Source organism: Suncus etruscus, chromosome 2 (assembly GCF_024139225.1).
Source record: "Suncus etruscus isolate mSunEtr1 chromosome 2, mSunEtr1.pri.cur, whole genome shotgun sequence".
Lineage (NCBI taxonomy): Eukaryota > Metazoa > Chordata > Mammalia > Eulipotyphla > Soricidae > Suncus > Suncus etruscus.
Genome location: NC_064849.1, coordinates 6,296,170 through 6,363,394, shown reverse-complemented (window position 1 = coordinate 6,363,394; position 67,225 = coordinate 6,296,170). Strand labels below are relative to the sequence as shown.

The 67,225-nt window shown below is 56.5% G+C and overlaps 5 protein-coding genes and 1 non-coding gene across 7 annotated transcripts; 2 read left to right on the top strand and 4 right to left on the bottom strand.

Moving 5' to 3' along the window:
- Positions 1-17,633: 17,633 nt before the first annotated feature.
- PRSS27 (serine protease 27) lies at positions 17,634-21,288 on the top strand. The gene is made up of 6 exons (XM_049768506.1): positions 17,634-17,893; positions 19,164-19,190; positions 19,862-20,024; positions 20,132-20,403; positions 20,582-20,751; positions 20,890-21,288. Exons 1-6 carry the CDS (start codon positions 17,854-17,856, stop codon positions 21,103-21,105), a joined length of 888 nt encoding a protein of 295 aa, XP_049624463.1. The 5' UTR covers positions 17,634-17,853; the 3' UTR covers positions 21,106-21,288.
- Positions 21,289-22,702: 1,414 nt separating this feature from the next.
- KCTD5 (potassium channel tetramerization domain containing 5) lies at positions 22,703-28,140 on the bottom strand. The gene is made up of 6 exons (XM_049768517.1): positions 27,909-28,140; positions 24,658-24,766; positions 24,345-24,436; positions 23,982-24,077; positions 23,772-23,897; positions 22,703-23,500 (listed from the first exon to the last, which is right to left on the bottom strand). The coding sequence occupies exons 1-6, from the start codon at positions 28,128-28,130 to the stop codon at positions 23,471-23,473; spliced, it is 675 nt and encodes a 224-aa protein (XP_049624474.1). The 5' UTR covers positions 28,131-28,140; the 3' UTR covers positions 22,703-23,470.
- Positions 28,141-31,495: 3,355 nt separating this feature from the next.
- Positions 31,496-55,298, bottom strand: PDPK1 (3-phosphoinositide dependent protein kinase 1). 2 transcript variants are annotated; one of them, XM_049768458.1, is made up of 14 exons: positions 55,216-55,298; positions 39,410-39,667; positions 38,916-38,958; positions 38,578-38,715; positions 37,574-37,718; positions 36,784-36,881; positions 35,237-35,312; positions 34,659-34,727; positions 34,403-34,499; positions 33,737-33,910; positions 32,678-32,895; positions 32,233-32,290; positions 31,775-31,927; positions 31,496-31,674 (listed from the first exon to the last, which is right to left on the bottom strand). In XM_049768458.1, exons 1-14 carry the CDS (start codon positions 55,237-55,239, stop codon positions 31,558-31,560), a joined length of 1,668 nt encoding a protein of 555 aa, XP_049624415.1. In that variant the 5' UTR covers positions 55,240-55,298; the 3' UTR covers positions 31,496-31,557. The 2 variants fall into 2 exon arrangements, with proteins under 2 accessions (XP_049624415.1, XP_049624414.1); XM_049768457.1 differs by lacking the exon at positions 55,216-55,298 and adding an exon at positions 50,173-50,235.
- On the top strand, positions 41,022-41,128 carry LOC126002190 (U6 spliceosomal RNA). The gene has a single exon (XR_007492958.1). It is a non-coding gene; the product is annotated as a U6 spliceosomal RNA (small nuclear RNA).
- Positions 55,299-57,851: 2,553 nt separating the features above from the next.
- On the bottom strand, positions 57,852-61,684 carry AMDHD2 (amidohydrolase domain containing 2). The gene is made up of 11 exons (XM_049768489.1): positions 61,548-61,684; positions 61,320-61,456; positions 61,099-61,238; positions 59,508-59,562; positions 59,205-59,417; positions 59,036-59,124; positions 58,816-58,960; positions 58,630-58,737; positions 58,479-58,547; positions 58,144-58,245; positions 57,852-58,051 (listed from the first exon to the last, which is right to left on the bottom strand). The coding sequence occupies exons 1-11, from the start codon at positions 61,628-61,630 to the stop codon at positions 57,963-57,965; spliced, it is 1,230 nt and encodes a 409-aa protein (XP_049624446.1). The 5' UTR covers positions 61,631-61,684; the 3' UTR covers positions 57,852-57,962.
- Positions 61,685-61,830: 146 nt separating this feature from the next.
- On the bottom strand, positions 61,831-65,391 carry ATP6V0C (ATPase H+ transporting V0 subunit c). The gene is made up of 3 exons (XM_049768533.1): positions 65,199-65,391; positions 62,591-62,774; positions 61,831-62,495 (listed from the first exon to the last, which is right to left on the bottom strand). The coding sequence occupies exons 1-3, from the start codon at positions 65,275-65,277 to the stop codon at positions 62,291-62,293; spliced, it is 468 nt and encodes a 155-aa protein (XP_049624490.1). The 5' UTR covers positions 65,278-65,391; the 3' UTR covers positions 61,831-62,290.
- Positions 65,392-67,225: the final 1,834 nt, after the last annotated feature.

Sequence of the window (67,225 nt, the reverse complement as noted above, 5' to 3'; positions counted from 1 at the left end):
TGAGCAAGGCCAGCCTGTCTCAGGTGTGCACTTTTTTTGGCTTTTGGTCTTTGGGTCACACCTGGTGACAATCAGGGGTTTATTCCTGGCTCTGCACTCAGAAATCACCCCTGGCAGGCACAGGGGACCACGTGTGATGCTGGGATTCGAACCACCATTGGTCCTGGGTTAGCCGAATACAAGGCAAAAGCCCTACCAATGTGCTATCTCTCTGGTCCCAGGTGTGCACTTCTGCAAAGCTGGCCCTGGACCCTGGTCCATCCACCCTGCTCAGTGCTGGCCTTGAGTCGGGGACCCCCATGGTAGATACTTGGTTCCCGGGCACTTGCTCACAGGCTGCCCAACCACTGATTCGCAGGAACTGAGCTGCAGCAATGGGCCCAAGCTCGATCACAGGCTAGAAGTGCGGGACTGTTCTTAGCAGGGCTGGCAAGCTGGGCTGGCAGCAAGAACACAGCAGATAGGGCCTCTGTGCCAGACCTCCAGGTGCGCGATGCAGGAACCTGTCTCTGGCTCAGGTCCGAGGCTCCAGGAGATTCTTCCAGGCTGGTGTGGGAGCTGCTTCCTTCTAGAAAATGCCTAGCAGCCTCTCTCTGCTCCCCTTCACCCTCAGCCCTGGGGCCCCGTCTTCTAGTCTCACACACCCCTGGCTTGTTTCAATTTGGTTGTGTCTATGTTATTTTTGGGGGTCACACCCGAAACCCTCAGCGTTACTCCTGGCTCTGCACTCAGAAATCACTCCTGGCAGGCTCGGGGGACCATATGGGATGCCAAGATTCGAACCACCATTTGTACTGAATTGGCTGCATGCAAGGCAAATGCCTATCGCTGTGCTCTCTCTCTGGCCCTTGGTTGTATCTATGTAGCAGTGTAATTTTCTCCTGTTGAACATCGGGTGGAATCAGCCAATAATTGTATCTGTGAGATACAATCTCCAGGTTGCCCTCAACTCAGTGCTTCCAGGTCACTCGTGACCAGGCACGAACCCAGCTTTGGGCCCTATGCTGGCCCCCAGCATCTCCAGACTCCCGTGACTGAGTTAAGCCCATCTGAGGGGTCCAGCTCACACCCACGCTCAGAGCAGGAAGAGTTCTGTGTAGACACGTCTGTCTGGCCATGAACCGAGCACAGGGCCAGCCTAGTTGTGCGGTTCACAACCATGGGGATCCCAAAACAAACGTAGCCAGATCCGTAGCCAGATCCATGCTGGGTCATGAACCCCAACCCCAGACCCCTGGTGGCTACAGGCTACAGGCTCAGGAAAATCCACACCCGTTTGCCAAAATAGCCGCAGGACTGAGCTCCCTAGCCTGGCTCTGCTCCTGTGCTTCTGGGGTTCTCACCATTTTGGAGCAAGCCTTTGGGTCACCCCTGGGGGTTGTCGGCTGCAACTCAGGGACACAGGCCAGTGTTTGCCTGTGTCTTAGTGGGGCCTGCCCTGGCAATGAGAACCCTGGTCCTGCTTCAGGGGCAGTGGGAACAGAAGACGCTGCTAGGTGCCCAAACAGACCAGCTACGGGCAGGGCAGGAAGGCCAGGCAGCAGGAGCCCAGAACAGCCCCCACCCTTACCCACCTGCCCCAGGCTGCAGGAACCATATTTTCCCTTGCTCCAAATCCAAGAAAACAGTCTTTGTTTGCTGTCACTCTGGGGCCCAGCAGGATTTGGAGCCTAAATGTCAGTGTCCTAAATCCCTGACGCGCCTCAGGAGCACAAAGGCACTGTGTGTGGTGTGGTTAGGGCAGCTGGTGCCTCAGTGCCTGGGAGAGAGGTGGGGCTAAAGGAAGGGAGAAACATGGGAGCCCACTGCGTGGCGGCATATTTGTAGGGGCTCTGTAACACACACACAGCCACACACAGGGCTCACATATATATGGTCCCATATGACCTCATAAGCAAACACACACACACACATATGCACATACACACAAAGATGAACCTGGCACACTCCCTTTCAGGGGGCAGAGCTAGTCCTGCCCAGAGGGGCTTCTGCTCTCCCTTCAGCCCTCTCCACAGTGATAAAGGGCAGGCTCGAATGTCCAAGCCAGGTGCACCCACACCCAGTTCCCTGCTTCCTTCCTACCTGCCTGCTCCCCACTTTCAGCCCAGCTGGACCCTTTCAGTTGGGTTCACTTTCAGTGGCCAACTGGACTCCATTACCCCCCCCACTCCGGAAAAGATGGGACATTGGGGAATAAATAATTTATTGGAGACGGAGGAATAAATAAGAGGGCAGGTTATAAACACATAAATCATTTCTACTTATAAAAACCACTTATACGAGCGATAGCACAGCGGGGATAGCACAGCATTTGCCTTGCACATCGGTCCACCAGGGTTCCATCCCCATACGGTTCCCCTGAGCCTGCCAGGAGAAATTTCTGAGTGCAGAGAGAGAAGTAATCCCTGAGTGCTTTGGCCCCAAGCCACAAACAAACAAACAAACCAATCACTTACACATTTTGTCTGTCCACAAGTCTACATGTCTACAAGTCTACATATCTACATGTCTTCCAATCTACATGTCTTCAAGTCTACACATCTACATGCCTACAAGTCTCCATGGACTTGGACAAGGTGGGAGTATGGAGCTACAAGTCTACATGTCTACAAGTCTACATATCTACATGTCTTCAAATCTACATGTCTTCAAGTCTACATATCTACATGCCTACAAGTCTCCAAGGACTTGGACAAGGTGGGAGTATGTAGCTACAAGTCTACATGTCTACAAGTCTACATATCTACATGTCTTCCAATCTACATGTCTTCAAGTCTACACATCTACATGCCTACAAGTCTCCATGGACTTGGACAAGGTGGGAGTATGTAGCTACAAGTCTACATGTCTACAAGTCTACATATCTACATGTCTTCAAATCTACATGTCTTCAAGTCTACATATCTACATGCCTACAAGTCTCCAAGGACTTGGACAAGGTGGGAGCAGAGCCCGGGCGAGGCGGGGCCTCCCGCGGGGCGATCCAGCGCCGGCTCGCGGGTGCCTCCCGGAGGTCGGAGGCGTCTGCACACCCTCCGTCGCTCCGGGGCGGCGCGGCTGTCAGCGGGTCCCAGCGGCTCCCCGCACCCCGGCGCCGGCCCCCCGCGAGCGCCCGCGGAGCTGCACGCCCTGCACGACCCGCTGCACCCAGGAGCGGTGCGCCGCCAGGCTGATGTACACGCCGGGCCGGTCGCGCTCGGCACAGCCTTGGCCCCAGCTGATGATGCCCGCCAGCAGCCAGCTGCCCTCCACCTGGCACATCAGGGGTCCCCCGGAGTCGCCCTGTGCGGGAGGAGGAAAGTCAGGGGCGCGTGTCCGCAGCCTTCCCAAGGCCCTTCCGTGTGCTCTTGCCCAAGAGGCCCATTCTGGGCTTGGAAAGGGGGTCGGGGAGAAGCAGGGACCCCACCACGACCACCCCCGGGAATGCAACCCGGCCCCGCGCTCAGAGGCCTCAGGGGCAGGTGGGCGGCTGGGCCTAGCCGGGCACTCACCAGGCAGGCGTCTCGCTTGCCCTCCAGGTACCCCGCACACAGCATGTCTTCGGTGATGGTCCCTTGGCCCGCACCGCGCCAGTACAGCTGCCCGCACACTTGTGAGTCGATCATGGGCACTTTGAGCTTCTGCAGAGTTTGCGGGGCCGGCAGAGGCACTGCGGGGCGGAGGAGACAGTCAGACTGGCCGGGTCTTCCCGCTGCTGCTCAAGGCCCCACCCCATCAGCCTCCCAAAAAGAGGCTCCTGGGTTCAGAATCTGGGGCCCGAACCTGGAGAATGGAGAGAATCAGCGCCAGACCAGGTTCCTGGTGAGACTATCTTGGAGAACCAGCTAGCCACCTTAAACAGCCTACCACCACCACCCCCCAAAACCAGAGGTGCTCAGGGCTTACTCATATCTTTGCTCAGAGACAATCCTGGTGGGGCTGGAGGAGAATATGGGATACCAGGCCAGTCGCTACCCTACCTGCAGTATTATCTGTCCGTCATCCCCTTTTGGTTTTTTGTTTGATGGCCATACCCGGTGGCCCACACTCAGGATTTGCTCCTGGCTCTGCGCTCAGAAATCGCTCCTGGCAGACTCAGGAACCATATGGGATGCCAGGGATCTAACTAGGTTTAGCCGGGTGCAAGGCAAACGCCCTCCCCACTGTGCTATCGCTCCTGCCCCTCTTATGCCCCTTGTCACACATGGCGGAACTCAAGAACAACTTCCAACTCAGTCTTCTCAAGTGCCACAGGGCTCGAAAGATCAGAGGGGTTGGACCTAGAGCCATCTCCCCAGCTCACCATTTTTCTCGCCCTTTATCCTTTTTTAGTCTTCTCTAAGTCACGTCTATCATCTCTCTGATTCTGTATCAGCTTTGCCTGGTTCTGAGGTGAGAAATCGCTCCTGGCAGGCTCGGGGGGAACCATATAAGATGCCGGGGATCGGGGCCGGGTAGGTGGCGCTGGAGGTAAGGTGTCTGCCTTGCAAGCACTAGCCAAGGAAGGACCACGGTTCGATCCACCGGCGTCCCATATGGTCCCCCCAAGCCAGGGGCGATTTCTGAGCACATAGCCAGGAGTAACCCCTGAGTGTCAAACGGGTGTGGCCCAAAAACCAAAAAAAAAAAAAAAGATGCCAGGGATCGAACCTGGGTCAGCCTCATGCAAGGCAAATGCCCTACTCTCGCCCTTCAGCTTTGCCTTTGTAGGTGCTATTATCCAGACTAGGGATAAAGATTAGGAATTTCTTCCTGGGCATCCTGCACGCAATTGCAGCATTCTGCCACCTGGGGGCACCTGTTCTTCCCACTCCCACTTGGGAAATTTTTTTGGGGGGACAGGGTCACACCCGATGATGCCTCAGGGGTTACTCCTGACTCTGCACTCAGAAATCACTCCTAGCAGGCTGGGGGACCATATGGGATGCTGGGGATCAAACCCGGGTCAGTTGTATGCAAAGCAACTGCTCTACCGCCTGTGCAATCTTCTCCCCGCCCTTGGAAATTTTGCTTTCTGGGGGTAGGGAGGGTCTCAGCTAGGTCTGACTTCTGGTCCCCTTCATCCCACTCATCATCCCTACACATCTGAAACACTTTGTCCATCCAGTGTTTGTGTCTGAGTCCTCAGATTGGTTAACAAGGTTTGTGCCTCTCCATCCTGCAGCCATTGTCCCTGCTCTGGCCTGCCCCAAGGCCTGTCCTCCTCCCACCCGCCCAGCTCTGGTTCCCGCAGGGAGGAAGGGACCCGCAACCTCCATCGTGGATGCTGCCCCCAGCCGGCGATCCAGCAGTCAGAGCTGGGGAGAAGTGGACGGAAGTATCGGGCAGGCAGATGGGCAGGACCCGCTCTGAGAAGAGGATGGGGTGTTCCAGGCGCACCAGGGCAATGTCAGCCTGTGTGGGATCCTTCCCGGAGTAGATAGGATGGGGGTACACCCAGGCCACCCCCACCTCTTGTGACCTCGGGCGGGGTTCTCCAGCTGCCAGGCCCCCAGCAGCACAGAGTACTGGGATGGTTTGTTGACGGTCCCTGAAATAGAGGAAAGGGGGGTGTGATCAAGTCTGGGACCAGAGGTGCAGCGGAGGCAGAAGGGCTGCTGGGGAGAGCCGAGTCCCTTGGGGTTGGCTGGACAAGGAGGGGGGACGCACACTTTGAAGCAGTGGGCGGCGGTGATCACCCAGCGGCGGGTGTTGTGAGCAGCGAGCCCGCGCAGTGGTGCGTGCCATTCTTCTGGATGCTAACGATCCACGGCCACTCAGCATCCCTGCTGTCCTCGCCCCCCACGACCCGGTTCAGCAGTTGGGGCTTCCCGCAAGCCGGGGCTGCTGCAGAGGAAGGATCTGTCTGCCACTCCGCCCTCACAGTAGACCGCTCTGCTCTGCTCTGCCCAGCACCGGTCTGTCTCGGGCCCTGTCAGCCTTGGCCCTGGGCTGCCCCTGCCCCCACCCCACCCTGCAGACCGACTCAGGCTCCATCTCTCTCAGCAGCCCTTGCAGCCCACCCTCAGCACCCCACTCACAGGCACTTTCGCAGCGACAAGGGCTGATGGAGAGAGAAGATGGTCAGGCTTCCTCCCAGGCTTCCTCCTGCCTGGGGATGGCAGCAGCCAGCAGCCAGCGCTCAGGACCAGCGGGAGAGACTGGTACGGCCACTCCCCTGCATCCCAGGTGACCACCGAAATATAACCAGAGAAACAAATAAACTGGGCCCTGCCCTCAAGGGAGAGATGACAGAAAGGAGGGGTGGGGCAGAGGAGGCATGTGGGGCCAGTGGGGTGCTTACCTGTGGGGCCCATGAGTAGCAGGGAGGTGCTGAGCAGGAGCTGCAGGCAGCCTGGGGCTGGGCCAGGGCGGTCACCATGGCCGAGGAGCTGAGGAGTGCTCGGAGGAGAGGGGTGTATGGTTGTGTGTGGTGCAGCAGGTCAGTGGGTTTTATCCTTGGGTGGGGTGGAATGTGCCCAGACCTGCCGCAGTGACGCGTCTCAGTAGGCCCACCCCCCGGGCTGTAGGTCACAGGGCGGGGGCTTCGGGAAGAAAGAGAGATGAGCCGTTAGGGACTTGGGGAGCCTGGACCCTCCCCCCACTGCATTGTGGTGGGGGGGCACCCAGAGGACAGGTCCCTGATGCTGAGCCTTGCCTGCCTCGTTCCCAGAAAAAAAGGTTAGGGAGAGGACACAGGCATGACCCTAACAGCCAAAGGCAGTGCTGGCAGAAAAGCAGAGGACAGGGCCTGGAGCGGTGGCTCAGCAGTAGGGCGTCTTGCCTTGCACGTGCTAACCTAGGGACAGACGCAGTTCGATCCCCCGGTTTGACCCATATGGTCCCCCAAGCCAGGAGCAATTTCTGAGTGCATAGTCAGGAGTAACCCCGTAGCATCACCGGGGTAAAAGAAAAAAATAAAAAGAAAAGAAAAGCAGAGGACAGAAGGCACAGCCACAAGGAGCTTCTGGGCTTTGGGGCAGCGGGTGGGCTGGGGCTTTGGGGAGAGAAGCTGGGGGGGCAGGGCCTGGGCTCAGCTTCTTGCTCTGGGCCCCCCCCCCCCAGGTCCTGCCAACCCACTGTCTGGCCATGGGGACCACGGTTCAGGGCACAGCCTGGCCTCAGGTCACAGAACTGTGGGCTCAGTCCCTGGCTGGCCCTGTCTGACTCAGCCTCGCACCAGCCTACAGCGAGGGTGCCGTCCCCCCATTTGTCCTCCTGTTGCAGGTAGCGGGCAGCTAGGGACAAGTATGCCACACACAGAGATTGAGATAACTCAAAGTCATATTGGGGTAAGGAGGCCCCAAAAGGAAACCAAGTGACTCAGAAGGAGTTTCCTGGGCCAGGGCCAAAGGAGAGGGGCTCACACTTTCACGCCCATGCTGTGGGGCCACAGCCTAGACAGAGCATGGCCTGCTTGGATAGATGTTCCCACTGCTCCCCTGAGGGACAGAAGGATTGATGAAGGGAGAGAGGTTGGTACAACAATGTGTATGCCTGTGTCAGGGGGGGGGGGGCTCAGGCTTTCCGTCTCTGGCCCCCTGGGGTGTCTGCTGGCTCCTGAGATGCAGGGCGTGCTGGCCCCAGAACATGGAGTCAGGCGGGGTCGAGCGAGGCTGGTGTCTAGAGCGAATACTGGACTGTGGGCACTTCCTGCCTCCCTCGCTTTGCTGAAGATCCACAGAGGATGCCTGGATGTGGCCCCCATATGTCACTGGACCCAAGGTGAGTGGTCAAGAAGACCCTCACCTATATGAGCTTGCAGTGGGGAGCTTCCTGGCTAAGACCTGGACAAGGGCCCCAGAGACCAATTCTCCAATTTCCAGGTGAGCCCAAAGGATTCTACATCCACTCCAGGGGCCCCCATAAAGTGCCAGGGCCACTCCTGCATCCTGGGGGGATCCTTTCTCCAGGACTAATGTGGAAGGGGCCAAGTGGGGTGGGGCCTGGACTGGGTAGGTTCCCAAAAGAATGTGGCCCCCAGATATTTCAGTGTCTCCTCTGTGTGTGTATGTCCAGCGTGCATACAATGAATGGGTGTGCATTGAGTATGCACGTGTGTATCCATCTTTGTCCTGGGAGGGCATCATGCCAAGGAGGCTCCCATGTCAGGCTTGTCCCACCAATGAAGGGTCCCCAACTCCAACTGCACCCAGGGGCCCTGGAGAGGGACGTTGCAGAGTCCCACTAGACTCTGCTGTTCTGAAAATGCCTCAAGGCTCTGAGTTGGGATTTGGGGGGACTGGGGCCATACCTGGCCAAGCTCATGGTTCTTCTAGGGAAGCTGGAGGGGGCAGACGTATCCAAGTGTACATTTGGGGCTCACTCAAACATGCTCTTCCACAAGCCATCTCCCATTCTGTTGACATTGCGGAGGTGGGTTTTGGGGTCACACCTGGCGGTATTCAGGGGTTACTCTTTGTTCTGCACTCAGAAGTTGCTCCTGGCAGGCAGGAGAGACGATATGGGATGCCAGGGATCAAACCCGGGTCTGTCGCATGTCCGCAGCATGCAAGGCAAACACCCTACCGCTGCGCTATCACTCTGACCCCTTTGTTGATATTTTTCACAAGTCTAAATCAACACTATTAAAGTCTGGCTCCATGAGCCAGAGGGCAATATAATCGGTTTGGCGTTGGCCTTACACGGGTCCACCCAGATTGGATCCTCCATTTTGGTCCTCAGAGCCTGTCGGGCATGATTCCTGGAATGCAGAGCCAGGAGTAAACCCTGAACACCTCCGGGTGTGGCCCCCAAACAAAACAAAAGCAAAAAGAAAAGTCCCGCGCTGATGAGTGTTCCATGGAGTGAGGAGCACTCATGTAGGAACAGGAACTGGAACAGGCAAGAGCGTACACACAGGCTAGTGGAAGCAACATGCATGGCACCTCCCAGATGTGCCCGCTTAGGCGCAAGCATGGAAAGGCTGGGCAGTGTGCATGGACCAGGATCGCACACGCACAAGCAGGGTCGAGCACACAAGCTCGCACACACCATACATGCTCACACAAAGTTGAGAACTTGCACCCAGAACCCAGACCCATGTGCTTGTTCCCGATCCTATCCTGACTGGTGCCCGTATCCCCAAGTGTCCAATGTCACCCCTAGGGTGAACATTGGATCCCTTGGGTGTAGCCCCCAAACCAGAAGCATGTTTAATAAAGGGGCCTCTCCCGGAGGGCACCTGCTGGAAGCTTCCAGAATTTGGAGCTGGCGGGCACCGAGTCAGTAGAGGGAGAATGTGCTTCCGGCCACACAAGGAGGCCACTTGCAGTGGGTGGGAAGTGATGGGCGGGGTGCAGGAAGTGGCTTCTTGGTGCCCGACTGGAGGTTGTGAGCTTCCCGGCCTTCCGGTGACACATCAGTGATGGGCACTGCTGGAGAGGTCAGGGGTTCGAGAGAGGGGCAGGGGTCCTGGAGAGGGGCAAGGGTTCCAGCCCAAGCTCAAGGTGCCAGAGCAACTGCCAGGCTGCATTGTGGGTGCAGCTTGAGGGACAGGGGCGATGCTGGCTCCGGGCTGGAGCTGGAGGCCCCCAGATGACCTGGCAGCCTCGCCAGGGCCTGGCAGGTGGAGCCTGGAGAAACCTGTCCTGTCTCCCCCGCAGGGCGGGCCGCTGCCTCCTCCAGCCCCAGGCGGTGAGTGGCTAATTACTGCTAATGAGGTGCAGCAGAGCTGGGTGCTCACCAGAAGGTGCTCTGGGTGCAGGTGCCCGGCCTGCTGAAGAGATGGGGCTTAGGCCCAAGCCTAGCAGGCAGCCAGGACTCCTAGCCCTTCAATCAGACCTGGGCAGGAAGCCCAATTCGGCCAGTCCTATATGATTCACCGTTTCTTCCCTCCACTCTGTCCACCCGCTAGGATTCCTCGTAGCCAGTGCCCTCCTCCTCCTGGGTGGGGGATTTTCGGGGAGATCTCCCAGTACTCCTTTTTCCTTAACTGACAGTTTTCAGGAGATGAGCAGAGGCACGTTCCCTGGGGCGGAGGCTAGAGCTCCCTGAGACAGGTGAGGACAGTGGCCTGGCGGAACAGTGGGGTGAGCTAGCCTGGGTTGTGCTCCACATCCCTCATGGACATCCCAAGGGGCAGGAAGCTCTTCCGGGTGTCCAAGCCCTGCGTGGGATGTGGGCCTGAGCCGGGACAAACATGGCAGCCATGACTCAGCCACCCACCACCACCCGTGGAGCTGTCTCCACCTCCCCAGCCTCACTGTCCTCCCCACCCAGGAACCCTCCCCATGCCTCTGCATGGTGTCAAATCCACCCCCCTCAACACTGTCTGTCTCCTGAACCCAAATTGGCCTGACACCCCAGGGCTGCTGAGCTGTAAATCTGGGCTTTTGCTCTGGGTTCCTGCTGTGGCTACAGGGCTGCATCGTCATTGGGAAGATCTACCATGTTGGTCCAGCCTCAAGCCTATGGGGCCAGTCCGGTTCCCTAACATGAGGCCTCCTAGCATCCAACTATGCCAACCCAGACACCTGGGCAGCAGCAAGCTGTGCAGTGAGGTTCTGATGCAAGAGCACAGCATCAAGGGTGCTGGCCTTGTATGCAGCTGGCCTGGGTGCAATCCCCAGAACCCCATATGGTCCTCAAGTCCCACCAGGAGTGATTCCTGAGCACAGAGCCAGGAGTGAGACCTGAATACCATTAGAAGTGGCCCCATGGGAATGGAGAGATAACACAATGGATGAACAGTGGTTTGGTTCCTGGCATCACATATGGTTCCCTGAGCCTGCCAAGAGTGATTTCTGAGTGTAGATCCAAGAATAACCCCTGAGTGCCACCAGGTATGACCCCAAAACAAAACAAAACAAAACAAAACAAAAACAAAGAAGTGGCCCCTTGGGCCAGATCGGTGGCACAAGCGGTAGGGCATCTGCCTTGCACACGCTAACCTAGGACAGAATGCAGTTTGATCTCCCTGGTATCCCATATGGTCCCCCAAGCCAGGAGCAATTTGTGAGCGTGTATAGTCAGGAGTAACCCCTTAGTGTCACAGGGTGTGGCCTCAAAACAAACAAACAAAAAAAGAAGTGGCCCCAAACAACAAGCTGCCCAGTGATTCAGGAAGGGTCAAGTGGGGGGCAGCCTGAACCTTTGCCTGGACAGCCTGGATCGCAGTGGGCTGTGACGTCTGGGGCAGTCCCACTCTAGTCCCACGCTCTCAAGTTCTCAGCAATGTTTGCTCAGGGTTTTTTTTTTCCTGTTTAGCGAGTGAGGTTATTTACAGATTTTTTTTTTCCTGTTCACCTCGTAGAAATGCTGATCCTGGAGTGAGGCAGGGTACCCCAGAAAGGTTAAGCTGCCAGGTCTCAGCTGAAATCCACTTGTCCAAAGTCGTGTCTGGAGTAATAATCTCCAGGATCCCAGCCTGAGTTCTCAGGGGTACAGTGAAGCAGTTTTAGGAAGAGAGAAGATATTCAGGATTCGAGAAACTGCACCCCCAAACGGGGCCTAGGCCTGAAATCAGGCAGAAATGGTAGGGTCTTAGCCAAGGGGCCAGAGCTCAAAGCCCATGGTGGTGGCTCCGGGGAAAAGGCTGCAAAGCTGCCTAGCACTGCCATCTTATGGGGTCTGCCTGGATCCTGCTGTGAGCTGCCTTGGCCTGAGCGTCACCTCTGGGTGTCTGAGCTATAGCCACAGCCTCCTCTGCTCCGGGCAGAGCTCCTCTGGGGAGGACCAATTGGGTCTTGGTTTGTGGGACTCTGTCTGTCTGTCTGTCTGTCTGTCTGTCTGTCTGTCTGTCTGTCTGTCTGTCTGTCTCCTGGGACTGTCCAATTGGCCCCACTCAGTTCCAAATTCTATTTCCTGGTCTGGTGTTCAGAGTAGTGTTTGAGTCTCTGAGCTCGGCTGAGGCCTCCCCAGTGTCACCGAACATTCAATTCAAACTCCTCAATTCGCCTGGGCCCACTGACAGTAACTTGAGCCTCTGGAGAATAACACTTGGAGTTGTTTGTTTTTTTTTTAAACTTTATTGGTTAATTGGTTGATTGATTGGTTCTGGGCCACACCCTACGGTGCTTAGGGGTTACTCCTGGCTCTGCACTCAGAAATTGCTCCTGACAGGCTGGGGGACCATCTGGGATGCTGGAAATCAAACCGGGTCCCTCCCAGGTCAGCCTCATGCAAGCCAAATGCCCTACCACTGTGCTATATCTCTGGCCACCATGGAGTTTTTTTTTTTAAGTCGCACCGAGGGGCCAGAGAGATAGTGAAGCGGTAGGGCGTTTGCCTTAGACACTGAAGGATGGTGGTTCGAATCCTGGCTTCCCATACGGTCCCCCGAGCCTGTCAGGAGTGGTTTCTGAGCATAGAGCCAGGAGTAACCCCTGAGCATTGCCGAGTGTGACCAAAAACAAAAAAACAAAAAAGTCACACCTAACGGTGGTGCTCAGGGCTCACTCTTGGCTCTGTACTCAGGAATCACTCCTGGCAGGCATGGGGGACTATATGAGGTGTTGAGGATAAAACCAGGTTGGCCATAGTCAAAGCAAATCCTGTTCCCGCTGTCCTTTCTCTGAAAATGATAGTTTTGGCTGCTTAATACCTGGCATGGAGGGAGAAAACATTTGGTGAATTAAACAAAATCATTCTGGGCCTGGAGGTGTGGCTTAAAAACAAAGACACTCGGAATGCATGTGAGGCCCTTCTCTGAACCATGAACAACAATAATAAACAAAGTCAGTGCAAAGGATTTACAAAACATTATCAAACAGGCTACAGATTTATTGTTTGGGGCCTACACCTGGCAGTGTTCAGGGCTTACTTCTGGCTCTGAGCTTAGGAGTCACCCCTGGAGGATTCAGGGGACCATTTGGAATGTCAGGGATGAAACCCAGGTCACCCCCATGCTTGTCCATTGCCCTCCCTGCTGTGCTATTATTCTGACCCCAGGCTATAGATTTGACTTTCTCCTATGTATGTAATTAGAGTCAAGCATATAATATTATTTTAATCTACTTTTAAAATCTTTTATGTTATAATTTTATTTATTTTTGGCTACACCCAACTGCACTCAGGGCTGATTCCTGGTTCTGTGCTCAGGAGTCACTCCTGGTGGGGCTCAGGGAGTCATACGGGATGTTGGGGATTAAAACCGGGGTGGCTACATGCAAAGCCCCATGCTCTCTGCTTGCTATCTGATCACTCTGGTCTCACAATGGGAGATTTCATAAGCATTAACAATCATGCTCTAGGCACTAGAGCCCTAGTACAGTGGGTGGGTATTTGCCTTGCATGCTGCTCATCCAGGTTTATTCCAGACACCCCATATGGATTCTGGACCCTTGCTAGGAGTGATCGATCCCCAAGCACTATGGGCTTGCAGTGATGAGCTTCCTGGCCAAATCCTGGCCAAGGGCCCCAGAGACCAGCTCCCCAATTTCCAGGTGAGCCCAAAGGATTCTATATCCACTCCAGGAGCCCCCATGAGGTGCCAGGGCCACTCCTGCATCTTGGGAGGGCCCCCTCCTACAGGGCTAATGTAGAAGGGGCCAAGCAGAGAGGAGCCTGAAGCTGGGCAGGATGTGGTCCCTAAAAAAAACACAAAACAAAATATTCCATTGTCTCACTACCTGGTCTTGGACATTCATTCTCACTGTCACACTCGATGTCTCAAACCTTGTTCATGGTTTTTGAAATCTCCTGCTTCCTGGTTACATTTCTGGTAAGGTAATGGTGAGATCAGAGGTTAAGGGCTACATCACACTTTCCAGGGTTTTCTCAGCTGATCTCTCTAGAGTCTCACTGAATCTGTCCCTCCCTCCCCTCCTGGGCCAGGACCTCGGTGCCATCACCCCCACTTCTCCAGCTCCTCTCCCAGTCATAGGAGTCCTTCCACCATGCCTCCTAGACCTCCAATTCAGACATGCAGCCCCCAGACCTCAGATCCTGGAACCATAGCTGTGGGTCCCACCCTCCTGCCTCGATCACCAACATCCACCCCAACTAGACATATACTGAAAGGAGCAAAGACGTGAGGAGCTGGGGCCAGAGTGAGAGCACAGCGGTAAGACATTTGCCTTGCATGCGGCCAACCCAGGACGGACCCACATTCGAATCCCAGCATCCCATATAGTCCCCCGAGCCTGACAAGAGCAACTTCTGAGCACAGAGTCAGGCTTAACCCCTGAGCACCGCCTGTGTGACCATCACCCCCCCCCCAAAAAAAAAAAAAAGACGTGAGAAGCATCCCAACCCTCACGGCTTCAGGGCTAATCTCAGTTATATGCACCCCACCCCATATCCCTCCCTGGATGCCAGTATTTGATCCTCTTGGATTAAGTGTGCAGTAAATGCACTCATCCCCCCAGGGTAAATGCGTGGATCCCTCCTGTCCTGCTTGCAAGCCTTGTTCTTCCAGAAACTTCCATTCATCCTTACCGGCTGGCAGGAGGCCCTGAGAAACCTTCTTCGCAGGTGTGGGACAGTCAGAACCTGCCTGGGGCTGCCCCCCCACAGCTCCAGGCCTATTTCACACCCAGGAAGGACTCACTTGCCACAGGAGCCAAATAACAGAGGCGGATAATAACATGCCGGGTGAGTGGCCCTGTGGCTCTTCCAGAGAGTGTGGCAGTATTTCCGGCTGGCCTGGGGGTTGGGAGGGGAGCCTCTTCCCAAAGCCGGGTTTGGGATCTGGGGTCAGACCTTGGCACCCTGGCACTGCCCGGGGAGCCAGGAGCCTCCTGCAAGATGTGATGGCTCTCTGTGGGGATGGGTACCCCAAGGCCTGGCAGCCCACACCTGCTCACTGACTCCCTGATGTGGCCCCTAATTACACTCAAAGGATGGTTCATTAGGTCAGAGTAAACTCGGGGAGACTCTGGAAGTCCCCGTGGGGTCACGGAGTGCAGGACTGCCTGGGAAAGAGCAGGCACCGAGGCGTGGCATGGTCAGTGCGCTGCCCAGGCCCACGCGAAGAAACGCCAGGGCAGGGAGCCTGCCCGCCCGCGCTGCCACGCTAATTGCAATTAATTATTATTTGTTAATTAATCATGATCTCCAGCGCCTTAACGAGCCAGATTCGCTGTGGCGAAGGCAGCGGGCGGAGGGTGCCAGGAAGTCGGGGCGCGCCCAGGCCGCCTCGCCTGCCGCCGGTCTAGGGTTCAAGTTTTGGAAAGCGCCTGAGCCACGGAGGAGGGATTGCCCCCCGGTGGCCAGGTGAGGGATTGCCGCCGAGTCCCCACGTGCAAAGCTGACTTCATCCCTTCTTAATTATTGGACTAATTATTTTGTTTTGCTAGTAACTTCTCAATGACCAGGCCTGGGGTGATAGCACGGCGGGGAGGATGTTTGCAATGCACGAAGCTCGCAGCTGACAATGTTCCCGGCATCCCGTAGGGTCCCTTGAACCCATATGAGATGGGTCCATCGGGATCTAAGGAGTGATCCCTGAGCACTGCTGCATGACCCCCAAAGCAAACAAAAATCAAGATTTCCCAGTTATCTTCCAGTTGCACATTCGTAATAGTGTTGGTTGCAGGATGCAAATCAGCATCAGCAGTGGGAATATGGGACCCACAGACACTGGGACACTCAAGAAAGCATTGCCATCCCACCTCTAAGAGTTTGGCTCCCAGAGACAGACAAATGCCCCTGACCACGGCTGCTCTCAGGGACAGACTTTGGTACCCACAGATGTTGTGGCAGGAATGGGATAGGGGACAAAAGTGTGCTGGCAAGGCTCAAGGATGGGGCTTAGAGCCTATGTGAAGGCCTGGGGATTTTTAGCTCTGGTGCTTGGGATTTACTCCTGGGCTCTGAATCACTCAGGGTCCTATGCAGTGTTGGGATCGAATCCAGGTCTACTGCCTGCAAGGCAAATGAATTTGGGCCCTACTCAGCTATGTTTAGGGGTTACTCCTGACTCAGCACTCAGAAATAACTGCTGTGGTGCTCCAGGGACTATATGGTATGCGGATATTGAACCTGTATTAGCCACATGCAAGGCAAATGTCCTACCCACTGTCTCTCCTTACACATTCCTCCCCACCATTATCTCGGGCCTGAGTCAGGATTTTTTTTCCCTTGGTCTGTCCGACTCACCCTGCAGTGTATAGACACTATTCTTGATCGGGGCTCAAGGTATGAGGCGTCGGGGATCAGACCCAAGTCTGATCGGGCTCAAATCCTGCATTTCATCTCTGCACCAACAAACCAAACACTGGAAGATCAGCCTGGCCTGCCTTGTCCTTCCTCAGAGGTGTGTGTGTGTGTGGTGTTTATGTCATAGCCCACATGCCTCTGCGGGGCCACTTTCTTGGGCGAGGGTCCACCTGGGAAGGAACTGAATTGGGGGCAGCATCATTTAGGCTGTTTCAGAGGAGAATCAGGTCTGTGTGCAGTTTGGAGAGAAATCACCAACTCGCCAAATCACCACATCACCGACTCACCAGCTCACCAGTTGGCCGACTCACCAGTTCACTGACTCACCAACTCAGTGCCCTTGGAGCAGGCCTTGCTCCTTCCTGACTCTTGTTTTTGCTGTGTCCCCAGCTTAAAGGCCTTTGCCAGGGGCCAGAAAGATGGCATGGAAGTAGGGTGTTTGCCTTGCAGGCAGAAGGACGGTGGTTCGAATCCCAGCATCCCATATGGTCCCCTGAGCCTGCCAGGAGCGATTTCTGAGCATAGAACCAGGAGTAACTCCTGAGCATTGCCGGGTGTGACCCAAAAACCAAAAAAATAAGGCCTTTGCCCAGAATCCACCTCCGAGGCAGTGACAACCTCAGATTTGGGCCGGGCATGCTCTGTCTGCTCCTTTCCTCCCAGTTGGGTCCTCCTGTCTGTGTCTTCCAGCTCCAGGCCTGTTCGTTCTAGGGGTCCTCTTGGCCAGGCTCTGAGCTCAGAGCACCTGCCTGGTGGTACTGTTTCTCCTGTCTCATAGACTCGAACCATTTACCCAAAAACTACCATCTAGGGGTTCTCCAGTGGGCAAGACATTGCTACGGGAGAAGTGGAGACCCATCCTGGCCACCAGGGGGCAGCATTGACCCAGCTCGGCCCTGTCACCGAGACAGGGCACAACAGACCAGTCAGGGCCTCCTACGTGCTCCCTCTCCCACCAGGCACCACAGTGGGAAACTGAGGCAAGCCCCACCTGCATCCAGCATCCCCCTGCTGCCTCTGACCCGCACCCTTCCAGGAATGGCCTGGGATTCCCGGCTCTGACGTCAGCCCCGCACCCCAAATAAACTTCCTGTGAAGCTGTTTCCATGGGGCACAGGGCAGGACATGCAACAGTCAGCCAGACAGGGTCAGCCCCATAGTCAGTGAGTCCTGAGGAGTCGCTTCCGCCCCGCCCCACCCTGCTGGGAAGTCAGAGAGACCCCGTCCCTCCCCTAGGGTCCTCAGCACAGGTGACCCCTTTTTCACTTTAGGGGGTGCTCTCAACAGGCCCCAATAGGTGCACCTGAGTGAGCAACAGTGACTACATAAATGAGAGTAATAGGCTTCTCCCAAGGATCATGCAGAATCCCAAGACAGAAGCCCCAAAAGAAAGGAGCACTGGAGAGAGGAGAGGAGTGGAGGGGAGGAGGGAGAAAAGAGGGGAGAGGAAAAGAGGGGAGAAGAGTGGGGGAGAGAGGAAGAAAGTAGAGAGGGGAGAGGAGGGAAATGAGGGAAGCAGAGAGGATAAGGAGGGGAGGGGAGAGGGAAAGAGGGAGAAGGGAGGAGGGAGAAGGGAAGAGGGTCTGGCTGCAGGGTTCAGGGGGTTCAGGGGATCCAGGGGTTCAGGGCCAGGGCACAGAGTCCGGTTGGAGCCTCCTTCCTGCTGGGAGAGCCGGAGCAGCAGGGCCAACGGGTCTTGCGGCATTGCAAGGTCCTTCAAGTAGCTGCTGCATAAAAGCCCTTCTGGCTGTTTTGCCAGCGAGTGTTCCTGCCTGCAGGCGCCCCAACCTCATCATGCGGCTGCTCCTGGCTCTGCTCTTGCTGCTGTCCTGTGGTGAGTCACGGGGGGGCCCTTGTGCTCAGAGGGGGGAGACAAGTTGGGGGGTGCTAGCTGGTGAGGATGGGGCATCCTGTGGGAGGGGCTGCTGCTCTGCCTCTTCTCTGGGGCACCCTAGTGCTGCTCTGTACCCAACTCCATTCCCTGTCCCCAAAGACCTTGGTTCAAGGCTCAGAGCATCCCAACATCCCCACAGATCGATGGGCTGGGGCGTCTGTGCAGGGTGGGGGCTGGGTGCGGGCACCTGTCACTGAGGGGCAGCTGGGCCCGGGTCAAACCAGGCCCGGAGCCTCTGCCCAGGAAACTCCCGGTTCCTGAACCTGCTGAGCCACTCATTGCTGTCCCAGCATCGCATCACCACCCAGAGACCAGCCAGGTCACCCTAGGGCTTCGGGTTCCAGGCTTTCTCCCTGGGGTGAGAGTGTCGGGGAAGTGGGAGCCCAGTGATGCCCCTCACCATCGCCAGTGTGTCCCCAGGGTATGCCTCTGCTCCTGGATGCTGGGCCTGTCCTGGTCAGCCTAATGCCAACCCCACTCCCTCTGTCCCACTCTGTTGCCTTGGGCCCTTGATGAAATGGGGCTAGGATCTCACCCCCAAGGGAAGGCAGCCAGAGCTCCTTGGAACTTCGTGGAAGATGGTGTGAGCTTGGGAGGACGGACACTTCCCAGACAGGGCAAGCAAGGACAGCTGCCTGGCAGAGGTGGCACGTCACTCGGGCCTTCACCTGGCTTAGGGCCACTGGATTTGTTTATTGTGAGGGTGGGAACGTCCTGGTGGAGGCGTCGTGCGTGGAAGGATTCAGCAGATAAATGGGACAGGTTGGGAGGCCCTGGAGGAAACTGGAAGGTATAAGCAGCTCAGGCCTGGGATGTACATGAGACAGCATTTTTTGGGAGTGCTTATGTGGCCCAGATCTGTGGCCTTCGTGTTCGGGCTGGTCCCATCCTTGAAGCATGGCCAGGCCCTCTTAGCCCCCTTTCCACATGAGACATGCAGCTGAAATACACCTGGCGGACATCCCGCCTTGTATTCTCTGGCCGACAGATGCTGCCCCTCTGGGCCCCGAGACGATTGGGGAGCTGATACGGGTGGGTGATCCTCAGCCAGAGCCCTGCTGGGTTTTCTTAAGGCCAAAGGGGCTCCTAGTCAGAGCCCCAGAACAGTTCCAGCTGCAGAGCATGATGGGATACCTGCGGGAGGGGCAAGAGCATGGACGATGGGGCTCCTCTTGGGGCCTGAGACTGACATCTCCTTCTCTCATTCCAGGGACTCATGGGGACAAGATTTCAAATGGTAAGAGAACGGACCCGACCCGGGGAGCATGGCGGGGAGGGCACTCATGAAGCAGATGCCATCTGCCTGGCTATATGATCCCTGAGCACTGCCAGGAGTGATCCCTGAGCGCAGAGTCAGGAGTAACCCCTGAGTACCTCTGGCTGTGGCCCCAGAAACAAAACAATCCCAAACCTTTGGTGGGGGGAAGAATGACTGATAAGATACCACACACCTCACACATATCACAGATGACAACATAAAACTCACATATTCCACACACCTCCCATGACCACACATACCACATACCATCATGCATGCTACGAAACATGATCATACACCCTGAACCAGACACCAAAATCCTACATACTTTTTCCTGCACACTCACAAGGCACCCAGCATGACCAGGCATGACCAGGAGGTGGAATAAATGAACGAGCAGACAGACAAAAGGACAGATGGGTGAACGGACAGATGGGCAGACTGATAGACAGCAGAGATGAACTGACAGATGGCAGAGGAGCACCCAGATGTTGGAGGTCGTTTCTGTGACTATCAGCAGTTGGGAGACCTCAGCTGTCCTGCAGGGACCCCAAGTGGCAGCCCTGGGAGGTGCCTGTCACATCTGGCAGGGGCCTGGGGGTGCCCCACGTGGCTGCTGGTGGGCCCTGAGCGCCCTGTTGTCCTTGCAGTGTGTGGGCGGCCCCAGCTGCTGGCGCGGATGGTGGGTGGGAAGGACGCGATGGTTGGCGAGTGGCCGTGGCAGGTCAGCATACAGCGTGAAGGGATACACAAGTGTGGCGGCAGCCTGATCTCGGAGTGCTGGGTCCTCACGGCTGCGCACTGCTTCTCCAAGTGAGTGGGGACCAGAGGGTGGGGGACCTCGTGGGCCAGCTCGTTCTTGGGGCGCTGGGTCCTCACAACCACTGTCCCCTGGCCCACTCGCCCTCATCTCTCCACAGCACCTCCGAGACCTCCTTGTACCAGGTTCTGCTCGGAGCACTGCAACTGGTGCAGCCTGGGCCCCACGCCGTGTTGCGGGGCGTTCGGCGGGTGCACAGCCACCCTCAGTACCGGGGACTGGCCTCAAGCGCCGACGTCGCCCTGGTAGAGCTAGACAAGCCGGTCACCTTCAACAGATACATGCTCCCAGTGTGCCTGCCCCAGCCCACGGTGCACTTCCGAACAAACATGAGCTGCTGGGTCACTGGCTGGGGCAGCCCAAGTGAGACAGGTAAAGGCAACCTCTAGGAGGGTGGGTCGGGTAACCCAAGCTCTGTGCTCAGGGCCCAGCACCTTGGCAGTGTGGGTCCCTCGCTGCCTCGCCTCATAGAATGTGGGGAGAAGCGGGCAGGGGTGAGGGGGTCCAGTCCTGCTGCCCCGAGGCCACAGTCCAGGACCATCTCCCACAGACCCATTGCCCAGCCCACGGATCCTGCAGAAGCTGGAGGTGCCCATCATCGACACGCACCTCTGCAACCAGATGTACAGCAGGAACGCCCTGGGTGGCCTCCAGCCCCGCACCATCCAGCACGACATGCTGTGCGCAGGCTTCGCCGAGGGCAAGAAGGACGCCTGCCAGGTGGGTGTGGGGTCCACTTTCAAGGGGGTTGTGGGGCTGGGCACCCTGCAGGCAGCGTGGTGGGTCTGCTTTGGCGCCTGGGAAACGGCATCCTCTGTGGTCATGTTGGGTGCACCTCTAACACTGGCACTCCCGCAGGGCGACTCTGGGGGTCCCCTGGTCTGCAAAGTGGGTCAGACCTGGCTGCAGGCTGGAGTCATCAGCTGGGGAGAGGGATGTGCCCGTCGGAACCGCCCGGGTGTCTACATCCGGGTCACCTCCCACTATGACTGGATCCACCGCCTTATCCCAGAGCTGCAGTTCCAGCCCGGGGAGCTGAGGGGTTGGAAGCGTCGCCACCACCACCGCAGCTAGCAGACTCCTGCTGGCTTCTTGACCACCCCCCCAGCCACCCCACAACGCCTCCCTGCTGCTCACGGTCCTTGATGCTTCTCGCCTCTGAGCCGGGCTGTACACCTTTGTAAATACTCTCCCTCCTCTGAACCCTCTGTTATTTTTATTTATGCTCACCCCAATAAAAGCTTTACTGCAGTAAAACAGTTGGACCTGAGGAAATTCCCACCAGATACCTAGGGAGAGTGGGCCTACAGGGATGGGGTGATCCCTCTGTCCTCCCCTCCCATTCTCACCTCAATGTGAATGTGGAACCAAGCAAGGGGTGGGGACAGTTTCCTTAATTGCGCTGTCTACTAGAAAGCAGCCTAAGTGACCTTTCTTTGGTTGTTTTGGGGCTACATTCAGCGGTGCTCAGAACAGACTTGTAGCTCTGTACTAGGGACCAATCCTGGCAGGCTTTGGGGACCATATGGGGTTCTGGGACTGAACCCAGCCACGTGCAAGGCCAGAGTACCCCCCCCACCCTAACTTCTGTGGCCGTACAGGCCTGGGGGACAGACAGAGCAGCAGCAGTGTCCTTCACACTCAGAGACTGGGCCTCAAGAATGTGGACACCAGCATCTGTGGCATAAAGGCTGCAGTTGGCAAGATGGTGGCAGCTAGGGGGCTCCTGGGCAGACCCCTGCCCTCCCCAAAGCACAGGGCTCAGGCCTCTCCCAGCTGCACCCACTCTCTGTGCTCAAGGTTCACAGGGGTGCCTCCCTGCCAGGCTGGCTCAGCCACTGTGGCCAACAGCTGCTGGGCCGTGTCCAGCAGCAGGGCGCAGAGTGCCAGGGCTGACCACAAGCAGGAAAAGGCAGGGCCTGAATGGAGCACCTAAGGATCCTCAGCCACAAGCACCCCTGCAGTTGAGGCTGCTGCCCAGACATTAATGGAAGCTAGCAACGACCACTTGGCGAGAACTACTGGATAGCCCTGGGTCAGCCGAACAAATCTCAGACATCCTCAGGTGTCACATACCCAGGCCAGCCCCAGGAGCAAGCAGAAGCAGCGGTGGGACAAATTCTGGCCACTGGCCAAGGGGACTGACAGGGGCCTGGGTAACTTCTACAATCCAGGTTAAACAGGCGTGTGTGCGGTGGAGGGTGTAGACGGGTGAAGACCCCGTTCTCATGTCAGCAGATTCTCCTTGGAGGATAGGGCGCCATCAGAACCACTGAGAAGTGAACGCTCAAGCCAGGCGAGAGTTGGGGGGTTGGGGCCAGCGGGGCTGGGGCTTCCTCAGTTGGTCACTAGGTGTGCCTGGCACTGACTGGACCCTGGACCGTGTCAGGTGGCCCCCCCCTCAGGTGGCAGCAGCGGCTGGGGGCACGTTTAGCTGCAGAGGGACACAGAAGTGAATGTCTCAGTACTTGAAGGATACTCCACTCACCCACCGGGGCAGGGGACCCAGCCAGATGGGGCCCCCAGACACCCACGACACTCACAGCTGTTCTACTGATTCATAAATACACAATTTTATTTGTTATTTTCAGGGGAAACTTAGGAATTAAACTGTAAGCTGATAAAATACGGATACCTAAAAAAGTATAAAAGTATAAATATCCCCTCAGAGTAGGTCTTAGTGAAGTAAGTTTTAATATCTTTAAATTAAAAACAACAACAATCACCACAAGCCTATCTATTTAGTCAGGTCACCACCAAGAGCCCTGAGGGCCGCAAGTGGCTGCGGGCCTGGGGCCACCCTGGTGAGTGTGGGCGACAGCCCGAGAAGCTCTAGACTGGGGGCCCAGGCCCAAGGCTGAGGCTACTGCAGCGCTCGGAAGGTGGGGCGAGGCCGGGGGCCGGGCCAGGAGCCAGTTAATCGGGTTATTGGCAAAGGAGCAGAGGGCAGAGGTGGAGTCTCTGGAAGCTCAGGAAGGAGGCGGGCGCCAGCCAGTGGACAGGGCTCCCCTCTAGGCCCCACGCCCAGGGAGACCCCAGGGAGAAGTGCATAGCTACAGGGCTGCCCAGCCTGCGCCCACCCTCCGTCCCAGCCAGCAAGGCACGGGCCCAGCCCCTGACGGACAGTAACGACGGTAACGGCCCCGACGCAGCAACACTTAGAGGTGTTCAGGGAGGGGATGGGAAAGTCCACAGTGGGAGAGGGACAAAGGTCTCTCATGGGAGAGACTCGCCGAGGAGTCAGCCTGGGGGAGGGGGGGAGCAGGAGATGCAGTGGCCGCCCGGCGCCGCTTCGCCACGGCCTGTTTTTAGCACCAAGAACGCTGTCCGGAACGGCCACCGGCCCCGCCGTACATGAAGCACTTTTCTCCCAGGGCCCAGCTGCCTGACACGGTGGCTCTGAATCTCAGAGAGCTCAAAGGAATCACTTCCGGCCGCCTCACATCCGGGAGCCCCTTTCCTGCAAAATCTGCAGACGGGGGACAAGAGTGTTCTGTGGGTTTGAGTCGGTCAGGCCCGGCCCCTCCCAGGTAGCACTTCCTGCTAGGGCCTCCCCAGTCGCCATGGTCCCTCACTGTCCCCGGGGACTCCTCCAAAGCGCTAATACTCGGGTCTCCTCGGGAGCCCCTGCTATAGGCTGTGACCAAGCCAGGCACACAGGTCCTGTTCGAGGCTCTTTGGGGGCAGCCTGTGAGTGCTTAAGCCTCAACCTCCAGGGCAGGGCAGCTTGGGGCACCCACCTTGGCCTTCTCGCTGGGCTCGCTGGGGGCCCCATACGGGGAGTTGTGCAGCTCCTTGGACACCACGCACAGGAATTCGGCCTGATCCTCACTGCCGTAGTTGTAGGATGAACCGATGTTGACCAGCTGCAGGTACAAATGTCTTAGGGGACTGCCCGGCCCAGAAACCAGGCCCCAATCTCCAACCCCACACATTGCAGGCACCAGCACCTGCTCAAACTTCCAGCCGTCAGACATGGTAGACACCATCTGCGTCAGCTCCTCTTCCTGGCACTGCAGCACGCGGTATACATGCTTGGCTGGCACCTGAAAACCGTGTGGTCAGGGCCCATTGGGCCTCATGAGCAAACTCCAGGAACAGCTGGACCCGAGCTGAGTCGTGTCCCCAATATCCTGGCACCTATAACCCACCCCCAGCACTGGGCTCCAGGCTCGGGCCACCATGTCTCTTGTTGCTCATTTGAGAAGCCCAGGAGCACCTGTCAAGGGTCTGTGCTGCACCCTAACCTCGGGCACACAGACACTGCCTAGGTCCCAAGACCCGCAGTCTGTCAGGCCCGCAGCCCAGCTCACCTGCGTGGTCTTGCTCTCTCGCTCTTGAATCTTGTCCTTGACAAGCTTAATGAGTGAGGTAATGTTGTAAAATTCTGCTTCCTCCAACACTCCTACAAGTGAGGCAGAGTGAGACACCCCCATTGGCACCCCAGAAACAGACCCCCCCCAGATCCCCAGAACCCGAGCACCAAAGGCCGGAGAAGTCCACAGGTGCACAGGGCTTTGCTCTGAGAGTCCCTGTGCCAGGGGTGCTTCTCCCCAGAGCCTGTACCAAGGAAACAGTGGAGGGCCCAACCCGCCTGGACCTGCCCAGTCAACATGGGGTGCTCACCTTCCTCCGCCAGGTCCTTGTTGATGACCAGCTTGCCATGCCGAAGGTAGTTGAGCACCGGCCCAAAGTACGTGGGGTCCCGGTCAATCAGGTAGGCGCCTGTTTCGTCCTGTGAGCGAAAAGCGGAGCGGGTGCCGTGAGCATCACAATAGGCCTCATCCCTGCCTGAGTCCCACAAGAAGTAACTGGAGGAGCCAACATAGCCATGCTGGTTTCAGGGGCTCAGGACCTGGGGCCCCTGTGCCTCAGCTCTCCCCCACAGGCGGGGTCATCAGCCCTGTGGTTGTTACTGCTCCTGGCCACTGGGGCACAAGCCTTACTGTGTCAGGGAGCAAAGGTCAAAGGGTAGATGTGGGGCAGGGTGGACCCTAAGCTCGCTGAGGTCCTGATGGTCCTGGTTTGATATGGCAACCAGATCACTGTGCCCCCCAGGCTCAGTTTACAAGTGGGCATATGAGATGCTCAGTCAGAAAACAACAGGGCCCAACCCAAACCCTCGTTTTTCTCACCACAAACCATTTCCACAAAGCACAAAGTTCAACCAAACACCCTGCTAAATCAGCCAAGTCACGGCTGCCCCAGGACTGGCACTGCCCACCCCCAGAACTTGGCCAGAACGAGGGGTGAAGAGCTGGGGGGATGCAGGAGACCCTGTACATATGGGTCCCTGCCAAGGGAACTGGGGATTACAGGCCAAGCTTGAGTTGGACGCTGGGGTAAGGAGGCGGCTGTGGGCAGGAGATGCGGGGTCCAGCACCACCTTCCCCTCAAAGGCGAGAGGAGGAAGGGACAAACAGACATTGACAGGTACTGAACCAGCTCCAGAACTGAAACCTGGCCTAGAGGATAAGCCTTAGGATAAGCTTCTGCTGTCTGCTGGGGCCAGCATCCCGCATCCCCATGTGGCTGGAAATGGGCACTGAGGAGCAGCCCCTTTTCCTCTGTGGCAGGGGCAGACCTGGAAACTGAGGCAACAGCCTTGCAGCAGGGAGGATGGAGTGCATGGCCCAGCTCCAAATCTGCTGGAAGACCCTGAGAGTCCTAGACACGGTTCTCCTCCCCTGGCAGCCTCCATCAAGTGCGGTGATCTGGTAACGTGCAGGCCATGTGACTGGACTGGCCAATCCCTCGGGTGGGACAGTGTGGGGGCAGAGCCAGTTCAGCTGCTGCCTAGTCCGGGGTCCCCAGGCAACCTTGGAGATGGGGTTACAGCTGAGTGCTCCATTCTCCCTGTCCTACTCTCAAAGCGTCTGCAGGCTCCAGGTGTTGGTCCAGAGGACCATGTCCCTGAACCAGGGAAGTGGGGATGCTGCTGGCCAAGTAGGTAGAACCCGAGGTCCTGGTCAGCCATCAGGAAGAGCTTGGGAAACCTCAGAAACAGCCCAAAAGGACAACAGGGAGCACATGCTGTGCTCAGTGCTCAGAGCAGAGATGGCCGCATCTGATGCAGTTCCCCAAGCCAGGACAAAGGCGTACCCAGAGCTGACTGGGGAAGATGGGGAAGTGAGGGGCAGCCCAGACCCAGGGAGTGGAGCTCAGTGACTGTCTCGCAGCCTCACACTAGGATGTGGTGCGTGTGGGGGGAGGGTGGGCAACTATGCCAGAGGTTCATGTGCTGTCCGCACTGCCGGGCAGAGGTCAATGCCATCCCCTCTGCATTTTCCTCCAAAATTACAGCCATACGAGGCTGTGGGGAGGGCCCCGCCTGCCCTGCAGATGCTGCAGCTGGGCAAAGCAGATGTGTGTGTGCCAATGATCTCGAGAAACCCCGCCCCCAGTTTCACCAGCACCTGAGTACACCTGACCCCTCCCAAAGTTCCCCATGGGGGCTCCGCCCTGTAGGCCACACACCTGCCAGGTGAGCTCCCAGCAGCTGCGCCAAGGGCCAGGCTAGCCTCCCTTGTGAATCAGCATCCTGTGACCACAGGCCCTACCCTTGTCCTCACTTCCGCCCCCGGCTCAGGTGTCCTCTTCCGGGTGCGAATTTGGGGCTAACAGGGTCACTCCCATCACCATGTTAGACCTTGCTGCCCAGAGAGCAAAATCTCACTCCCCTGGCGCTTACGAGTCACTTCCGTGTCCCTTTGGCTTCCAAATGGGCCAAACACCACCCAGATCTTCTGATGACCATGGCCTGTCTTCGTGAAGCACCCGCACTTTGGGGGGGGGGGGGGAAGACTCTGCTCCCCAGAAAAAGGATGGACAAATGGTTGGGGACGGATGCATGGTCCAATGCTGTGCTGATCCCACAGCCTTGGTTGATCCCTTGATAAGGGAATCTCAGGTCCCACAGGGGGATCAGTCACACCCTCCAGCTTTTGGAGTTAAACCCACACTCGAAAGCATCCTTTTTATGGGGGAGCACTGGGAGCAGCTCCTGGCTCTTTGAGAGGGCTCACAAGCGTGGGACCTAGATCTGGGGTGGGTTGGGATTTGAAAGCCAAGGGCTGGCATAAACTGGCTGGGCGCCCCAGGGAACCACAGGACAGAAGACTCTGAACCCCACCAGCTAGCTTGGCAGCCGCACCACCAAGCTCCCCTTCAGAGAGCAAAGCCAGGTCTGGACATGGAAGGGCGGGGTGGGGGTGGGGATGGGGAGAGCCATCTAGCCATCTAGCCCCGCAAGAGGTTGACGCAGGTTCGAGACCCCCTCACCCCCACATCCCAGTCCTCTAGAGATGATCTCTGAGCACAGGACCAGGAGTACACCCTGGGCATTCATTACTGGATGTTGCTCCGACACATAACTACACATAAACTAGGGGGGTTGTCAGAGACAGTCCCTGCAACAACTTTGGGGGTAGGCCCCTCTGGACAGAGCTCGGGCAAATGAGCACGGAAGGTGGGGGACTGGGCACCGCACACCAGGCCGGTCCTTGTTAACTACGTAGGCCCTGACGGAGAGGTAGGGCCTGGTGGTGGGAGGTGGGGGTGGGCAGGGAGACTTTGGGGGGCGCCAGGCCCTGACGGCGCTGGGTCCCTGCATTGCACGGGGCCGGCCCAGGGCCCCCACCAACGCCCGAACCTCCCAGGGCGGCTGAGCAGCCCGAGAGGCCGGCGGGCTGGAGGGCACCCGGGGCTCCGTCCCAGAGGCTGATCAGCGCGGCCAGGCCCGGAGCACCCACACGGGCTGCAAATGCAAGTCACCGGGGAGGCGGCCCGGGGCTGGCTCGCCCGCAGGTCCCCGGCCGGGCAGGGCCAAGCAGGGCCGGGCATGGCCGGGGCGCCCCGACCCCCGCGGCTCCAGGTACCTTGTCCGAGTCCAGGTCGGGGTCGGCCTGGCACAGGCGGTACAGGAAGGACTTGGGGTCCCGGCACAGCGTCTGCCGGGTGGTGAGGAAGTAGGTGCCGCCCACGTTGAGCCGGACCCACCGCGACACGCCGCCCCCCGCGCTGCAGCGCCGGCACAGGCCGCCCGGCCCCGCCCCGAGCCCGCCCGGCGCCGGCCGCAGCTCGCGCTGATGCTCCGCCATGACCGCCGCAGCCCCGCCGCGCGCCGCGCCGGAAGTGTCCGTCCCTTAAGAGCGCCCGGGTCGGCTCGGGCCGGCCCGCCCCCGCGGGGGACCGGAAGTCCGGCGCGGAAATGGATCCGGCCGGGCCAACTTCCGGTGCTTCTGCCAGCCAGCCCGCCAGCCGGCCCTGCAATCCCGGCCCCGGTGGGAGGGAGGGTGGGGAAGAAGTAGGCCAGCCCGCGGCTACTACACTCGACATGCTTTTTATTACAAGACTACAGGGCATACGTGTAAAATTCATCATTCGGGAACTACACCTCTAAAGCACAAATATTTGGGGTGGGGTGGGTGGGGGTGAGGAGGAGGGAAAGCATAAACATATTCATTTAAATTAGGATAGGACTAAATCATTGACCCAAATAGAAAATTTATAGAATAAAGCCAGGAAAAAATGTTGTAAAATATAGTTTACAATAATTATTCACATTCAAGGCTGTACATCAATACATACAACAACGTGGCCCCGAACATGAATTCCATTCAAATAATTCATATATTAGATTTTAAATAACACAGACTTGAACTAGAGGCCAACCATTGTCAGCAATAACCTTATAGAAGAATAAAATACAAAAGTGTGTATCCTAGTATCATTGCATTATTTGTTTTTTTTTTCATACTTTTTTTAAAAGTTTGCTTTGCCTGTACATCACAGTTAACAACTACAAACCAGGTAGAGAATTATGACATGTTTTGACTGCCTGTGCCAACCTCAAGGCCCACCCACTCCCCACTGCTCCACCCTGCCTGCGAAGGGTCAGCTACAGTGGCTCCAAATACTGTCAAACTCATTTTGCCAATGTCCAATCACACTTATGATCGTGCTAGAGTATCTCCAGCAGCAAAGTGAACCTTACTCAAGAGTCCTAAGCCAGATGGGTGAGATCAAGGTGGGGCACACAGCAAAAGGAAAAAAAGAAACCAAAAAACATGTTTGTTCTTTGTACAATTTCTGTTTACGGAGTTTGGCGTTTCTGGGAAGCCCTGCAGAATGCCCCTGACCAAAGGTTCCATCAGTAGGGCCCACAGCCAGTGAGCGGAGCAGACCTAACGTGGTAAGGACTACGGCAGCATCTCCTGGAGCTGTGTTCCCCGGTGCTGTGGTTTATGTCTGGCCAGGGGAGGCAGACGGGCTGTGGGGTACTGGAGGGCATAGACCTAATTCTGCAAAAAATGAGCCAGATCCAAGGCCCTGGTCTCGATAACTGAAAAGCCTCCAATGGAGAAATGACTGAGAGCAAGGTGGGTGGCCTGAGAGTGGAGGGAGAGGCCCTTAGGCAGCTGTCAACAGGCCACCCCATTCTGGCCATCTGTGCACTCCCTGCACTGGAGACCTGACTTCAGCCCAGGACCCAAAGGACACACAGCACATAGGTGTGATTCTTAAAACCACAACTGTTCTTGTGTTCGCTTCCAGATACCATGGACCGATGTACATTGTGAGACGAATTAGGTACAAACAAACCACCCACTACAGGCTCAGCAAAGTCATCACTTTCTCTGCTGACTACAGACACAAATTCAATACCATCAGGCAGAGCGCTGTCTCCTGGGAAAACCATCAAGTGCACAAGCCTCTGCAACCAGATGGGAAAGGACTAGCATACAGTAACCACCAGAATCTTTCTGGAAAATTCAGTCCCAACTGGCCTGTAGCAATGACGTCATTTTAGCACTGACAGTGTTACCTCACTCAAGCATCCTTGGGCCCACTGCTGGTCTTAGATTCCGTGGGACACAGGGAGGCTGTCCAGGAGCTAAGGAGCGAAGGACTCATGCCACCTCAAAGATGGACACTCTGACTCACTTTAGGAAACTAGGAAGGATGGGGATGGAGAAGAGACTCCAAAGGCCAGTATGTAGGTCTTCTCGTCACAGCATTACTCAGTAAAACCCAGAGACCACAAAAGTGTTTTTAACAGGATCAGACAAGTCCTAAGGGATGAAGTCTAGTCAATTCTGCAATAATTTAACTTTTTTTTTAGGGGAGACAATACCCAGTAATACTCAGAACTTACTCTGGTGGTGTCTGGGGTCACAATTGGTGGGGCTCAAGAATGAAACTAGGGTCAACTGTGCAAGGCCAGCACCCTCCTGCACATTCCCCCAAGGTCAGTACTCACGACACTGGGGCCTTAGGGGTGTAAGCAGGAGGCATGGCAGATGCTGTATTCTCCGCTTAAATCAAAAGCCAATGGGGTCAGGGGGCATTAACTACTACTCAAATGCTCTCTCATGGTCTTGTCCAGGTGGTGAGCCTACCGTTAACTTTCAGGAAACAAATGTGAGTAACAAAGGACAAACTCATCCAGAATCTCTCTCCCCTTGGGGTATGTTATGCATGTGGGGCCTAGGTTCGATGGAAGAGGTGGGTTCCCACTAGCTCCGGCCAGCATACCGGAAGAACCCCAAGGGCCCTGTCCCTCACACTAGTCACACTGGCTCCAGTCTGCACAGATGCCACCACAGGACCCTCGTTCTCGTGGGGAGGGCGGGGCCTTGGCAGGGTACCCAAGAGGTAGTGGTACTATTTGGAGACGACCCCTGGCAGCCCAGCGAAGTGCCCAAGTCGAGGCTGATTTTACCAGTGACTGAGCAGGTTTTCTCTCACTCTCGCACATTCATGTCTTCTCTCTCTTTCTCTCTCACATATATACACACACGTACACACACGCGCGCACACACACACACACACACACACACACACACGCACGCACATGCCTGGCATCTGAGAAGGGCAGAGAAAACTCTGGGCTGAGGACTGAAACAAACCTGCTGGTGAAGTGGCCAAGTGAGTCTCAGTGCTGAGGAGGCAGAACACAGAAAGTTGCCTCAAAGCTGGAGCCTGACCCACAGCACCACCTACCCCAGGGGTGCAGGCAGGCACCCAGAACAGAACAGCCAGTAAACCTGGCTCCACCTTCTGGTCCTTTGGCCACCCAGCCCAGGGACTCCCAAGCTGTAGGTCTCTTCGCTCAGTGGGGCCCTCTGGTGGTGGGCTGACAGGCTGGCAGTTGGAGGGCATCTCTCGTAGGAGCCTTTGGCTGGTACCTGTGTCACGTACCATGACAAGGCCTCGCCCTAGGCCAGCAGGAGCAGCAGCGAGGCGGTCATGGCCCTGCCAATCCAGAGGGTCCACAGGGTGTGCAGGGTCCCCAGATTGGCTGAGCCGTTCCGGATGTGAACATGACCGCACACGGGGCGACCCAGTGGGGGCCAAGCTGAGTGAGAGGGTTGGGGTTGCCGAGAGGACTGGACAGAAGTCAGGCCCTCCCCGCCATGCCGGGCCCGCTGTTCTCGGGGAGGGTGGGTGTCTTTTTTCCTTAAAAACAAAACAAAAAAAACCAACCAAAACAACCAAAGGCTGCAGAGTCGGCCCGCATCATTGTCACTGTACGGCAGCATCCGAGGGGCTCTGGTACCGCTGGCGCCACACCTCCTGTATCTTCCTGCACCACTTGTGGGCGTTGCCGCTCGGGTCCATCAGGTAATATGTCCTGTTGGGCTGCGGGGCCAGAAGCATGGCACGCTCAGGGCCCTGCACACACCCCAGAGGTCACTCCCAAATTGCATGGGTGCAGGGCCCGTGGACACAGGACACTCACCGTGTGTACAAAGAAAGTCTTGAAGTTCTTGGCCTCGGGCCGGAGCTCCTGAGACCATGGGATCTCCCCTTTCAAGACCTTGTTGACGGGATCCACATAGTACAAGTGTGGCCCTTCTGTGAGCAGAAGCTGCCGCCGCCTCGCAAACAGGCCCTAAGGCCGGGGAGAGAGAAAGAGGCCCCTCCTGTGGAATCTATATTTCTGGGAGAGTTGAGCTCCCTCCTGTTTGCTGCAACTGTTAGTCCCAGCTGCCCACAGGAGGGCAAATGTTAAATAACAGCCCTGATCACCATCCAAGACTGTTATTCAACAGGCAACGGTTTCTAATGTCAGTGGGACACAAAACCTGCAATGGGTACAAACCAACCCCACCCCGTCTGAGCTGTTGGGGGCCCATCTGGAGATGATGAGCACCCAGGAGTCCAGGTAAACCCAGGAGAAGTGAGAAGCCAACATACCTTTCGCTTGTCTACTGGACCCATTTTCAGTATTAAGTTATTTTCTACAAATTGGTGCCTATAAAAAGAAGAAAACAAGCCCAAGTCAGAGACACACATTTCCTAAACCCACTTCCGGCTGCCCAAGTCGGTGAAACTCAGTGCACCAGATAACCCTCCCTGAAGGAGCTGTGGCCTTTTTCTTCCCTGTAGTGTTAGTGAACAAGAGAGAGTAAGAGAGGAAAGGAAAAGGGAGAGGCAGAGGGTGAGGGTGAGGGAGAAAGGGAGGGAGCAAGAGAGGAGGGGACAGGGAGAGGAGAGAGAGGGGAGAGAGGGGATAATTCTAGGATCTGCAGGCCCGAGCCAAGCCCCAAGGCCTTTCCCCAGGACTTAAGTGACTAGCAGCAGTGACACAAGTACCAGGGCCTCTGACCCTGGGACAGTTGCTGTGGGGTTCTGGGCTCACCACGGGTTCCCAGCCGCCTGCTTCTCCAGTAACAGCTGCTTCTCCTCCAGGGAGAACTGCAGGTCCAGCTCGAAGGAGTTGGTGTCTAGGCCATGAATGTACTGCTCTACATTGCTGCCAGCCCTCGGCTGTGGGCCCGTGTCCAGGGCCGACAGGGAGTGGGCCGAGGAAGAGGAGGAAACCTGCATGCAGCCGAATTGGCTCAGGAGGTTGTCATACTGTAAGAGAAGGGCAGTGAGTGCCTGCTGGTCCACAGGACACCCCCCTCCCAGAGGCTTGTTGGCCACTTCTCCGCAGCAGCAGGGGCTACATGCAATCTGTTCCCACGGCTCTGAGATGGGAGAACAAGAGTACTGAGCAGAGGGTGGCAGCCTGGGAAACTTGGTCCCTGTCCTCAACCTTCCCCAGAGCAAGACTGACCCATCTCAGTCGATGGAACTCTAGAAGCCAAGTGCCCTTGACGTGCATTCCTGTATGCCCTGCGGTTCCTACAGAGGAAGCAACCAACAACAGCCTCCAAGGATGCTGCTGCCCATGGGCGTGCATGTTGCTCCATGTGGTGGAGACAACCCCAGAACCGCTCAGCCCACACCCCAGGAACGTACTTCTTTTTTTTTTTTTTTTTTTTTTTTGGGGGGCCACACCCTGTGACGCTCAGGGGTTACTCCTGGCTATGCGCTCAGAAGTTGCTCCTGGCTTCTTGGGGGACCATATGGGACGCCGGGGGATCGAACCGCGGTCCGTCCTAGGCTAGCGCAGGCAAGGCAGGCACCTTACCTCCAGCGCCACCGCCCGGCCCCAGGAACGTACTTCTAACCACAATACAGTGAGGAACTTGGGAGTGTCCCAGCTCAGGACATTGTCCACTGTGCACCCTCCCCATTTCTAGGCCAAGTGTGTAGAATATAGTGGCTGAGGACTGGCTACCTAAATCAAGCCCAAACCAGAAAATTCCCAGGTTGTGACCCTGACACCAATCAGGACGTGCTTCAGTAGGTTTCCCCCAAGTGCAGAAGTGAGGTCCCCCAATCTGGGCGTGGGCCCCCTCGGCACACGCACATTTCCGTAGCAGTCTTCGTCATCCTCGGACATGGCTGGCAGGTAGGCTGTGAGCTTTGGTGGTGTCTGATGCTGCAGGTTCTCCCACGTGACAGACTCGAAGAATGAGTGGGCTTTCAGGGGGCCGTACCCACCCAGCTCCTCACAGCCCAGCCGCTTGGTGGCATCCAATACCTGCAAGTAGAGTGGGCACCCCAATGTCTTGACAATGGCCAGGCATTCCCAAAGTTTCCCCAGTGGTGCCAGAGCGGTAGCGCAGTGGTAGGGCATTTGCCTTGCACATAGCTGACCTAGGACGGACTGCGGTTCAATCCCCAGCATTCCATATGGTCCCCCAAGCCAGGAGTGATTTCTGAGCTCATAGCTAGGAGTAACCCCTGAGCGTCACCATTGTGGCCCAAAAATAAAAAAACAAAAACAAAACTCCCCCAGCCTTTGCCCATAGAAAGGATGGCAGGAGGCGGTGCCATTGTCCACAGACAAGGACACATGGCCCAGCGTTGAGGGGAGCCCCTCCTGGGAACCCCACAGGCGCCATGACAGAATCACCCATCACTGCCCACCCAGTGGCCTGAGAAGCTGAGTACAAAGGACAACCAGGAATCCAAAATTATCAAGGCCAGAAGTCAGAGACAGGGACTGAACTTGGCACCACCTCAGACTCACCAGAAGTTTTTCCACAAGGTCCCGTGCTTTAGGGAAGAACTTTTCTGGAAAGTCATATTCTAATTTAATGATCTTCTGAAATATAAGATACTCGTTGCTGTGAAAGAAACCACCTGTTACCCAGGAAGGACCATTAGCCTCCAGAAAGCTCCATCTCCTTGGAGCTGGATGAGGCCTCCTGTGGCCCAGCACATCCAGGTCCCCAGCCCAGGCCCGCCCCCCCCCCACCCCCCCAGGCTTGCCAGGCACCTCTTACCCAGCCCGGAACGGTGGCAGTCCAGCAACGAGCTGGTAGATGATGCAGCCGAGGGCCCAGAGGTCAGAACTTTAAGGGGAAAACAAGGAAAAGTGATATTTGCAGCACATCCAGGCCAACCCTCTCCATTCCAGCAGGGTGGGAAGGCCACCCAAGAACTTGGCTCCCTCTGGCCACTCCACGCTACCAGTGTTGCTATGCACACATTCTCGCAGGGACTGGCTGGGCGCCCCTTTATTTATACACTTGCCAAGAAAAACACCCCAGATATAAGCTCCCCTTCCCAGAGGCTCACTCACTCGCAGCCTCAGACTGGGGGGGTCATGCACAGAGGCTGACCTCTCTATGCCCTCACAACTGACAGCCTAACTGTCTGCGGAGCTCAGGGCTCTACTGTGAAGTAGAGTCCAAAGCTGGGCATTCTGGGGTGTAAGGAGACTGGGGAACTCTGGGGCGACATGGGGGAATCACAACAGTGGGCCAGCATCAGGCTGCAGGCACATAGGGAGGCCTATCAGAACAAGGCAGACAGTGTCCTAGAAGCACGAGTGTAGACCACAAGGCTGGTCTGCCATTACCTCTTGCATGCTGCCTTCTCGGTGAGCAGCTCTGGGGACACGTATTGCGCCGTCCCCACGAACGAGTTGGCTCTGGCTGACGAGAGAAGAAAAGGAGCCGGTGATGAAAGGAAACTGTCATTACACCTTCAGGATCACCCAGACTGGGGTGGGGATGGGGCATTAATGCCTGGAACCTGGAACCTGCTGCATGCGCCCTTCCAGGGGCCTGAGCTGCCCAGACTCAGTGTCCTTTTGGGATCCCCACCCATGAGGCTCGAGGCTGGGGTATGTCTGGCCGCACACTATAGGGCCTGTTCCCCAGCAGGAGCAGGAGCCCAAGGCAATAGGAGGCTGGAGTCAGCTCCTCGTGGGGTGACAGTGCTCTACCGCACAATGAGTTCAAGCAGAAAATGCAAACCAAGGGGCCGGAGAGATAGCATGGAGGTAGGGTGTTTGCCTTGCATGAAGAAGGATGGTGGTTCGAGTCCCGACATTCCAATTGGTCCCCCAAGACTACCAGGAGTGATTTCTAAGCGTAGAGCCAGGAGTAACCCCTGAGTACTGCTGGGTGTGACCCAAAAATCAAAAACCAAAAAAAAAAAGGCAAACGAAGTGAGCAGAACGCAGGGCACAGGAGACATTGAGCTGCTAGGAGGATGCTGTGCAGCAGGGAAGGAGTCTGGAGTGGACACTGCACAGGGTCGAGCACAGGCTGTGCGAGTTCTGGACAGGGCACGCAGGTGCCTCATGGCCCACCGTGTAAATTTAAGAAAGACCCAGCAGGCTTGTCAAGAGATGCAGAATCAAGAAACAGCTGACAGAAATCAAGACACATGGCTTTGATTTGGAGCCACACCAAGCTTCACTAAGGATCTCCTTCTCACTGTACTCAGGGATCACTCTGGCAGCTCAGGATGGAGCCCAGGTCAGCTAAAAGCAAGGACAGTGTCTGCCCCCTGAGCTACTGCTCTGGCGCCCCTAGGCTGCCTCTGAAATCACTTCTGAATCCAAAGAGCCTTCCAGCTTCTCCACACCACCAGAGCTTCATTTGGAAGAAAAATCGCTATCATGCCTCCCCCTACTGTATGGCTGGGGTCCCTGTTGGGCCATCGGCTAAGACCAGAGCAGCCCAGCTCAGTCCTGGGTTTCGCAGACCTTGGCCATCCTGGCAGCTGAAACAGGCAGACAGGAGAGAGTAGTGGCAGGCAGGAGAACCCAACACTCTTCAAGTGGAAGTGTTGGCACATGCCTCTTTCTTTGTGACTTTCCTGGCAGGCTGGGGAACCAATGGGATGCCGGCAATCGAACTCGGGTCTGTCCCGGGTTGGCCGCATGCAAGACAAATGCCCTACTGCTGTGCTATCTCTCCATCCCTCACATGCCATTTTCAAGGCAGATGAGAGGAACGGGGACGGCAGGGTCACTAGGACACCCTAGTAGAGCAAGGAAGACAGTTCCACTCACTCCCCAGGAGCAGCTTCTCACTGGGCCAGCAGCCCTGTGCTGCCCATCCACCCACCCGTCCGCCTTTCTGTCCATCTGTTGCTCGAGTACAACTCCTGTACCTTGCTTGCTCTCAGGGGATAGAACTTTGGCCGTCCCAAAATCCGTAATCTGAATGTGCATGTCTTCGTTTAATAGGATGTTCTCTGGCTTCAGGTCCCTGTGGAAGCAGAATCTTATTATTTCTGAGGAAATAGTTAAAAGGGTGACATTACTACACTTTGTTGAACACAAACCAGCCCATTAATGTCTGACAGTTACCAACAACAGGAAGAGGCAAGATCACACCGGACAGTATGAACTAGTAGGCCGCGGACATGCAAACTCCACCTGCTGCTATGCAAGTGTCTTTTTTTGGGGGGGGTTTTGGGTTTTGGGGTCAAACCCAGTGGTACTCAGTGGTTACTCCTGGCTCTGTGCTCAGAAATCGCTCCTGGCAGGCAGAGGGAACTGTATGCGATGCAGGAATTCAAACCATCATCTGTCCTGGCTTGGCCGCATTCGAGGCAAACACCCTACCACTGTGCTATCTCTCCGGCCCTGCAAGCATCATTTTTATTCAAAGTCTCAATCTGAGTGTCAGGAAGTCATGGGAAAGGAGAATGGGACTCAAAGCAACAGAAAAGGTAACTGTAGCAAATTCCAAACAGAAGTGGCAGCTGATGGGTAGAGAAGACCAAGCAGGGGCCGGCACGGTGGCGCTAGAGGTAAGGTGTCTGCTTTGCCAGGATAGACCGAGGTTTGATCCGTGTCCTGAGCGCATATCCAGAAGCAACGGGTGTGGTCCAAAAAACAAAGAAAAAAGAGAGAGATGCTAACGATGCTAGCACAGTTCATTGCCCGGCCAAGTACCTGTGAATGATGCCCTTGCCGTGCAGGTAGTCGAGAGCACACACCAGCTCTGCCGTGTAGAAGCGAGTGCATGTCTCATCGAAAGAGCCAATTTTGCGAATGTATTTAAGTAGTTCTCCATTTTTGGCATAGCTCAGGCCAAAATCTGCATATCACATCATTAAGGAAGCATGCCCAGAAGGTACAGCCCCTCTGGAGTCAGTCAAGACCCCTCAGAAGTCTTGAGCCTTGGGCCTAACAGCCCAGACACCTTTGTAGGCTTCAGCAAAGTACTGAGCTCTCCACCATCAGTCCCAGGAGAAACTGCTGGAGAAGCAGTTGACAGGGCCCCAAGACAGAGGCTGTGGGACAATGTAAGCCCTCAATTTTGGGAAGACTCTGAAGTGATGGTGGTACCCTGACACTAGAGGACAGACAAAAGCCCAAGTGTTATATATGAAAACATGTCCATATGATTATTATCTTAATGATCCTACCCTAATCAATTATTGTGCCCACCCTAGGGTGTGACGTGGTGATAGTATGTTGGATTATCCCTTACTTGGTATTCTGCTCCCACCCTAGGGTGGGACCTGATTCTTGTCCATAAAAGCAAGGGCCTGAGGAAGGCTGGGGGATTCTTCAGCCTTATCCACTGAATAAAGCTGCTATTTCCTGAAGCCCTGACTGCCTGTGAGTTTTCTACACTCCACTATCTGCTATCCTGAATCCTCAGACTGATCGGCTGAACAGGGTGGCTGACGAGTGGTTTGAAAGACCTCATCCTCTATCCCATCACTTTCCAGCCCCATTAAGGGCTGACTTGCAACACCCAAGGTCATGCTTTTCATTCTGTTCTGCCATCTCAGACACTGCTGGGCGATCGGCAGAGACGTACTCTGGGGAGCTGTGGTGCGCTGAAAGCCTGGTTCTTCAGCAGGCTCAGGGGGTGCTGGCCTGACTCAACAGGCCGAGGGGACAGCGGGAGTGCTCAGGAAGCCTGCCAATCAAAGGTCAAAGGATACACAACTTCTCATCATCCTGAAAGGTGAAGTAGAGCTTAACAAAGAAGGGGTGATCCAGGCGCGACATCACGTCTCTTTCTCTCGTCACATATGGGACCTTGTTCTCCTTGATAATGTGCCGCTTTTCTAGAATTTTAACTTTAGAGAGAAGTGAGTTATGTCAGCTGCAAACAGGAAACACAAAGGTCCCAACTCACAGAAGCTAAGGGGTATGAATTTCGGTCTGTCATGGACACATGGACACACATCCTTCCCAATCCCTGAAACGGCCAGAGGCCTCACCCCCTCCCCGAGGAACAAACCCCTTAGCCCCTGCTCTCTGCCAAGCCAATACTCACTAGCATATTCTCTTGACGTTGCCAGTTCTCGGGCCAGGACAACCTGGTTGGGGAGGATGGGGCAGGAAGAGAGGAAAAAAGGGGCAGGGAGAGAGAAGAAAGCTGAGAGTGACTAAAGCAGATGGACAAGACCTCTGTGGCCTACACAGATACCCCAGCACCAAAAGGTAGGGTCATGTGGGGGCTGATCCCTCAGCAAGACTAAGCGTCAGGCTCAGGAAACTATTCTTAGAGCTGCCAGCAAACAAGTTTTTGACTATTTCCAGAAGATTCCTGATCGTAGGGCAGTGAGAGTCCTGTGACCCAACAGCCATGACAAGCACTGGCCCACACCACACCCTTCCTCTCCTCCTCACATCTTCCCAAGTAAACCTTGTTCAACAGAGACTGTCTTGCTTCACTGAAGACAGAGTTGCCTGTCAAAGTGTCCATGGGCCTGTGCGGTGGCAAGTGATCCTGGGAGAGGAGCTCTGAGAGACCTGGGGGTTACTCACGGTGGAAAAGGAGCCTTCCCCCAGGATCTTTCCAAACTTGAAGTCCTCGGGCCGTTTCTTGCGTGGTGGCTGCGCAGCGTGCTGCAGGGCGCTGGCACTCGGCCGCGAATCGGCCGCGGTGCCATCCATGGCTGGGCCCTGCCTGCTACCGCTGCTGGGACCACCAGGGGCCGTACTGGAGTCGGTGTGTGTCCTCACCATGGATGGCGACGGGCAGGAACATAGCACCACACTGGGCTGAATGGGGACGGCGTCATACTGGTGGGTAGAGAAGAAGGAGGTGAGAGTCTGCTGTGTCCTGCCAGGCAACTGTACTTGTGCCTCACAGGGTCGCAGGCCTGGTGTGATCCCCTGGAGAATGGCCCATAAGTACTGGGCAGGATCTGACATGCTGTTACCCGGAAAGTGAGGAGAGACCCCGAGCACTGCCTGAGTGTGAACCAAAACTGAAAATGATCAAATATACATATCATCTTATAAATCAAACAATCAAATAATTTTCTGAATTACAAACTGTGATTGACTGATTTATGAAAACTACTAATGCGGAACAGACACAACTCAGAGGGGACACGAGGACAGTCACCTCAGTGTGCAGAGAGGAAACAGTGAGGAACTCAGAGGCTTGACACATAATACATAATCTCCCCACTGGTTCTCAGCCCAGGCCTGTCCCTCCCAGGACACTCTGGGTGCCATGGTGCGGGACAGCAGCAGGAACCTTGCATCTAGGTTGGTGACAGGCCGGCTATAATGTCCCTGGAAGAAGACGCTGCCTGTGAGTGAGACTCTGGTTGGGAAGTTCACTTGCTCCAGGGAGAGCTCATTGTTTTCAGTGCTCCCTCCATCCTCTTAGAGGGGAGGCAGAGGAAAAGGATCCACAATCCCTGCCAATGGAAATGCCATCCTGTTCAATCCAAACAGAGAACAGAATGGGCTTTTTTTTTTTTTTTTTGGTTTTTGTACCATACCTGTTGATGCTCAGGGGTTACTCCAGCTATGCGCTCAGAAATTGCTTCTGGCTTGAGGGACCACATGAGACACCGGGGGATCGAACCGTGGTCCATCCTAGGCTAGCGCAGGCAAGTCAAATGCTTCACCACTTGCGCCATTGCTCTGGCCCCCAGAATGGGAGTTCTTAAAAAATGAAAACCTACTGTACAGCAGGGAGGGTACTGGCCTTATATATGGCCAAATCAGGTTTGCTTCCTGGCACCCCATATGGCCTGCCAAGAGTGATTCCTGACTGGAGTAAGTCCTGAACACCATAAGAGGTGACCCAACCCACACAGACTCGCTGCTCACTGCAGCCCTCAACACAATGGCTCAGATCTGGAATCAACGGTGTCCACTGGTAGATGAACCCCAGTATGGAGCTACACACAGTCATAAGAAAGGTTTCATGCACTTCTCTGAAGGTAGATAGGCTTGGAGGAGATGGTGTTTAGCGAAGGAAGTCAAATGTTGAATGGCCTTACTGTCTGTGGTACATATAGTAACATGGCAAAAAAAATACCAGACTCTAAAGTGGTATAAACCCTTGGTCCTAATGATGCTAAGGAGAAGAAGGCTAGGGCAGGAGAAACAGACAGGATATAAGAGGTGAGGATCAGTGCTTGCTTTGGCAGCACATATACTAAAATTGGAACGCTACAGAGAAGATTAGCATGACCCCTGCGCAAGGATGACATGCAAAAAAAATAATAAAAATAATAAATAAAGGTGAGGAACAGGATCACAGACCCTGGCCCTGCTGTGGGGGTGAAGTGCTTTTCTACATGAAGTACAGAGTCACCAGTCAGTACTGGAGCAGCCCCAACTACAGACCAAGGAGGAACTTCTGAAAGAGACCCTCTTCTCCAAAGCCAGGGTTTGATGGTCTGAGAAATTATCATGATGGGGCCAGACAAGGAGTAGAGGGCTTGCACGCTGTTGTGGCATGCAACCGGCCTTTTCCTTGGTACCCATATGGGCCTCAAGCACCAATGAGTCACCCCCAGGATTAAATTCTGAGCACTAACTCTCCAATCCCCCTATTTAGGTGGGGGGGGGGGAAATCTTTGGGTCATATCCGGCGACGCTCAGGGGTTACTCCTGGCTCTGCACTCAGAATTCATTCCTGGCAGGCTCAGGGGACCAAATGGGATTCAAACCACCGTCCATCCTGGGTCAGCTGCTAGCAAGGCAAATGCCCTACCCCTGTGCTATCTCTCAGGCCTCCCCTATTATTTTGGTTTTTTTGAACTTTTTTTTTTGGGGGGGGGGCCACACCCAGCGGTGCTCAGGGGTTACTCCTGGCTGTCTGCTCAGAAATAGCTCCTGGCAGGCACGGGGGACCATATGGGACACCGGGATTTGAACCAACCACCTTAGGTCCTGAATGGGCTGCTTGCAAGGCAAACACCGCTGTGCTATCTCTCCGGGCCCGGTTTTTTTGAACTTTTATTGATTGATTAATTTATTAGTTTTTGGGCCACACCCAGTATCACTTAGGGGTTACTCCTGGCTCTGCACTCAGAAATTGTCCCTGGAAGGCTGGGGGACCATAATGGATGCCATGAATCGAACCGGATCTTAGGTTGGCTGAATGCGAGGCAAAACCCTTCCACCATGCCATTTTTCAGCACCCCACCCCTATAAATTTTTAAAAGTGGTAAATCCACTAGCCAATTGATCCCAGCACACAAAGAATATAGCCCAGTGGAAAGTGGAATCTGTGTGTCTAAGGCCACAGCCACTCAGAAAGCTCAGAACTGCAACTGGCCAGGAGGGTTTACTCCTGAAAGGCGGAAAGGCTGACCTAATGCTGACCATTCAAGCATGACTCCTGTGATGATGGGAAGACCACAAAAGAGGGAGATGTGCAGAAGTCCAGAACTGCCCCCCCTGCAATGGCGCTGCTGTGTCAGGGAAGCACCACGGCTGTCAGACATCCTAACTTTCACTTTCCTCCAGTGGACGGAAGTCCCACCGGTTCTGAAAACAGCCAGTCGGGGCCCAGGAGGTCCGCAGATGCACACCCGATGCCTCATGCAACCCAGCCTGAGCAGCCTCCTCCAGCATCTCAGAGCCTGGCTCACTTCAGAGCAGATTCCGGTTAGAGACAGGTGAGCTGGGCCCTCGATACACCCACATCTGTGGGGCAGGGTCACCCCACAAAGCCACACAGAAGGGCAGGATCCAGAAGCTGGACAGAGACAGGGCTTGACAAAGTAGCAGCTCCTAGCTCCGGGCGGTCCAGCTGCGGAGCCCCAAAGGGCCAGCTAAGACCTGACACGGACTTTCTAAGGACTCTGCAGGCTCACAGGGGCTGGGAGGCATTTGGCACTGCAGCCTGGCTGACCACGGAGGAATCTGGCCCCCACTGTCCTTCCAGCCCACCAGCCTTGGTTCCGTGGAGGCAGCAGGAGACCTGGGGCCTGTGTCTGAGTCATTCCCGCCAGCACAGCCCAATTAGCTCGCCACCCACTTGGTGACCCAAAATTATGGTACATAAATACCCTGGGTTACTCAACAGCCATGCAGTGTGCATCTCTGGAGTCTCGGGCACTGTGGGCATCTGGAGGTCCCTCAGCCCTCCTGGTGAAACACAGCCACTGAGAGACGTGCTCCAGGGCCCAGGTACTTGCCTGACATGGGGCTGACCCTGCTTCTGTCCCTGACACAGCTCGGTGGTGATTATAGCACTGTATGTGTGGTGGGAGAGACTCTGCTGTTGGGCACTTTGGTTCCCCCAAGAGAATCTGTGAGGTCGTGGTTTTTGCTCTCGTCTCCCCCCCATTTGGGGTCACACCCAGTGATGCTCAAGGGTTGCTCCTGGCTCTGCGCTCAGAAATCGCTCCTGGCTTGGGGACCATATGGGATGCCAGCGGATTGAATGGCGGTCCATCCTAGGTCAGCCACATGTTAGGCAAACGCCCTACCGCTGTGCCACTGCTCCAGAGCCTGCTCTCGTCTTTTGATGAATTTTCTTTCTTTTTTTGGTTTTTGGGCCACACCCAACTGTGCTCAGGGTTACTCCTGGCTCTGTACTCAGAAATCACTCTTGGCAGGCTTGGGAGACCATGTGGGATTCCTGGGATCGAACCCAGGTGTGTCCTGGGTCAGCCACATGCAAACACCCTACCATTGTGCATCACTCCAGCCCTTTTGATGAATCTTAATGATGAAAAATAAGTCCTTGTTCCTTCTGTGGATGGAGCCATGGGGAGCACATCACAGGAACCAACACCCTGAGAGAGGTAAGGAATGGAATCTGAGGATCAACAGGGGGCATAACAGATGCCGAGAGTCCTCTGGACCATTCTTCTATCCCAGTAAGTCACTATCTTTATCTCCTTGGAAAGAAAGAAGGGGAGTAAGCCAGAGCTTGCATGGAAGAAACCTGCCTAGGCCTCCCTCTCCAGCTCAGTGCACTTATGCCTAGAGTCTTTCTACAAGTTAGTATTTCTAGAATCTTTAACTCTGTCAAGGAAGAGTCACAAAGATCAAAATCCACTAAGACTTAATTATCATCAGGAACCAAGCAAAGGAGCCAAGACAGGGTCCAGCCCACAGCAATACTTGCTGCCCAGCAATGCTCCTACCTGTGAGCAGCAGAATGAAACAGAGGCCAGGCATGTGCATGATGAGGCCCTACTGGGGCCCCAAGCACTGCGGCAGCAAACCCAGAGCAGTCCCTGACCAGCATGGATGTGCCCAGATGAAAAGTCAGTGAATTAGGGACTACAGTTCTTTTCCCTTTTAAGTTTTGGGTCACACCTGGTTGTGTTTAGGGGTACTCCTAGAGGGGCTCAGGTGCTGTAGGCTAAACTTGGGTAAACACTAACCCTGCTTAGCTAAGGCACTGTGGAAGCACCTGAAACTGTGTTTTACTTTTCTCTTTTTTCTTCTCTCTCTCTCTCTCTCTCTTCTCCACCTCTTCCCCCACACTTTCTTCCCCCCCACCCAGGGGAGGGTGTGCTGGCCTTGCATGTGGCTGACCTGGGAACAATCCTTGGCATCCCATATGGTCTTCGGTGTCTGCCAGAAGTGATTCCTGAGCACAGAACCAGAACTCAGTCCTGAGCACTGTTGGGTGTGGTTCCAAAACAAAACAAAACAAAAACACAAGAAATGACCAACTGAAAACAGTACCCCCAAGCACTACATGGTGGCAATTCCTCAGCTTTCTCAATTAGGGCTAACAGGACAGCAACACCGGGGCTACGTGCAGGGACCTTCTCTTCCAGGGCCTGGCCACTGAGAGACCACAAACACCTGGGAGAGGGACCCACAGACCTTTCCTTCGCACCATCAGGCCACACCCAAACCCTGCCAGACCTTTTGAATTTCCTCCCAAGCTCATCAGTGCACCCACTCCCATAGAGCTCCAAGGCCAAGTCCTATTCCCAAAGCAGTCTCACCAATGAGAAGAATGTACTAGTGTCTGAGAGATGAATGGGAAGTATGAGAACTCATTGCCAGCGGGGACTGGGCAAAAATAAAAGCTCTGCTTCTCAAGTCCCTGTGGACGCCTAAAGCAGTAGAATCCCACAACTGCACACCACTCCGCTGCACAGCCACCTACCTGAGGAAATGAGAGCGCAAATGTGAAGCTTCCCCCAGGAAAATCTATTTTAGACCAAAAACAAAAATATCAACAGGCCCTTGCCTTCTGTACTGCTAATAAAGCTGACAACGACGAAAAGCTGAGCTGCTCAGATCCCAGTAATTACCTGCTACTTCCAATCCACATCTTTCCCAGGAATCAGACCCAGGACTGCAAGCCAGAGCACAGCGGAGAGGGCATCTGCCTCACATCCAGGCAACCCGGGTTCAATCCCCAGCATCCCATATGGTCCCAAGCCCCACCAGGAGGGATCCTTAAGTGCAGAGTCAGGAAGAAGCCCTAAGCACTGTCAGGTATGGTCCTCTCTTGACAGTGCCCTCCGTGGTCCACTGGTTATTTTTGTTCTGGGTCACATCTGGCAGTGCTTTGAAGACCTTTGCTGTTCTGGGGGTTGAACCCAGGGTGGAGTCATTTCCAGGGTCCTGCACTCTGTCCTCACCTCACTGCTGTGAACCCCTTATTATAGGCATCACCCAGGCAGGACTCTAGACTCTGTTCACCCTGCGTCTCAGCGTCCATGGAGAGACACAAGCAGTAACCAGAGTTTACTGTTTTTCAGACCTTACCAGACGCTTCTCCAGGGCTGCAAGAGGAGGGGCAGGGCAGCTCAGCTGCAGTGGGAGTGGGGGTGGGTATAGGGGCACCACTTGAATGTGCCCCCCTGCCAGGCCCCACAACAGCATCAAACAGAGAGGCTGGTCCCGGACTGGCCCCAGTTTCCCTTCCCCACACCTGCCAGCTGCAACTTTGAGTTCAGAGTCTTACATGGTACCAACATAAGGGAAGGGAGGGCAGGTGGCCTGTGGACATGTGGGACCCGGGGAGATCTGAGCTTCTCGGGTCAATCCAGGACTCCAGGTGTGGCTCTAGTAAGAGAAAATCATGAACTAGGCTTTTCTGGTGCAGGACTGACACACCAGAGGGCCATATGGTCACTCAGCATTGTCAGGAGCAACTCCTGGGCACAAAGCCCCAGCACCATCGGATGTGACCTCAACCATCCACCCCAATTAAACCAAGCACTTTCACTAGAGCCATGCCCTGGACCACCTCCCCAAACTCTGCATCTGGCTGGTCTTCTGGAAGGTGGATTAGAGAAAAGAGTCTGTCTGATGTTGAAAAAAAATAAATGACTACCTCGTGATTTCCCTGAAATGCCAATTCTGGAGATCAGGAGAGGGGAACTCTCAGCTTTCTCAAAAGCCTCAAAATAACAGCCGCTCAGGTGACCCACCAGTATTCTCTGAAAGCACCATGTCCGTGAAGAACAAGGAAGGGGTAAAAGTTTGAGACTGCAGGAGCTTGGAGGACCAAGATTAATGAGTGGCTTTTGGGGGGACCCGGACATGAAAAGGCCTTTGGAGGAACATATGGAAAAGAAAACAAATCTGCCAACGGCGAGGGACCAAGAGGGTAGAGGCTCACAGGCCTTCCATGGATGGGGAGCCCTGGTTCAATCTCCAGCACCACAGGATGCCCCTACAGTACCAGGAGTAGCCCTCCATGCATGTGGCCCCAAACTAATGTTTCCCTGGAGGCTATTTTGAGAGCAGAAAGCAAACAATGTTCTGAACCGACCTCAGGCACAGTGCTCAGGGAGGACCTGCAAACCTAGAGGTGCTCATAGAGAAACCCACTATAAAGGACGGAGGAAAATAAAGTTGAAAAGGGTCTTAGGGGGAGCTAGAGGTAAGGTGTCTGCCTTGCCCATGCTAGCCTAGGATGGACCTCAGTTCGATCCCCCAGCATCCCATATGGTCCCCCAAGCCAGGAGCAATTTCTGAGTGCATAGCCAGGTTCAATCCCCAGTGTCCCATATGGTCCCCTGAGCCTGCCAAGAGCAATTTCTGAGTGCATAGTCCCCTAACCATCACCGGGTGTGGCCCAGAAACAAAAAAGGGGGCGGGTCTTAAAAGATTAAAAAATTTGGAGCCAGAGAGAGACAGTATAGTGGGGTAAGTGTTGCCTTACAGGCAGCTGACCTAGGTTCGATCCCCGGCATCCCATAGGTACCCTGAGTCCTACACCAGGCATAACCCCTAAGCACTGCTGTGGCCCAAACCCACCCCCAAGAATGCTTGCCTGGCCTACAGCTAATACTGTTCTGATCCCCAGAATATGGTCCATCAAGAACCACCCAGAATGAACCCAGAGAATCACCATGCCCAAAGCCCTGCCCCCCAAAATTAAAATCTTGAAAAGTTCCATATACATTTCCTGGGAGCCCCAGATCTGGCTTATGTGAGCATCTCAGGAGCAGCCCCACAAGAAAAGTGGTTGGTCCCTTTTCTTGGCTCCTCTGGAATGGTCCCAATGACTTGCTGGCCCCGTGCATGGGCTCTGGGCCTGCAGGTAAGCTGAGTTCTGGGTCCATCTCTTGATCCACCAACCCTCCTCTCCTCTAAGCTCACACAGTGTGGTGCAGAGGGTTCTAGGCAAGAACTTCCTCAGTGGGCCAGGAGAGATAGCACAGCGGCGTTTGCCTTGCAAGCAGCCGATCCAGGACCAAAGGTGGTTGGTTCGAATCCCGGTGTCCCATATGGTCCCCCGTGCCTGCCAGGAGCTATTTCTGAGCAGGCAGCCAGGAGTGACCCCTGAGCACCGCCAGGTGTGGCCCAAAAACCAAAAACCAAAAAAAAAAAAGAATTTCCTCAGTGAAGGGGTAGGGGGACGTGTTGTGTGAGGGTACATGTATGTCTAAATGAGAATAAAGTGCATTCACAAATAATTTCTATATTTAGGTGGACATTTTTAAAATTGCATAGCTGATAATAACTAGCTATGTACACACAATCAGTTGAAGACTGTAATTTTGACCAAAAGAGGGAAAAATGCTTGGGAGAAAAATGCCAAACAGGAAGGAAATCTCAGTTAAGGGCCAGAGCAATAGCACAGCAGGTAGGGCGTTTGCCTTGCATGCAGCTGACGTGGGTTTGGTCCCGGCATCCCATATGGTAACCCGAGCTTTCCAGGAATAACTTTTGAGCACAGAAGTAATCTAAGTGCCTCTGGGTGTAACTGCCCCCACCCATCAAAAAAAATAAAAAAAGAAAGAAAACACGTTAACAATGGATGAGGAGGGACCAGTGAGTCAAGCCATTAGAGCACTTGCCTCACATGCCAACATCACAGGTTCGATCCCCAGCATCTCATATGTGTGGACCCTCCCACTTGGCCAGGAGCGACCCTGAACGCAGAGCCAGAGCAAGCCCTGAGTCCAGCCAGAAGGGCATTTGCCTTGCACTTGGCCAACCTGGGTTTAATTCCCAGCATCCCATATGGTCGGTCTCCTGAGCCTGCCAGGAGTGATTTATGAGGGCAGAGCCAAGAGTAACCCCTAAGCAGCACAGGATATAGCCCTTAAACAAAAACAAACAAAAACACCAGAAAGAAATAAACAGAACTTCCTTAGATCTGTGTTCCCTACAGTGGGTAATACCACTCCCTGGGGACACTGGAACGGGGTAGCTGGTACAGTTCAGGGATGCCTTCTGTTTGCTTCAAGTGGTAGATTTCTTTTTTTTTTTTTTTTTTTGGGGTCACACCTGGCAGTGTTCAGGGGTCACTCCTGGCTCTGTGCTCAGAAATCGCTCCTGGAAGGCTCACAGGACCATATGGGATGCCAGGATTTGAATCACTGGGCCAGAGAGACAGCATGGAGGTAGGGTGTTTGCCTTGCATGCAGAAGGATGGTTCGAATCCCGGTATCCCATGTGGTTCCCTGAGCCTGCCAGAAGTGATTTCTGAGTGTAGAACCAGGAGTGACCCCTAAGCACTGCCGGGTGTGACCCAAAAAAACACAAACAAACAACAAAAAAAAGGATTTAAACCACGGTCCTTCTGCTCGCAAGGCAAACGCCCTACCTCCATGCTATCTCTCCAGCCCCAAGCAGTAGATTTCTAGGGAACCTGAAGATATGGTGTTGGCTTTTCCTCCTCGGAAACAGGGGAGCTGTCCCAAGAAGTCAGGAATCCCTTCCTCAGACAGTGGAGCTGTCTCAATGGTGCCTGAGGCACATGACTGTGCTCAGGGGTCACTCTTGCTGAAGCCAACCTGCGGGCCTATGTGCAAGGCAAGCACAGTATCTATCCACTGGCCCAAAGAAGAGTTTTGTTTTGTTTTGGGGCAGTAGCAGAGTGCTTAGGACTTACTCCTGGCAGGGGCTCAGGGACTGAATATCTGATCAGGGCAGGCACCTTAGCCCTTTGTTCTCTGGCTGGCTGTTTTGTGGGTTTTGAGGCCACTAGATGCCTTCCTAGTGTGAGATACTTTCCTAGAGGCATTCAACAAAAACCATTAGGTGACATCCTCGGCCCTCACGCAGACCATCAGGATGCGGGAGCTCACTGAATGCACATCAGGGGCTAGAGTGGATGTGAGCAAGGCCCAGAGTGTGCAGCCATGAGTGACTCCTACAACCGTTTGTAGCCATTGTGAGGTACACCAGATCCCCAGTGCTATCAGAGAGCCCTGGGAATAGCACTGGCCCTGTTGAATTCCCAGTCTGACACGGTCCCCGAAGCAATCAGGAATAGTCCTGAACACCATCAAATGTGACCCAACTCCCCTAAAACCTTACGCAAGCTCCAACACACCACAATGAAGAGAAGCATGTGAGCACGACTTCTGAAGTGTGATACCCCACCCCAAGTCCCTCGGCCCAGCACAAGTCTACAACTAACTCCCAGTCACCACAGGGATTTTGGGTGCCAGGAGCTATGACGTGAGTAAGGTCCTCCTGCTTTCCCATGTGAGACTCTGGCTCCCAGCCAGGCTGCAAAGTAAGAAGCGAGCACAACCACAAAACTGAGACCCGTGATATATATGGCACAGGAAACTCAGGTAAAGAGATTGTGAGGAGAATGCATGAAAGGAGGAAGCCACTGAGGGGATGAGGTTTAAAATATAAAGACAAGGGCCGGAGAGATAGCTTGGAGATAAGGTATTTGCCTGGCATGCAGAAGGACGGTGGTTCGAATCCAGGCATCCCATGGGGTCCCTCGAGCCTGCCAGGAGTGATTTCTCAGTGCAGAATCAGGAGTAACCCCTGAACACCACCAGGTGTGGCCTCAAAACAAAAACAGAAAAACACAGAACAAGACATAGAAGATGTGGAACCAAAGAAATAGCTTTGCAGGACCAAGATCTGACCTCCAGGGAGCTGGAGCAATAGCACAGCGGGGAGGGCATTTGCGACATAGGCGACCTGGGTTCAATCTCCAACACCTCATATAGTCTCCAGAGCTGGCCAGGAGTAATCCCTGAGCAATGCTGCATACGGCCCTTAAAAAAAAAAAAGGGGAGGATTTGAAGGGAACTGGCTGCTCAGGGCTTCCTGGGAACTGGCCTGGGCCAGGCAGTCAGGAAAGAGATGTGGGGAGAAGGAGCGGCTGGAGCAGCGGGGAGCAGTGGGACACCCACAACCATTAGGAACAAACTTCCAGAGGGAGGGGGAAGTCCAGGGCTTCTCCCCACAACTATTTCCACAGATCAGAGCCCTCTAAAGGGGTTCAGGCGGCTCAGAGCTGACATATGAACACAAGCATCCAATGCCATGGCAGGAGGCACAACTCCTGCAACGCTGAGACAGAGTTCAGAAAGAAAAGTGTGTCCAGGGGCCGGAGAGATAGCATGGAGGTAAGGCATTTGCCTCTCATGCAAAAGGTCATCGGTTCGAATCCCAGCGTCCCATATGGTCCCCCGTGCTCGCCAGGAGCGACTTCTGAGCATGGAGCCAGGAGTAACTCCTGAGCACTGCCGGGTGAGACCCAAAAACCAAAAAAAAAAAAAAAAGAACAGTGTGTCCAGTGAGAACTGAACAATGCCATCCAGTCTGCTTTCCCCTCTGTTCCATGGTGGGCACCCCGTCCCAGCTCCTTAACACCCCCAGACATGGCTCCGGAAACAACGTTTTGGGCATCCTGATAAACATTCGAAACTCTGCCGAGAACTCAGAACAGCACAAGCCCGGGCAGAGGGCACAAGAACTCCCCTCTGTGGCAGAGCTCAGCATGGGTCCCTGGCCTCTGGCAGCGCTTTGGTGAACTCAGGTGCCGATCTTCACCCCGCTTTCTCAGCACAACTGAAATAAACTCGGGTCAGCCTCAAAGTAAATTCTTTATAATGAACATTCTCGGGGCCAGAGAGGTGGCACTAGAGGTAAGGTGTCTGTCTGCCTTGCAAGCACTAGCCAAGGAAAGATGTGGTTCAATCCCCCGGCGTCCCATTTGGTCCCCCCAAGCTAGGGGCAATTTCTGAGCGCTTAGCCAGGAGTAACTCCTGAGCATCAAATGGGTGTGGCCCAAAAAAAAAAAAAAAAGAATTGAACATTCTCTATTGCATCCAAAACAACTTAAATTTTGTTTTGTTTTGGGGCCACACTTAGCAATGCTCAGAAGTTACTCCTGGTTCTACATTCAGGAATCACTCCTGGTGGGGATGAGGGAACCATCTGGAGTGCCGGGGCAAGAGCCCTCCCCACTGTATTACCATTTCAGCTCAACTAGAGTTTTCTTTTTTAGGTTTTTGGGCCACACCCAGCAGTGCTGAGGGGTTACTCCTGGCTCTGAACTCAGAAAATCACTCCTGGCAGGGTCAGGGAACCACCTGGAACACAAGGGATAGAAACCGGGTCCGTGCTGGATTGGCCGTGTGTAAGTGCTATTGCTGTGTTATCGCTCCAGCCCCTAGAGTTTTCTTGAAGTAAAACTTGCAGTTTCAAAATTTCCAGACCAAGTGATGGAACACACTATGTGGAAGCAGCATCAAGCAATTAAGTACATCCACTACATATTAAGATTGAGCCTTTCTCATCAGACATACCAGTCTCCATTACTTTCTCTTTATTTGTTTGCTTTTCTCAGCCACACCCAGTTCAGGGCCTCAGGTGACCAGGCAGTGTGACTTTGAATCTCAGTCACTGAGGTACCTCCTCAAGTCCCCCATAAATGTGGAGGGATACAGTGGAGCAATAGTACAGTAGAGACGGCATTTGCCTTGCATGTGGCCAACCCAGGTCTGATCCCCCTGGCATCCCACCAGGAGTAATCCTGAGTACAGAGCCAGAGTAACCCTAGTACAATGCTGGGAGTGGCAGAAAAACAAAACAAAGAAACCCACAAAAGGTAAAATAAGCCCTGTAAATCAGTCAGAGCATGTGACTTCATTTTTTCAGACTCCAGAGTTGGGACAGAACCCAATCCAGGACACATACCCCTCTCATCCCCACCCAGCACCCCACACAGGGCAAATGCTCTACTGCTGACCACGATCCCAGCACTTCCAGTCACACCTGGACATGTTCTCTTCCTGTCAGCTCTGGACTATGCGTCAGCTGCTGGGTGCCAGGGATCAAACTGGGCTGGCCCCATGCCCTGAGGGCCTTACCCTGTACTCTGGCTCGGGCACTGCTCTGTTCCCCAGTGGGTAGGGTAGACCATGATCCAGTTACGGGAGAAGGCTCTGAGCAATCCCCCTTCCTGCCCTGGACCTGCCCTTTGAACCTCCTTCCATGCCACATCAACTGTCATCACAAGGGCAGGCAACAGCACCTGCCCAGGGGCTGCTCTGGCACTAGATGCATCTCCACGGTAGTGGCCAGTCTAAGGACCACATGGGACCCATCCAAGTCCATGCCACAAACACCCGTTCCCAGGCTCCTGAGAGCTGTCTGTGCTCACCCCTTATTCTGTAGTTATTCTCAGCTCATCACACCAGGGGGCACAGACGGGGTGAGGGCCGTGACCATACAGCCTCCCTAGCCTGAGATAGTATCTGCTTTGGAGTCCTGTCCCTGTACCAAAGTGGCAGAAGTGAGTCCTGGGCACTGTAGGGTGTGGCCCACAAATTCCAGCTCCTGCCATGAGCCTTCCTTACAGGATGCAAGTCAGAGGAGAACAAACCCACCCAGGTACCACTGGTGACTGCCAGAACCCCTTTCCCACTCTGGACTTGCCAGCATCAGGGACCGAAGCCCCAATGCTACGAAAGTGACACCAGGAGGCATGTGCTATCCAGAAGAGATCATGAGCCCCAGGATCTATTTTTCCCACCTTCTGCTTCCCGAAAGAACAGAACCATGTGACCTGGCCACCATGCTACCCTGATCCAATACCTTGTTCAGGTCTGGTCTCCATGGGAAGACTCACCCGCTCAGGCATGGACCCTCAAACAAGGGAGAACCAGGGTCTCTGGACTTCAGGCATGTGCCTCCAGCATGGCCGCAGCACCTGGGTCTACCTAAGCAGCTGACTTCGGGACACACCTCACTCACCCAGTGGACAGGGGGCCACCTTTGCCTCTTCATGCTCAGCAGCCAGGCCAAACTGCAAAGCACTCCTAATAGAAGTACTTAACCTCTCTGCACCTCAGTTTCTTCATATGTGAAATGGGAACAACCCCTCCCTTCTGGTGAGCCCGGGAAAACCATTTCTGGGCAGGAGGAGCCTTTGTAGTTTCCACAATGCACCTGTGGGGCCGAAGAAATAGTATGGTGGGAAGGGAGGGGAATTCACACGCAGCTGGCCCAGGTCTCATCTATGGTACCCTAAGAGGCCCGGAGTGCAGAGCCCAAACCAACCCACCTGCAAGAGGTGAAGCTGTAACTTGGTGCAGAGCACAACACCTGGGAGTGATCCCTGCCCAGCCAAAATAGAGGCAAAGAAGGAAAGATCGACAGGCATGGCTTGACTATGGCTGGCCCTCCCCTCCTGCCTAACAGGTGTTGCAGTGCAGAAAACACTTCACCCAAGAATTGAAGGCCTAGAAGTTCCACTGTACCAGCACTGCATACGGCCTCCCAGAACCCACATGAGTAAGCCCAATGCAACAGGTCTGGCCCCCAAACCAAAGAAAACAGAACCCAGCTGCAGGGCAGGTTGAGGGCTGAGAGCCACAGCGCTTCTTGTGCTCAAAGGTTCTGATCTTGTGCTCATAGGCATCGATCTCCTTCACTACCCCACAGCCTCCATATCACAGGCAAACTCAAGTCTACAAACCTATCTGTCCTCAGGGAGAGCTCATACAGGGGTGCACTCCCACAGGCAGACTCGGGGATCGGAGCTGACAGACCCCTTCCTCTCACCTCCTGACCAAAGGCCACCTTTCCCTCACTGGATCCCAAGTACTTCTACACTAAAACTCTGCCTTTCGAAAGGTCACGACAGCACAGACTTGGCTTCTGCACCATTATTACAGTGATCCCCGAGCTGAACAAGGAGGAGCCCTCCACCCCCCAGGAACCAGGGGCGTAACTGAAAACCAAAACACAGGGAAAAGTCTGCCTTCTGCAAGAACTCTCCTCTCCTCTCCTCTCCCCCCTGGCCGCTCCTGAAGCACACACCTTTCATTACAACAGCCCTCTCGTGTAGAAAGTTGACAGAAAAAGTTCTGCGAACTGTCAGCCTCCATCCACTCCGTGGTGGGGTTCGCTGGGGAACTCCAGGTCGGGCTGGGGCCACAGACTCAGGGATCGGAGCTGACAGACCCCCTTCCTCTCACCTCCTGACCCAAGGTCTTTCCCTTTCCCTTTCCCTCCCGATTCATTTTCCTCATCACTGGATCCCAAGTATTTCTACCCTAACACTCTAGAGCCTTTCGGGTCCACGACAGCAGGCTTGGCTTCTGCACCATGACAGTTGCTCTCCTGTGCAGGAGTCCAACCTTGCCTCCGGAGTGAAAAGCGATCACCACCAGGACTTCTGGGCATACAAATGCCAAGCCCATATCTGGGGGAGTCTTGTCCTCGCTGCAAGTGTCCTTCCCCACCCCGCAGCCCACCCACAACCCCGGGTTCCGGAGGGTGCTGGAGTGATCGAACGCGTGGAGCACAGGCTCGCCGGCGATGCTTCCCACAAATGCCTTCCCCCCAACAAGTGTGTTTCCTCCGCACCCCGAAGTGCCCCTCAAGACCCGCGTGCAAACGTCAAGGCTTGCTCGAAAGCGGGGAGGCGCCGCTGCAGGGCCCTCGCCCCAGGCCGGGCCGGGTTGAGCCGGGCGTCCGGATCCTCGGCGGGCAGCGGCCCCGAGCACATACCTGCTGCCCCGGGCAGCGACCCGGACCCGGGCCCGGCTCGCGATCGCCCGGGCGCGGCTCCAGGGCTCGAGCCCGGCCGCTCCGCAGGCGCCGCCCGGCCCGGCCCAAGCCCAGCCCGGCCCGGCCCGGGACCCCGCCTGGCGCGGCAGCCGCGCACTCACCAGCTGGCTGGTGGTCCTGGCCATGGGCCCCGCGTCGGCCCCCGCCGTGCTGCGCCGTGTTGCGCCGCGCGGCCCGCAGCCTGCCTCCCGTCCCGTCCCGTCCCGTCCCGTCCGTCCCTTCCCTTTCTCGGCGTCTTCCTTAGCCGCGGCCGAGCCCCAGCAATGGCCGCCCGGTTCCGGCGCGCGCGCGCCCCGCCCCCGCGCCACGCCGCGCGGGACTTCCGGCGCCCGGCGCGAGCGCTCATTGGTCCAGCCCGCTGTCACTCCGCCGGACGCCCCGAGCCGCAGTTCCGGGTTGCTGCCCCGGCCGACGCGCCCCGCCTCGGACGCGACCCGTCGCCGGCCAATCGCGGCGCTCCGGGGGCGGGGCTACGAGGGAAGGGGCGGGGCTAGCTGTCATTCCCGGCTGGTTGTCCGGGAAACCGAGGTCCGGCCAGCCAAGGTCACACCCGGGCTGCCAGAGCCAAGCTGTCCGCCCCTCCCACCCCCGGGCGCACGGTGGAGACGAAGGAGACGGAGACGGTGGAGACCCGGGGATCCCACTCAGAGCTGGCGGGGATCCGGCCCGCGATGGGAACTTGACCGGTGGCGCCCACCACATTGGAAAGGTGCTCAGCATCTCCTCTCCATTCGTTCCCTTCGTGTCGGGGTCCGGCGTCGCGTTGTTGGGGTTTTGTTTGTTTTGGGGCCTCTCTCTGCAAGCCAGGCTCGGGGCTGCTCCCTGAGGATCCCATGAGGGCCTTGACTCCGTGGCTCCTCCGGGCAAAAAGGCACTAGCTCCAGTCATGAAGGAGCTCCCCACTTTTTTTTTTTTTTTTTTTTTGGTCTTAGGGTCACATCCAGCGATGCTCAAGGGTTACTCCTAGGTGGTTGCTCAGGATATGGGGTACTAGGAACTGGAACAAGGCCTCCTCGCTATACTTTCCAACCCCAAATAATTTGGGCTTGCCCAGGGATTCACACTGGGAGATGACAGGTGTTAATGCCTAGGCCTGATTCTGTTTCTTTCTGGGCCACAACAGTGATCTATCTGGCAGGGATTGTGGGACCAAATGGAATGCCTGAGAGAAAACCTGGGTCAGCTGTGCACTAGACCAGTGTCCTACCTGTTGTACTGTTGTACTGGGGTTGTACAATTGTTGTACTGTATTGCTCAGGCTCCCCAAACATTATTTTTTGTTTGTTTTTGGGTTACACCTGGCAGCATTCAGGGGTTCCTCCTGGCTCTACACTCAGAAATCGCTCCTGGCAGTCTCAGGGAACCATATGGTATGCCAGGATTCAAACCACCGCCCTTCTGTATGCAAGGCAAACGTTCTACTTCCATGCTATCTCTCTGCCCCCCCCCAAACATTTTTTTTTCCCCAAACATTTCTTAAAAGCTTTAGTAGAAAGGAGACACTGAAGAACAGGAATGTGTAGGGACAGTGAGGGTATCCCAGCAGCAGGATGGGGACAACAACCTGAAGTAGAGCTCTAAGTGGAAGCAAGCCAGGCAGGGGACAGTTGTAGGAGGGAGAAGGGGCTGTTCACAACTGGAGCCAAAGCACAAGCCTGGAACAGGTCAGATGGGCTGACTGGGGAGAAATGGACTTACCTGGCCCAACACAGCTATTGGGTACCTAGCAGGGGGAGTGGGCCCAACCCCACTCGCCTCTGTCCTGGGGCAAGTGCAACTGGACCAATGACATTATGAGGTCATGTTCCTCCTGGGAGTGGACAACTGGGGAGGCTGGGGGTCCCAGCAGCCATCCTCCTCCATTCCTCACTGCACGAGAGGAGAATCCAGGGCCCTTCTTATGGCCCCTAGCAACGGAGTCAGCAGGAGTCAACAGGAGGAGCTAAATAAGCAGGTGAAGCCAGCAGCCTCACCAACTCCACTCAGGAGGCCAGGGGTCAGGGGACCCTGAAAGCTCTGCAGCATTGGAGGACGAAGGCCTCACATAAACTGCACCATGCCCCAGAGGGCCCCTGGACTGTGTATGAGCAGTGTCAAGAGAATCACTCAGGATGCCTGATGAGGGGCAGAGTCCAAGTCCAGGTCTGGGGCCCAGACTGAAGTGTGCACAACCCCACAATCCCTGGGGTTCTGTGAAGCAGGGGAGAGCCTGGCCAGGCCTGAGAGTACATCATCCCCACCTTCCTCCTACAGGGGACTTTCCTACCCTGAACCCCCACTTCTCCTACAGTCAAGCAACTCTGACGGGCCATCGCAGGCCAAAAAGACCCTGTGACACTAGCTACATCAGAGGGAAACCCTGAAAACTTCATGGCCAGCCCTGTCCCCACCCTGAATGGCCCACAGGATAGGCCTCAGGCATGGCTTATAGGCAGTTGGCACTTCTAACTGCAAAGGGTTGGGAAAAAGTAGGGCAGTACCATGGGGTGGGGGAAACCCCTTGTCCTGTGCTGGTTCTTACATGCCAGACCTTTCCCTCAGCGTCCTCTGGGGAGCTTGGAGCACAGGGGTCTGATCCAAGCCCCTTGCTGTCTCCCTCCTGGCTGGTCACTGGGCCCCAGGCCAGACTTTCACCACTTTCCTATACTTCCTATACTTCCCCAACCTTAGCCCCTGATGGCAGTGTCAACCAAGCAGCCATTTAGAAGAAGATTCAGGGCAAGCAAGTCCGTGGGCACCCACTAATTGTGTGGAGTCCCGTGGGCACACATTTATTGAGAGCCACACTTCAGTCAGGGCCAGGCCTAGAGACCAGCTCCTCACAGGCAGGGTCCTCTTGGCTATGCATTCATGGCTGGGCCGCCTCCGCCTGCCACACCAGCTCACCCGAGATGTAGGTGGCCCTGACGTGAAGTGAGTCGTCCAGCACCACAAAATCTGCCACAGAAGCGGCAGGACGGGGTCTGGGTCCCCCGTGCCACCAAAAGCCATAGGGAGCAGGGAAGAGCCAGGGCTAGGCAGGTACTGACCTGCATCAGCGCCAAAATCCAGGGTCCCCTTGTGCTTCTCCAGGCCCAGCAGCCGGGCAGGGTGCAGGGACGCAGCTTCCAGGGCTGACTCCACATTGCAGCCTGCAGGTGACAGCAAGTGACCAGTCACCCACCCCACAGTCATGGTCTGGCCAGAGACCCGGTATCAGGAGCCCCAGACCACCTCAACCCAGTTTCCCTGTGGAAGCGCCTTCTGGCCTTGCCACCCTGGCAGGGCAGCCCTGGAGATGTGTCTATGCCAGGCCCCCACCCTTAACACCAGGGAGCCATGGGGATCCCTAAGAAGGATGTAGGGCCCCTGCCTGCCCACTGACCAGTGGCCTGCCGGAAGTGCCGGACGCACACGTCCATGGGGGCGATGCTTCCACTCAGCGTCTTCGTACCTGGTGCAGATGGAGTAGATTGGAGGACTAGGCACAGGCTGATGGGGGCTCCAGAGGCTTGGCAGGCATGGCTGTTACTCACCTGCCACGTAGGCTGTCAGCCCATCCACCTCCACCACCTGCTGCCCCAGAGTGTGGCGGCCATTGCCCAGGCCCAGAGCAGGGACGGCATCAGTGACCAGCACCAGCCCTGAGTATAGGGGGGGAGCTCAACACCTGTGGCACCCCTCACCCAGCAGCCACCAACCCCACCCCCTCTGCCACTCACCCTCAGGATGGGCCCGGTGGGCGATGCGCAGGGCGGCTGGGTTGGTATGGATGCCATCAGCGATCATCCCATAGAAGATGCAGCGGTTGGGGGGCAATTGGTCACTGGTCAGGAGCCCCACGATGCCCGGGTCACGGTGGTGGAACTGCAGGGTGGGTTGCTAAGCACCAAAGGTTCCCCCTTGCCCACACCCCATGCCCACTCCAGCAGCCCAACTCACTGGCAACATGGCATTGAAGAGGTGTGTAATGAAGGTGGCCCCGTTCTGCACAGCTTCCTCGGCCACCCGCAGGTTAGCCACCGAGTGCCCTGCATGTATGCACGGCCAGTTCAGCTCAGTTTGAGCCTGAGCCCCATCGGACCCCAGATGCCCCCCCAGGTCCTCTCACCTAGTGACACGCGGATACCGCGCTGGGTCAGTGCCTGGATCACCTCCTGGCTGCGGCCCAGCTCTGGAGCCAGCGTCACGATGCGCACGTTGTCCAGCTGCCCGTAGGCCGCCAGCACGTCGGGAAAGGCACCAGCCTCAAAGGAGCGTAGGTGTGCCTCGGGGTGTGCGCCCCGCTTCTCCCGGCTGATGAATGGGCCCTCCAGGTGCACCCCTGCAGGGAGGGCACAATGGCTCCGGTCCTACCCCCACCCCGGGCATGAGGATACCTGTAGGCCCTTGTGGAGCTGGGGTGATCACTCACCAAGGACCCCAGCCCCGCATGGCCCACCGCTCTTGATGGGGATCTGAGGCAGGACCTGAAAAAGCAACAATCAGAATCCTGCTCAAGGTTCAGAGCCATCCAGGAGACCCCAGAAAGGGAGACATCAGGCCCAGATGTGGGGTGCAAGAGGCCTGGATCCCACTAGGGGTCCTCACATGAGTCACCGATGCCCTCCCAATAGGCAGGCATCTCTGGCCAGGGGGCCTGACACCCCACACTCCAGAAAACAGGCACTTTCTAGAGGTTTAAAGCCAACCAGATGAAGGCTGGGATAGGGACAGGTAAGTGGGGGTAGACTTGAGCCTGGGTGGTACCTGGCCTGTAGGGGTGTAGGGTCACTGAGGCTTTCAGCCCAAGGATGACAGAGGAATTCAGAAGCTTCAGCACAGATCCCCCACTCCTGCCCCCAAACAGGGCAAGGGTCAGAGAGGACAGATGTGGGACAGAGCCTGAAGAGAAAGGCCTGAGGCTTCCAAGAAATCATTGAGGAATCTTCCAGACAGAATGGAACTGGGAGGACTGGGAGGAGCCCAGCACAGAATCTCCAGGAAAGGTGGGGTGTAGAGGGGAAGCAGCACTGCCCACCCCACCCACTGAGCATGTGGGGGGCCGGCATGCCTGCTGCCTTGCTAGGCAGATACTACAGATCAAGAGGACAAGAGAGCAGACACCCTTCCACAACAGCCTCACAGCCCGGAAGGCAGGTCCCCAGGGCTGAGGGTGTGTGAGATCAGAGGCCCAGACCAAGGGTGTGGAGTCAAAGGTCAAAGGCCAGCTCAGGATCTGGGGCCTGGGACAAGGGAGCTGAGCTCTCCCTCAAAAGCATAATTCTGAGCAGCAGCAGGTGTCAGTGGACTACTTCACTTGAATTGGGGGTGCCAGAGTTCTGAGCACTATCCTCGTCCATTGGCCACTCAGTTATATGCACACCCTCGAGGGTTTTACCTTAAGGAAGGGAGGGGGCAGAGTCCTGCAGGCCAAGGATAGATCACCCCAGGGCACCCAGGCCCTAAAGCAGCTGATGTCCTGATAGGAAGGCTTGGAGGTATGGGAGAGGAGGTTGGGGGGCAGACAAGCAGCCCTGGAATGTGCCTGAGGGTGGGGAACAGACTGGAGTGGCCTGAACGTCCCTGGGTAAAACAGCACCTCTGGCAGGACCCAGTGATGCTGCCCGTGGGGGCCGGGGTTCCATTCAGGGCTGCTGACAGGGAGGCTCACGATTTCCAGAACCTGAGGTTCATGTGTTGCCTGGCCAGTAGGACTGGGGGGTGGCTACCAACAGCAGTGGTAGGTGACTTTCAGATAAGGACCCTTTTCAGAGGGTGTGGAGGAATGGGAGTTGGGAGATGGGGTGGCGCGGGGCCGGTGGGCTGCAGGAAGAGAGGCTTCCTCTGCTGGGCGTGGTGCAGTGCTGAGGTCAGAGGTCTAGGAGTCCAGTAGCACCAGCCCGGCCAAGGTGCAGGGTGATGAGTCTGTATGGCGACGCCCGCCAGAAGAAGCCCGGCCAGGCAGGCACCAAGGGTGAATCGATGGGGGACTGCTGCAGCTCCGGGGGTAGTGGGGGCGTCACCTTATGGTAGACCTCAGGAGGCGAAGTGACCAGAGTGGGGCAGAAGGAGGTGACTCCGTGCGCGAGTATCCTTCGGGCCACCAGATCGACACCCGAACCCACATCCTCCGTGGCTTGGGAGAAGTCCACACCGAATCCCCCTGCACCCCGGGAAGAGAGGGGTTCAGTTATAGGGCGTTGGGCGACCTGCCCGGCACCCCACCCCGCAGCCCCAGGCGCACCGTTTATCTGCACGTCGATGAAGCCGGGCGCCACGATACAGCCGCCGCAGTCCCGCTGCTCGTCGGCCAAGCGCCGCTCCTCGAAAAAGAGCTTTTCGGGGTCCAGGATGCGGCCTCCCCGCACCCACAGGTCCTCCCTGCACGCAGAGGCCAGGCAGGGCTTGGGGGGCTCGGCTCGACCCCGCGCCGGCCCGGCCCGTCCCACCCCGTCCGCGCTCCGGGGCCCACCTGAGCAGCTTCCCTTTCCGCAGGACCAGGCAGTTGGTGAACCGCAGCACCCGCGCCCGCTCCGAGCCCTGCCCGCCGCGCATCGCTCCGGCCCGCACCGCCCCAAACACACTGCGCCGCTGAATCGCGCGCCCAGCGCCCAGTTCCGGGCCCGCGTCACGTGACCATCAGCTGACAGCGCCCACGTGACCGCCGGGCCGCGTCACGTGACGCCCCGCCCGCCCTTCCCCTCCTCCCCCCCACTCCACTCCGGCCTAGACAGGGAGGGACACAGGGCGCCCGGTCACATCTGACAACTTTTATTAGCCACTCGGGCGCCGGCCCTGCCCAGGGCGCTCCCCCCAGGCGCGGACCCCCACGGAGCGAGCGACTCGCCGGGAGGACGACTTATTGGGAGCTGTATGAACAGGTCAAATCTTTTATAAATAAACATCCAGTGGAGAAAACGGGGTGCGATCACCCTCAACACAGCACTCGGGGCGGGTGGGGGCAGCGTGGGCGTCCTCAGTCGGCCCCAGGGGAAAGTGGGCCGGCGTCCAGGGCGCGGGGTGGGGTGCGGTGGGGCGGATGGGGGACCACAGACACGGGCACTAGGACACTGCGCATTTACAAGACCAGCTACTGGGGGGCGGCGGCAGCCCTGGGCCTGGGAAGTGGTTGCTTTGGAATGATGGGGGGTGGGGTGGGGAGGACTTGACGCGGGATTCTGGATTCTGGCTTCCCGGGAACAGGAACAGGCGGGGCTACTTCGTGGAGAGGATGAGGGCGACAATGAGCCCGTACAGGCCCAGCACCTCCGCAAAGATGAGAATCAGGATCATTCCCACGAAGAGCCGGGGCTGCTGGGCAGTGCCACGTACGCCCGCGTCCCCCACGATACCGATGGCAAAGCCAGCTGCCAGCCCACTCAGGCCCACGCTCAGGCCGGCGCCCAGCTGCAGGAAGCTCCTGGGGGGTGGGGGGAAGGGCACAAGTGAGACCAGGCAGGACCCAGCAACCCTCCCTCTGGCAGCCCTGAGGGGTGCGGGCAGTCCGGCACTCACCTGTACAGGGTGATGCCGTCATTCAGAGAGTTGGCGATGAGCACGGCCACCACAAGGCCGTAGATGGCTATGATGCCTGCCATGACCACCGGGATGATGGACTTCATAATCAGCTCTGGTCGCATCACCGACATGGCGGCGATGCCCGTGCCACTCTTGGCGGTGCCATACGCCGCCCCCAGGGCTGTGAGAGGAAGAGATGGTGAGGCAGAACAAGGGACAGCAGGACCCCATCCCTTCTCTGCACCTCCACACCTACCAGTTGGCCCTCCAGTCAGAGTAGAGGTGTGGAGGACAGTGGCCCAGAGCCAGCACTAACAAAACCCCCAGGGTGCAATTTGATGAGGAGATAAGTCGACCCAGAGCCAGCTCTAAAAACCCCAGTGTGCAATTTGATGAGATAAGTCCATGGCCAGAGGGGGCAGGCTAGAGTGAAGCCCTTAAATTGAGGGGGCAGGGTCAAGAAGTGAGGGATCCCCCCATTACCATGACCTTGCCCAGAGCAAAAGGGGGGTCCATACCCAGCCTGTGAAACCATGGGTCTAGCGCCCATGCTTATGCAGAATCAGGCTCTCCAGCCCTATTCAAATGGTGCTGGGGCTCAAAATTCCCACTTGGGCCTCTCAGGCTGGAAGGGAGCAATCCTGGAAGTGGTTTCTCAAGTGGCATGTCGGCACAGTGGCAATGGACAGGGTACATGTAGAATTGGGAGGGCTTGGCTCTGTTGGCCATGAGGTCAGGGATGTGCCTATGTGGGCCAGCAGGGCTGGGGCAAGAGCCCTGGGTCCCTCTGTGCAGGGTCACCTGAAGAATGGGGTGCAGACAGAGAGGACGAGTCTAGTGGAACTCAATGCTACCCATAGTCAGCAGGCGGGATAGGATGGGGGAACCTTTCTGGAGAGTGATAGGGAAAGAACACAGGCTTTTTGCCACAGCTGAAAAAGGGGAAGCTGGAGAGGGAGACAGGATTGGGAGTCAGCCCCTGGGACCATGGGGTGGGGACAGAGCCCGGAAGTGAAGACTGGTCAGTAGACCCAGGGGCCAGCGCACAGCCCTGGGAAGGTTTCCACTGAGAAAGGAGATCGAGGCCAGTGGCCCAATTGGCCGCTGGAGGAGCCACCTGAGCCCAGGGTGGGGATGATGCCTGAATCCTGGGGAGGTGGAATGTGTCTGTAGGGGGGGGATCAGGCCCAGCCTGAGCCCTCAGGGGGAGCCTGATCTCTAGCATGAATTCTGGGTTGGGGTGGCAAAGTCCCATGCACTAAATGGCCGGGCCTCAGTCACTTGCTGTGATCTGGTCAGGACCCGTCTGAGCATTGAGGAGCTTCTAGGACTGGCCTACTGAAGGGGGGAAGGGGCACAGTGGGGGCACCAGGAGAAGCTGTGCCGGCCTGGACCCCCTTACCACCACGTGGCAGGGCCCAATTGTACTCATGATGCCCCAGGAGTACCTGCAGTCTCAATGAGACCTCATGAGTGACCCACATGCCGGGCATGATGGCACCCACAGGTGGTCCTGTGAGCTCAGGGCAGTGGTGGGCTGAGAGAGAGAGGCCTGGCAGGGCTGCCTGGAAAGGAAGGGGGAAGTGGAGACCACGGTCCCACCACAAATGACCCCTTGCTCGCACAGGATGGGAAGGGCAGGGCTCACTCAGCAGCTCGTGACTGTCAGGCAGGCCCAGGCAAAGGAGAACCCCCAAGAGCCTTCTGAACCACCCCCAGCCTGGTGCTTACAGTCAGCAGGGACTGTTTGGAGTCTAAACCTCCACATACCGGCAGAGCTGTGCAATGGGTGGGGTAGGGCGGGGTCAGCCAGCCCCAAACCAGACAGACCTGAGAGGGCCTTGCATAGGCCAGGCCAGGCCAGGCCGGCCCGCTTTGGTCATGCATCCCACTTAGCACCTTGCACTGCCAGGGCCAACGGGCTTGCACGTCACCCCACACCCCCGCAAAGGCAGGGCCGGGTTTCCAAAGCGCGGTGGTGGTATGAGCGAGCCTGGAAGGAAGGGACCACCCCGACCCCAGGCCTGCGGGAGAGGAAGGAAGGTCACGCATTGCCTCATGTGGCGGGGGCCCTCGCTAAGGATTGGGGGGGCAGCCTTGAGCCCCATTGGGCTGACACCCGCCCCAGACGCCCACTCGTTCGTTCCCAGCAGATAGCCGGTTCTCGGCCCTCTCCAGCCACCGGTGCACCCCGCCCGCGGGACCGTTGAGCAATTTATAGGAAGCATTCCCCCAAATCAGGAGGAAGCCAGGGGGGTCCAGGGCAGCTGGTTTGGGTGTGCGGGAAAGTGGAGGGGGGGTTCCCCTCGTGCTGTGATGTCACCCGGCCTGCAGGCGCGGGGCCCACCCCGGGGACTAAGATGGAAGCGACAGCCGCCGCCCCACCGGTTCAGGCCCGCATTTCGGGGGTCCCCTCCAGGCTGCCCCCCGCCTCGCCCGACCAGCAGGGGCAGCCGCAGGGAAAAGGGGGGAGCCCGACACCTGTCGGCGCGCGGGGCCGGCTGCGTTCGCGTGACGTCACTCGCGGGGCCCTGGAAGGCTGCGCCGCCGCCCCGGGGGTCCCCCCAAAACCCGACCCCGACCCCCCCGCGGCGCCTTGGCTCACCGCTGAAGATCATGGCGGCCGTGGCGCCCATGACCCCGAAAAAGGTGGCGTACTCGGGGCCATTCTTGGCCTCGGACATGTCTGCGAGCGGGGCGGGGGGTCGCGGGGCGAGCGGGGTGCGGGCCGGGGCGGAGGGTCCGTCCGGGCGTGGCGCGGAGACGTCGGGAGCGGTGGCCGGGCGCGAGACGAGGGGACCCCGCAGCCGCTGCGCTCTAAATAGCAGCACCGCAAAGCAAGATGGCGGCGGGTCGCGGGTCACGTGACGCTGGCCCCGCCCCCTGCGGGCCGTACCATCCGGAGGCCGGGGGGGAGCCGGCGCGGTGGGGCCCCCGGGAACCCCCACGCCTCCGCGTCCGCAGCCGCTGCCCGGCTCCCCAGCGCCCAGAACCCCATCAGAACCGCCTCTCGGGATTAGTCCCGGGTTTTCCGAGACTCCGCCAGCTCGTGAGGGAGCGCGGCCTGAAGGAGGAGCGACCCCCACACTTGGACCGGCCGACCGGGGCGGAGCCTGCGGTTCATTAGCATATGGGGCGTGTCCTCAGACCCCGCCTCCTCTGCGGCTGCGCGGCGGCTGCACCGGTTCGCGTCCTGCCGGTGGTTGCTCTGCTCTCGCGGCCTGGCGTGTGAGCCTGGGGCTTCTGCTGGGCCAGCGGGCTCCCAAGGGGGCGCGAGCTTGCACCCCGAGTCTAAGTGGCCTATGCACGCCCTGCGGCCCTCTTTGTCCCCAGGTTGTCCGGTGACCGGCACCCCATCAGCACCCTTAGGCTTCTAAGGAAAGGCCCCCCATTCAGTCCCTGCCCACTCTCCCAACACTGCGGTTGGGAGAGTAACTGCACCCCCAGTCTCCCCCATGGGAGCGGCTCAGTGGCCGCTCTGTCGCCTGTGTCCCCGCCGAGCGGTGTCCTGCATGTCTCAGACCAGGCCCGGGCTGTGGTGCCCTATGCAGGCTCTTACACTGGCTCCTCTGGGCCACCAGCCCTGGATACCGCTCCCCGTCTGTCCTCTGGGTCTCAGTCTCAGGTCTCTGGAGCATGGGCCTCCTGCCTTCCTGGCCTGGCTCTGATTCTTGAGCACTGCCTGAAGGGCACTAATTCCAAGCAGGGCTGGGATGAGGGGAGGTTGTGCAGCTGCAGGAGAGCCCATGGACATCCCCTGCTGGCCTCTGGCTCCCGCGAGGCCCCATCTCCCAACCTTGTCAAGGTCGTGGGATGGCGCTTCTGGGTCCAGGAGACACGGTCAGGCTGGGATGGCCATCTCAACTGCTCTTTTCAGCTCCCCGTGCCCTGTCCCCGCTCTCCCTAAGGCTCTGACACCCTAGATGCTGAGTGTGGAGGGGGGAATGGGCTCCCCCCCCCCCACAGCAGTCCTAGCTGTGACTTTCTTACACCTACCTTGTAATCAGCCACAGAGCAAGCAGGAGATCCAGGCCGAGCTAACACCCCATTTTCAGGCTCTGAGGGTGCAGAGCCAAGGGCACACGGGAGGTACTGCCAGGGAAATCAGCAACACCAGTCTGTGTGCCAGAGCCCACAGGACAGAAAAGGCAGGGTCCCCGGTCTCAGGTGACAATGGGGAGCTGTGATATGTCTCGTTTACACTCAGGTTCCAGCTTGAGGTGACACCAAAAGATGCTGACACCCCAAGTCAGTATGCCCCACCTACCCAGATCCCCACCAGCTTCTATCCGTTGCTCCTCTTTCCAGGCCCAAGACTTCGCCACAGCTGCCCCTAGTACCAGTCCAGGTTGCCTCTGAAGGGGAGGAGGAAGGCACAACAGCCTCCTTCTGGGTTTCTGAGCCTGTCACATTGCCCAGGACCCTCAAAGTTGAGGCTCTGGGGCAGGATGTGACCCTGCCATCTTCTCCAGCACAACTCTTGTTCTTTCCCAACCTGAATTTCGTCCTTGGAGGGATCTGCAGGGATCAGGGTATGTCAACGCTGGGAGGGGCAGCCAGGTGCTCCTTTATCTTCCTAGGTGTTCTGAGGCCACAGCTATAGTACTTAGTGGGGCTCTGCACTCAGGGATC

Excerpts from the sequence above, each read along its gene's own strand:
- ATP6V0C (XM_049768533.1), bottom strand. The coding sequence starts at position 65,277 with ATGTCCGAGGCCAAGAATGGCCCCGAGTACGCCACCTTTTTCGGGGTC. Across the intron at positions 62,775-65,198 it reads GGCCGCCATGATCTTCAGCG|CCCTGGGGGCGGCGTATGGC; the intron begins GTGAGCCAAGGC and ends TTCCTCTCACAG. Across the intron at positions 62,496-62,590 it reads GACGGCATCACCCTGTACAG|GAGCTTCCTGCAGCTGGGCG; the intron begins GTGAGTGCCGGA and ends CCCACCCCCCAG.
- PRSS27 (XM_049768506.1), top strand. The coding sequence starts at position 17,854 with ATGCGGCTGCTCCTGGCTCTGCTCTTGCTGCTGTCCTGTG. Across the intron at positions 20,404-20,581 it reads GGGCAGCCCAAGTGAGACAG|ACCCATTGCCCAGCCCACGG; the intron begins GTAAAGGCAACC and ends CATCTCCCACAG. Across the intron at positions 20,752-20,889 it reads GCAAGAAGGACGCCTGCCAG|GGCGACTCTGGGGGTCCCCT; the intron begins GTGGGTGTGGGG and ends GCACTCCCGCAG.
- AMDHD2 (XM_049768489.1), bottom strand. The coding sequence starts at position 61,630 with ATGCGCGGCGGGCAGGGCTCGGAGCGGGCGCGGGTGCTGCGGTTCACC. Across the intron at positions 58,548-58,629 it reads GCTGACAGCCTACGTGGCAG|GTACGAAGACGCTGAGTGGA; the intron begins GTGAGTAACAGC and ends CATCTGCACCAG. Across the intron at positions 58,246-58,478 it reads GCACTTCCGGCAGGCCACTG|GCTGCAATGTGGAGTCAGCC; the intron begins GTCAGTGGGCAG and ends TGTCACCTGCAG.
- PDPK1 (XM_049768457.1), bottom strand. The coding sequence starts at position 50,220 with ATGTCGCAAATGCCCTCCCCGCTGTGCTATTGCTCCAGCTCCCTGGAG. Across the intron at positions 32,896-33,736 it reads ACGAAGACTGCTACGGAAAT|TATGACAACCTCCTGAGCCA; the intron begins GTGCGTGTGCCG and ends CTTCTCTTACAG. Across the intron at positions 31,928-32,232 it reads GTCCAGTAGACAAGCGAAAG|GGCCTGTTTGCGAGGCGGCG; the intron begins GTATGTTGGCTT and ends CCCCGGCCTTAG.
- KCTD5 (XM_049768517.1), bottom strand. The coding sequence starts at position 28,130 with ATGGCGGAGCATCAGCGCGAGCTGCGGCCGGCGCCGGGCGGGCTCGGG. Across the intron at positions 24,078-24,344 it reads GAGAGAGCAAGACCACGCAG|GTGCCAGCCAAGCATGTATA; the intron begins GTGAGCTGGGCT and ends CACGGTTTTCAG. Across the intron at positions 23,501-23,771 it reads AGCCCAGCGAGAAGGCCAAG|ATTTTGCAGGAAAGGGGCTC; the intron begins GTGGGTGCCCCA and ends CCCCGTCTGCAG.